Here is a 72,089-nt window from a genome sequence, read left to right as displayed (position 1 = left end):
TTTTGGTGCACTCAAATGAACGTTTGATCACCACCTACCTTTCCAATCTTGAAGAGCTCTTCAGCTTTCGACTAATACCCTTAGAACTACTAGCTCATCCCTATATTTCCTCCAACCATGGTCATCTGTCTAAAAAAAATTACAAACTTGAAAAAGACATAAGAAAATAAACCCTTACCCTCAAATAAAATCACAAGTTTGATCAGAGATTAAATGGTAAATAGTAGAGAAGAAGATGGATGGTGAAGAAGAAAGGAGTTTCAAAAATTAAGGAGTTCAAAAACTTAAGAAATTTCAAATAATAAGAAAATGAATTTAGGGCTCATCACTTAGGGATATTTAAAGGTTTTTTTTCAAAACAGTAAACTTTGACACCAACAAACACAATGCCTCACAAGCTAACCCCAATGAGCCATGCATCGCGTGATGGGACATAATTCTTCCCCCATCATTAGCACTATTTCCCAATAATGAGTTGTAATGCTTCATCATCAATGTACCCATGTAAAACGTTCGGCATGTATCTTTTTCCCCTAAAATGTCCCCATCATGCGTCAACAACAAAACTCTTCACCCCTTAACCATATGTGAAAGGCTTCATCAAGGTTACCCATTATGATTACTGACCCTATAAAATGTTTAAAGGTAATTCACTATATAACCTATCCCTCGATTGGGTGCAATTATTATACCCTGTAGTTAAGCACAACATGTGGCAAGTTGTGCAATGATTCATGCGTAACCCTTTTCAAACCTTCAACGACTCAACCTATAAATGGTCCATTTCTCACCCCTTTATAATGTACCCCTTGTTAGATCACCTATCTGTAACTGTCACATATGACCTCAAGGACAAGAGTGTTAGAGCAGGATAACCTATGATACTGGAGAGACCATAGAGTATACACCATGTTTACAATTAACTTGTAACACATGGACACCTGACTAGACCGCACAATTATACAATACACCGCATAGGCCACCAGATGACACTACAAGATAGAGAATGACACACGATATAAGCTAGGGTGCACAAGGATACAAGGACTCCCTCATTCTTCAACACATTTTCTTCCTTCCTGTTTCTCTCCTAAAAAGTATCCCCACCTCCTTCCCCCTTTCCACCAATTATTCGTCTTATCGATATGAACTGGCACTCTCCCTCCACTTGTATCTCCTCCTTGTAGGTAACCTGTATCAACAAACTTTAAATTAAATTAGTCTAATATTAATAATATATAACACCTTAAATAAAGGTTAAAATACATCCAAGATCACTAAACTATTAGTAAGTTTACATTTTGATCACTCAACTTTAAAAAGTTACGAAATTGTCACTAAAACTATACGAAAGTTTTCATATAAGTCACTAGGCTATTAAAATCGCTATTGTATGGCATTATCTATTCACATCTCTTACACAATCGAAAGCTCTCTTTCACTGTATCTTTTATTGTTCAGATTCGTTTCATGAAACAACTTTAAACATCACGAGATTGCAAACCAAAATTCGAACAACTTTCTTCTCCGATCTTAAGCATTAATTGTTAGATTGACTTGGATCTAAGTTATTTTCTTCTATTCGTTGATAGGTATTGATCCACCTATTGATTATTGAATAATCTCCTGGAACACAATAGCTGGACTTTTGTTTTAAAATAAACTTAACAGCCTAGTGACTTAACTAAAAACTTTTGAATAGTTCAATTACCATTTTGTAACTTTTTGAAGTTAGGTGACCTAAATGTAAAATGGGTGTAGTTTATCCTTAAATAAAAGAAATGACCTTAAATTACTACACAATTTTAAGATGATAAAAATTGAATAAAGCCAAAATAAGGAAATATTTATTTTATAGAATAAAAATAGTAAATGAGAGAAAAAAGAAATAGTTGAGAGAATGAGATTGGGAGAAATTTCTTGGATTTTTTTTGGAGAATAAGATGTAAAAGAGTGGAAGAAGGTTGGCGTTTAAATAGAGAGATGGGAGGGGCCACAATGGTAGTATTACTATTTAATTTATTTTATTTCATTTTAAGTTATGTTGACCCAATGATAATAAATTTAATAGTTGAGATTTATTAACTGTTGGGATCCAACGATCAAATTTTTTTAAAAATTCGATTGTGGTAGCCAATATTGACTGGCTAATTGATGAGGCAAACCACACCCTCTAAGATGTGTTTCACCCTAAAAACACATTCTACAAGACGCACTTTTTCACCAAATCAGCATTTTCGAACTATTTTCCCAATTAATCTTAAATAGGTACCAAACACCTTTTTTTTTTAAAAAGAAAGGTATATACTCTTAATTTTGCCCTAAAGCCTTTCATTAACGAAAACCATCATTGATTAGTTTGACTGTTAACGAATGTTGACATCGCTAATAGAGGCATTTATAATTAGACATGTAGCGTTTCATGTGGATAAGCATGTGGATGTAGAAAAAATGGTATCCATGTTTATCAAAATATGGACATTTATTTGTCCAGGTTCATTCTAAACCAAATTTAAAAATTAAAAACTATAAAAATAGTAAAATTTTATAAATTAATTTTAAAATAATTATTTATAATTATTAAAAATATAAATTGTTTTAAAATATTATTTAAAGATAAAAGTTATAAAATTGTCCAAATAGTTTATTATACTTATAGAATCAAAACGTCACGTGCTATTGAGGACTAAAATAAAATTAGGCATAAATATATGTGTATATATATTACATATATATTCAAATTCTTGTTGATGTTTTGTGTCACTATTTTTTTTAAGATACTGTTAGCTCAAATAATCAAACTTAAATTTCCAAGAGGGGGTGAATTAGCTTTTTTTTTTTTTAAAAAGATTGAGGATGCTAGAGAATAAGGATAGAAAAATTGAACACAAGAATTTAGAGTGTTTCGACCCCAATTGTCTGCTCCACTACCCTAGCTTTCCACTACTAAGGATTTTCTCAAATTCACTAATTTGACAACCTTTGAGGACAAGGTTTAACCTTACAAACACCCTTAAGGTTTCTACCCAAACCTTAAGTCAAAGAGATACAAATAAGCAAACAATGAAATAACCCTTACAAGACCAGAATGCTTGCAAGTCAAGCTCAATTATAAAGAGAAACACTTAGGCTAAATGAAAACAATGAAAGCTCACAAGTTTATTTAAAGAAATTTGTTAAGAATTGTAAGCACAAGTATGCTTTTTTATTGATCTTTAATATTGATAATATCTCTTATTGTTGCAGGACCTTTGAAAGCTGATATTTATACCCCCTGATTAATTTCCAACCGTTTTGGTCGTTGGAAAAATGAATAGAGCCATTGGGAATGAAAACACCAGTGCATTTAATTCACATGCAACTACGAGTATCCATACTTGCTAACAAGGTATCAATATTATTTGTATTTAATGCAAAATTCAGTGACTGTTGGAGCTAAAGATATTGATACTAGTGGAATTTTATTGATACCATATGAAAAGCATCGATATTGGATCGATACTTAGCTGAATTGGTTGAGAAACAAAATGTCGATTTGGTACCGATTTTTGAAGGGCTATCGATATTTTGAAAACTATCGATAATATAACACCCCAAAATTCTTTCATTTATGGGTTTGTATTTGTGTTAAGTGATTAATTTGGTTCAATGGTTAAGAGTTCTGGCTGTGTGCCTAAGGTTCTATGTTCGAATCCCTTTTCTTAATTTTTTTATTGTTTTTATCCCCATATTTGGTTGTTCGCTTGTAGTATATCTTTTATTTTTGTTAGCTTATTGACAACAATGAGCTTTTTGGTTCAAAGTAAGGCTTTAGCTTATCTTTAGGTCACAAGTTCGAATCCTATAATGCCCAAAAAAAAATTTATTTTTTGTACTTCTTTGGTTGTGTCGTCCAAAGCAATAGAATGTGGGTTAAATTCAAATTTCTAACAACCTGACAGGATAGTAACAAATCAGATTTTATTTTATTTTTATTTTATATTTTCTAAAAAAATAGGAAAATATCCCTAAAATTACCCAATTTTGTTGTCCAACTCCTCCACTACTGTCATTCCCTGCATTTTTCGTTTTCCATTTTATTTTTCTTGTTTCCCTCTCTAAAGATTTTCTTTTCCTTCTTTCTGCCTTTTTCCTTTTCTTTCAATTTCTGAAATTTCACTGTTGTCATTTACTTTGGCTGTTGCTTGTCGTCATTCTTACCCCATCGTGTTGTTGATTCTTTTGTGTTGATTTTTGTGTCGAGATTTTGGATGAGTAGTTAGTATTATCATCCCTGTGTAAGTTTCGTTGGTGCCTTTTTCATGTAGTAAAGATATTTTCCATGTAGATGGTTGTATTTTGGGCAATAATCCTTGTTTTAAGCATTTTTGTAATCCTTGTAAAGTGAAGTTCGCGAGATACGTAACTCATCGGCGAATTAGGTGTTATTAATCGTTGTTTTCCTCGGGGTAAGTGACCAAATGCCCAGTTTAGGGGCTGGTTTAACTAAGTGATAGGTACCAAATTCAAGTTTAGGTGTTGGTTGTCCTATGTGCAAGAACTTGGAAGCACTGTTGTTGTCTCATAACTGCTAGAAATCAGGTGTGTTTTAACCTGTAGATTCTGAAAATAACACAAAAATCTAAAAATTTCTATGAAAAATTGAAGGAGACAGACGATGCTAAACGGCCTTGTGTCTGGCCATGTGAGCCACATGGGCGTGTGAGTCCACAGTCTAATAAAGCATGCAAGATCATGTAGTCTATAAATCTGAGCATACATATGTCAGTCTTGGTGTGTTTTTTTATCAAAAAAGCTCAAGGTAGGCTAAAGTATTGTGCTTATGTTTTATTATTTGTTATGTATCACTACATGTGGCATGGACACATAGTCTAATTTTGCATATGCATCGGTGTGGGATATGATTATGTGATGGAGGAAGTCTCATTCTGGCAATTTATCTGCACTATAATTTTGGCGGTATTCCCGCAATATATTTCTGGCAGCACAACTGCAATTTATCTGAGTGGCATGCAACCATCTTACGGTGTGATGGATGGATGGGTTTTTGTAGCCCTATTTGGTGTGATTGGTTGGACAAAGTTGGTGTGTAGCAAATGGAGGTAGGATTTTTTATATGACATTGCTATGCTAAGCATGTTATAATTTATTATCTGTCTGTATTGTTATGTGCACATGTGCATGGTTCTAACATATAATTCTGATTATTTGATTCTTTTTTGTGGGCCAAGTCACACACTGAGCTTTATAGCTCACCCATTTTCCTTAATATTTTAGGTAACCTTCAAATTTAGGATTGGGCAGCGTACGGGAGCTCGGATTGGTACTCTCGTGTAAAATTACTTTAGTAATTCTTATTTAAATTTATGGACTTTTGGACTGTTTTTGCGAACTTTAATCATGATTTTCGAATTTTCTAAGTATCTAGTTAACTATTTAAAATTCAACATGATTTCTGATAATTTAAAATTAAGCGTTTGATTTTCTAAGTTAAACAAACCTAATAATTTGTCCACTGCAAAATTTTAACCGGGAATACGCATTTTTACAAAGAAAGTAAATAAAGTCGATAGCATGATATTTTTAAATAAATTAGGTATTATAAGTTAACGTTTCAAAGCCTGTCACACACTTTACGATTGTTAGTTTTTCCAACCAAAAGAATAAAGCAAGTTTTTGTCAAATTTTCGATTTCAAAATAAGTTATGTTTTGAAAACAAACGATCAAAGTTTCAAAATATTAAAGTAACATTCAAGATCCTGCCATAACGTCTAGGCCAAGTTTAGGATGTTACATATTTTTTGGCCTAGAGCTATACTAACTTGTTTTTAAAATAGTTTAACCGATTGAAAAATTCTAACTTGATTGAAATAATTTTAACTTGATTAAAGGTTGATTTAGAAATTTTCTAAGAGTTCAAAGTAATAGGTTCAAAATTTTATCTCTTAGACTTCATTTGAAATATCAATTTGCCAATATAGTTCAATTTTAACTTTTATTCAAAAACACTTTAATTTGTTATATTAAAATATTTTATCAAATAAAGCTTGGTATAACAATCTCCCTTTTGATATAACAAGACATTTGGTAAATTTGTTTTTGAATAAATTGCTCCTTTTATAAAAATTAGTTTCAATTTAAAGCTTAAAAACAACATATATTTAAAAATTTGACATTTATTTTTACTTTAAAAGAATGGTCACATAATTTGCATACTATTAATTTAGCACAATATCAAACATTAATCTACCAATTTACCTTTACATATCAACAACGTACCTTTACTTTCTCCCCATTTATATTATAAGAAAAAAATCAAATAATGCTTAGGAGAAAGAAAATATTTAGTTCAAGAATAGAAATTAAAAAATAAAGAACAAGTGAATTAACATGTGCAAAGAAATGCCCAAAGTATTTTAAAATATCGAATAAACATTAAGATTCAATATATCATAGTTATAGGAAACAACCAAAATAATAGTGCAAATGTGTAACAACTCATTTTTCAGTGGTGTCGGAAATAGTGATTTCAAGATCACAATTTCGATGAGAGATTCCATAGATATGTTTAATTAATATTTATGAGTTAAATATAGTATAATAGTGAATTGTGATTTAATAAATTTTATTAATTAGTCAATTAGTCAAGGTACAAGTGGTACGTATCGAAAGTCAAGTAGTTTTCGAAAATGAGGTTTCAGGACCCCGTTTCTATAAATCGAGCTCGTGAATATTTTTATTAAATATTTACGAAGCTTTTATATAGGTGAATTTAAGTTGATGGTTCATTAAGGAAAAATGACAAAATCGTAAAAATTGTAAAAGTTAATCTGTATTGATTTTTATTACTTAAAAGGCTTAAATGGTTAATGTGATAGGATTTATGAGGCATATACCCTTTTTATTTTGGGTGGACGGTTTAATGCTTGACTTTTGTTTAATTTATGTGTTAAAAATTTATTCTTAAATGAAAGAAAAAAGCATATGTACTTTTAAACATAAAAAGAACTATCATATTCTTCCTGTAAAACTCAAATTCTGCCCGGCCCTCACAAACAAAAAAAATATAAAACAAATAAAAAGTCCAATAAACATAACAGTCCAGTTACAATAGGCCCGTATGGCCCAAAATCCAAAGCCTAATAACTTAAACCCAAAATCTGACCCAATCCTAGACCCAATACAATCCTAGACCGAATTAAACCCTAGCCCGATTTGAAGTGGCCCAATTTGAAATCTCCAGAAACCCCTAGGGTTTCTGGAATAGTCCGCGCCGCAGCTGGGAATTAGGCCTCTGCGCGTGTTGCACCTCCACGTCATCGCGCCTCCATGCACCTGCAGAGGACAAACAAGCAAGCAGCAAAACAGATATAACAATAGCAAAGAAAGGAGCAACAATGTATAATAGATTGACATCAAATAATAGCAGTAAATAGGAAAAAAATGTAAAAAATAGGAATTTTGGTATTTTTATTTTTCTCTATTTCTGCTATAAAAAGATTCGATCAAAATATGTAAAGGGGGACGAAAAAATTCTAAGAAGGAGAAATCCAAATTCTGGAAATGTGATTTCATTTTTTTCTCTCGATGATTTTCTTTTTCATTCTTGAATCTTTTTTATTTATTCATCGTGTGTAAAGAAAAAAAAAAGAAACAATTAACAGTCGAGAAAATTACCTGGTGTTGTTGAATCTCAACCCGCTCCGTCGCGATCGAAGTTCTGGTGAGGCTCGAAAGGCCTTAGAGCGGCCTGATTTCTAAACGGCGCTGTGGCTAGTGTTCGCCATTCTTTTCTAAAGTGGCTATCAGGTTTTTTTTTAATTCTGTTTATTTTGTTTTATAATTAATTTGCGACAACACCGTTTAAAGCATGTGTCAATGGCTTCAAAACGATATCCTGTTGGCCATACCCGACTGGCCCGACCCAAATGCGGCTAGGTCCGCGAGTTTTGGTATTGGAGGGGATATTTGCGCGCCAAGTCCCTTCGCTTTTGTGTCGTGGTTTAATCTGGTCCCTTTTGTTTCTTTATTTTTGGCCGCATAATTTCCTGTTAGTTTCATTTTCGTCTATGATGAAGCGTTGCGTTTTGGGGCAGGGGATATTTTCCCATTTAGTCCCCCATGTTATTCGGACGCTCCATTTTGGCCTTCAATTTTATTTTATTTTCATTTTTTTCTTTTTAATTTCGAATTAAATACAATTTAATCCATACTTGTTTAATTTAATGTACTCGAGTTTTATTTTCTTTAAAATTCATTATTCTGTTTTTTAAAATATATATATATATATTGAATTTTAAATCTAGCATTATTTTTATGTTTAAGCTTAATATATTTTAAATTTATCATCAATATTATTTTAATTTATAATATATTATTATTTTAAGTTTATCAATAACATTATTTTAAGTTTATCATGTATTTTTATTTAAAGTTATCATGTATTATTATTTTGAACTTATCATCTATGATTATTTAAATTTATCATGTATTATTTTATGCATTCTTGTTGTAAATTCTATATAATTTGCATTTATTCTTTAACGTTTTATTTTAATTATAAAATCCTCTTTATATATATTGCTCCGTTTTAAAGTTTATATAATAACACTCTCGTATAATACTATTTTATATAGACATAGTTTATATATTTTTATTTTATATATATTATTGCTTTCATATTATTGCTTTTATTTATTTCTATATATATAATTTATTTCTTTTAAAAACTTATTTTATTATATTTTACTTATTTCAACTTTTTACCTATATTATTATATATATATTATTATCTATATTGAGTTTTGATTCTATATATTACTTATTAGATAAATATATGTATATTATTTTGTGTACTACTTATTTTGATTTTCTTTTTATACAATATTTATTTTAAGATTCATTTAGATATTATCATTTCACATGGTATTTATTTTTATCTTCATTTTAATCTACTTCAAACTTTCTTATATATATTATTTATTTTAAAATTTTATATATACAATTTATTGATTATACTTGCCTTTCTTTCACGCTATTCATTTTTTAGTTATTTTAAAACTTGTATATTTTGTTTGTGTTTGTGTTAATTTGCTTGGTGTTTTTTAATTAGCTTTTCACTAGCTTTCAAATATTAATGTTAGTATTTATAAAATATGTGATGTGAGATTATTGCCCTTATGTGTATTGTATTGCTTATTTGTACTTATCGATTATTTGTCATCCATTAGAGTACATTTTGGTTTACGAATTATCACTTCGTATTGTATATTATCATTTTGATCACGCTTTATTTGCTCAAAAATTACGTTTAATATGGCTTAAGTTTTGAAATCATTTTTATCCAAAAGCTTCCAAGATAGTGTAATACTCGGTGTTTGAGATTTTCGAAAAGAACGTACCGTAACTTACGGGGTCTCGATTTTTCGATAATTTCAAATATACGAACTTTTTTTAAAATAAAAAACGCATTTTCTTAAAACTATCTTAAGAATCAGAAAAGGACTGTGTTCCAATTTACAAGATATGATTTCTTTTCCGAAACTGAGATAATCAAAATTTCTAAAAATAAATAAATTTTTTGGTGTTTATTCTCGTTTCGTGATTTACGATATTGTGTCCTAACTCACGAGATATAATTCTTTTTCTCGATTAACAAGAAGAGCACATTTCCTTCAATTTTTAAGTGATTTTAAAAGGATCAAATTTTTAAATTTATTTCCGAATTTTTAATTTTTCGACATTAAGACATTAATTAATTGATTAGTTACCAATTTTGGGCATGACGAGGGTGCAGATCCTTCCTCGCATGTAATTGACTCCCGAACCCATTTTTCTTGAATTTCATAGACCAAAATTATTGTTTTAATAAAATCAAAACATTTTCTCAAAATAATTGAATTGTAAGGTGATCTGATCACACTTTAAAAAATGTCGGTGGCAACTCCCTTTTTTATTTTCAAAATAAAAGTCGACTCCATTTTTGTTTTTAAAAAGTCGTTTCGACAGCTTGGCGACTCCACTGGGGACTGGTTTTGAGAGTCGAGCCACAAATTGATTAATTTCTGTCGTTTTGTCGAAAGTTGAAAATTCAATTTAAATTTATGATTCTTTCATTGCATTTTTATAATCTGCATCACTATGGTACGTTTGCTTTGTTGGTTCAAGTTTTTAAATAACTGCATATTGCACTGCATAATTGTTCGATTACACCCTCTTAACTGGGAGTGAGAAACTAGTCCTTCGTGAGGTTTTCACCTCTGTATAGGATAGTGGATCACTTTCATGATACATCCGTGCCTATGCCTTCGTAATATTTTCATCTCTGTATAGTCATAGGGAAATGTATTCCCCTGAACTGAACTCGACCTGTATGAACCTATAATGGGTGAGGATTGAGGAATTTGCTAGTTCAGGTACCATTTTCTTTAGAGCCGAACCACATGTAATAAGCCCTAAGAGCCTACCTTAGGTAGAACCACTCCAAATCCCTAGTGGTCACCCAAATAGGTGCTCTACTTATTTTGCTTACTTTTGCTTGGTACTAACCTGTTTCGTTTTGTTTTGGTTATGATTGCATTGCATTTTCATCATAGGAAAGAGGTGTTGATTCACGTTCAGTTGCTAAATAGAGAGCTTGTCATGGAAAATAGATTTCTTGATAAAGTGGAAGATAATACGGCTGTCTGAATATATTTCGAGAAAACATGACAAGAGAAGGGTGATAGTCTAATGGAGGACTACATGACTTAGCTTCGTTGCCTGAGGATTCAAGTTGTCAAAAATTATTCGAGACTCGTCAACGTCCCGATCTTTTTAAAGAAGGTAACGAGCATCACGAGGATGAGTGAGCAATAAGTCGCGGCCCAGATCAAGCAAAAATGAGCTAGTAGAGGCATCCAATGGAAAATTCACGAGATTTATCTTAACATCCAAATGAAGAAAATGGTCGATGTATTCGCTTGGAGTATGAGGGCAAAGCCACATATATATCTGCTTTATGTAAAGAGATCTATTTTCTAGTAAAGTTGTTCTAAAAGAATTGAACTAGAATCAACGTCTCTTTTTGCATCCATTTCATGCATTTGCATTACATCATATGCATTAAAGTCCACCAAAAGGTCTTAATTGGTTAAAATCATTTTAGTTAATCTGGAAACCAATAAAAACCTATCAACCAAACATCGTTACGGTACTCGAACAAAATTAAGAGACATGGACCAAAGGTTGGAGAGATTAGAGAAACTGCAAATACAGATGCAAGTACAATTGACCAAATTTTAACAAGATATGAAGGATCAAATGCTAGAATTCTAAGAAATATGATGAGCCAGTTAACCCAGTTGCTGGTTAGAGGGTTAGAAAAAGGAAAGAGCCTCATGGTCAATTTTGGGGACGATAATGAGGACCCTACTTATGCTCCAAGCTTTACCCCAACAAACACCCAAGCACAATCAGATGCGTACCCACAAAGGTTGTCTGGTAACATCAGACCCCAATACCAGACCTGTACCTTGACACCGATAAAATTCCCGACAAGTTCAAGCTCTAATCCAGGGAACAATCTAACCAATCCTGTTGTCCTTGATTTGGATGATCTAACGGAAACAAAACAGGCGAGAGTGAAGCTCCCAAAACAATTTGAAGATCATTACAAACAGAAAATGCGATAGTGGAATTCTCAAATCAATACTTTAAAGGACCCGATAAAGAATGAGAATGAGGTGAATAACACAACCATGTATAACAAGGGTTACTCAAAAAATTATTGTGGGCCAGCCAAAGACAGTAACCGCTAGCCATCAGGGCCCCTCAAGGCAAGAATCTTACGCGAGGACAAATACAGAAAGGCCTCAGTTCATGCCTATACCAATGACGTATAGAGAGCTATATCAAAACCTATTTGACGCACATGTAGTGTCCCCCTTCTACCTGAAACCAATGCAAGACCCATTTCCTAAATGGTACAACGCAAATGCTTAGTGCGAATACCATGCAGGAATCACGGGACACTCGATAGAAAACTGTACCTCTTTCAAAAAGTTAGTTGAAAGACTCATCAATATAGGCATTGTCAAATTCGATGATTCATCCAGCACAAAAAATCTACCCAATCATGCTAATAATAGGGTAAACATGATGAGTGAAAATGTAGGGAGAAGAATCAAGGCGGATATTACAGAAGTAAAAACTCCTTTAAAATGGGTTTGAAAGAAGATGGCAAGAAGGGGGTTAGTCATTTCGGATTCAGAAGGAAGCCAAGAAAAGACAAGGAACTATTGTGAGTTCCATCACAAGAAGGGGCACGAGATCCAAGAGTGCGTGAATTTAGGGCCTTGGTTCAAGGCATGATAGACAATAAAGAGATAGAGTTCTGTGAAGAAATTAAAGAAGAAATAAGCCTATGCACAATGTTGGGAAATGTTCACATCAATTTCATATACGAAGAAGCAACTGAAGAAGGGACCTTGTTAGATATCCACCCTTATGAACCAGGGAGTGTGCTAAACAATTGGACTGTAGAAGAAATTCTTGTAGTTTTTAGAGCTTACTTAGAGTAATGTTCAGAACACTATTATTTTATTTAGCCTAGAAGTGATAAGAACCCCTCTGTGAAAAGGGTCATGTCTGGACATCATTATTTCAATGAAATACATCTTTGCATTCATTTTGAGCAAAATATTTCTTTCATTCTTTCTATACGAGTAATATTCTTTCATTCTTTTGGAGATTTTCTTCCAAATCATTCTTTCATTTCATTCATAATTATACTGCACAAATAATTATTCTTAAATTTATACATTCTTTGTATATTCTTTGGTACCTACAATAGGTCCCTGGATATCAACGACATGAGTGACACTGCTACAAACTTAGAATTTCTTTTTGAACAATACATGTGTTTAGAGGGATCTCATGGCTTTGAAGATGACGTAAACTGTGGCTTATCTCCAAACTTGTTGAGGATGGTAGAACAAGAGAAGAAACGAATCCTACCTCGTAAGGAATCAATGTAAATTGTGAGCTTGGAAGAAGGAAAAGATGTGAAGATTGGAACTGACATTACCACAAAGACAAAGCGAGACCTCATTGAGTTACTCCAAGAATTCAATGATGTGTTCGCATGGTCATACCAAGATATGTTCGGGTTAAGCACTGACATTGTAGTACACCGCCTTCCAATAAAAGAAGATTGCAAGCCAGTTCAGCAAAAACTCTGGAGGATGAGGCCTGATATTGTGCTAAAAATAAAAGAATAAGCAAAAAATCAATTTGATGCTGGGTTTTTACAAGTGGTCAATTATTCAGAATGGGTAGCCAACATCGTCCCAGTCCCTAGAAAAGATGGAAAAGTACGAATGTGTGTGGATTACAGAGACTTGAACAAGGCCAGCCCAAAAGACAATTTCTCATTGCCTCAGATTGACACTTTGGTGGATAATACAGCAAGCTATTCACTGTTTTCCTTCATGGATGGTTTTTCTGGATACAATCAGATAAAGATGTATCCCGAAGACATGAGAAAGACTATATTTGTGACCCTGTGGGGAACATTTTGCTATAAAGTGATGTCATTCAGATTAAAGAATACGGGAGCAACGTATCAAAAAGCCACAGTAACCTTGTTCCATGACATGATGCACAAGGAAATCGAAGTTTATGTCGACGATATGATTGCAAAATCTAGAACAGAGAAGGAACATGTGCAAGTCCTAAAAAAATTGTTCTTAAGATTGAGGAATTTCCAGCTTAAGCTCAATCCAGCAAAATATACTTTCAGAGCTAGGTCAGGAAAGCTGTTAGGCTTCATAGTCAGTGAAAAAAGAATCGAGATCGACCCAGATAAAGTCAAGGTGATACGAGAATTACCTCCACTACACATCTCCTTCACCTCTTCACATTATAACTTCTCTATGGCCTTTCTCCATGTGGGGCATGGATGTCATTGGGGCAATATCGCCGAAGGCTTATAATGGGTATCACTTCATCTTTGCGGTTATTGATTACTTTACTAAGTAGGTGGAAGTTGCTTCATATGCTAACGTCACAAAGTGGGCAGTCAGCAAATTCTTGAAAAAAGAGATCATAGGTTGGTATGGAAGGATAGAAAGAATCATATCTGACAATGTGCTAGATTTGAAAAATGGCATAATAGCGGAGGTCTGCAGTCAATTCAAGATCATACACCATAACTCGTCACCATATCGCCCAAAAATGAATGGCGTAATGGGGCCGGCCAACAAAAATATCAAGAAAATTGTGGGAAAAATGACTGAGACTTACAAAGACTTGTATGAGAAGTTACCATTTGCCTTTTTTGCTTATCGAACATCTATCAGGACTTCTACCAGGGCAACACCTTTCTCTCTAGTTTATGGGATGGAAGCAGTTTTACCCATTGAGGTTGAAATTCTCTCTCCGAGTATTGGCTAAGCTAAAGTTGGATGAAGCAGAATGTATCCAATCTCGATATTATCAGTTGAACCTAATAGAAGAAAAAAGGCAAAAAGATATTCACCACGGTCAGATGTACCAAAAAAGAATGATGCGAGCCTACAATGAAAAGGTTCATCCCAGAGAATTCCACGAGGGGGACCTAGAGTTGAAAAAGATTATTCCTCTAAAAAAGGATTTTAGAGGGAAATGGATGCCAAATTGGGAAGGACCTTATATTGTAAAGAAGTCTTTTTTTGGAGGAGCATTGATTTTGAGTGAGATGGATGGTAAAAACCTGCCTAATCTTGTAAAAAAAAGATAGGCCAAGGTGAAAACCTGCAAAGGGCGCATTGAGACCAAAGAGGATTTGAGTTGAAAACCCAAAAAGGGCGGCTCAAATATTGATCAAAATGGGGCATGCGGTGATCTTGCTATACCTAAATTAACAAGAAAGGGTATGCGACATCTTGTGGCATCGACAAATTACTGTAGATCTCCTAAACACATGTCAAACTCAAAATGGTCTTCAGGAAGTTTGTAAGAGAAATTCAAGCTGCGATATTTGGGGCACCTAGTCTTCATACTATTTACATTGAATTTTCCATTCTTAGAATACTTCATTCTTTTCAAGATACATGTCCCCAATCAAATTTTTTTATCCTTGATAATTTATTCATTTTGAGCTATGCTCCAAACCAATTCTAGTATTATCCATTGTTATGATCTTTTGCAAGCATGTTTTATTGGAATAATTATTAATGGACTAATAATACTTTTACAAAGGCAATTTTGCATATTATTCTAGAAGTTTCTAAATGATACAAGAACCGGAAGCAGGACTATTGTTTAGAACGCACCAGGTTTAAAGATTGGAAATATCTGAAAATGAGGAGTCTAATTAAGACTATCCCTTCAAATTTTGCTATCAAAATATTGATTGAACAAAATGACGAGATGTCGTGTTGGTAATAGAGCTTCAATGAACAAACAGGAAATGATCACCAAGTATAAGAGGAGGTTATTCTTTGGAAAAGAAAATTCTACATTTGTACGACAGCCTGGGAATGGTGTAAGGGACCAAAGAGATTCACATCTTGTATCCTTGAATTGCATTAGGAGAGGATTGAAAGAGTTAGATCTCGTACTCCTGAATTACAGTGAGAGGAAGATGGTACAAATTTTATGTCCCAGTGGATTGAACCTTGAATATTACTGTGGGGCAAATCTGATTAAGTAAAGTATGATGTGTTTCTTTGGAGATACCAGCCGAACAAGATGGCGTTATAATGTGCCAATGGTAAAACCTTAATGAACAATGAGCAATGACAACTCGAACATTAAGGGATTATTTTCATGATATTCTACATTTATTTATACACATCTAGTTAGGAGATTTTGATTTCATTCTAATCATAACATCCTAATCACTAGGCATGAATAGGCCAATGAAATAGATTCTACAGGTCATGTTCCCCAGAGAACAAATCAGTGAAACCACAAATCCTATATCGCTAAAGTTGCAGTAAGATGGATTGAATTCATTATGGCGAATCTTTTTTTCCATAGCATTGCAGTGGAACAGATTAAAGCTGAAAGCAGCAAATCTTATTTCCTTGGCGTTATAGTGGAACAGATTAAAGCTAAAGGCAGCGAATCTTATTTCCCTGGTGTTGCAGTGGAACAGATTAAAGCTGAAGGCAGCGAATCCTTTTTCCCTAGTCTTGCGATGGAACGGATTAAAGCTGAAGGCAACGAATCTTATTTCCCTGGCGTTGCAGTGGAACAGGTTAAAGCTACAAATTATGGTGGATTTTATCTTCCTAAAGTTGCAGTGGAGCAGATTGAAGCCACCAGCCTTATCTTCTTAAAGTTGCAGCAGAGCAGATTGAAATAACGAATCTTTTTTCCCTAGCGTTGTAGTGGAACAGAATAAAGTTGAAGGCAGCGATTATTATTTCCCTGGCGTTGCAGTGGAACAGATTAAAGCTACAAATTATGGCAGATCTTATCTTCCCAAAGTTGCAATGGAGCAGATTGAAGCCACCAGCCTTATCTCCCTGAAGTTGCAGCGGAGCAGATTGAAACAACGAATCTTTTTTCCCTGGCATTGCAGTGGAATAGATTAAAGCTGAGGGCAGTAAATTTTATTTCCCTGGCGTTGCAGTGGAATAGATTAAAGTTACAAGTTATGGCGAATTTTATCTTCCTGAAGTTGTAGTGGAGTGGATTGAAGCTAGAAGCTTTATCTCCATGAAGTTACAGTGGATTGAATTGAAGCAGCAAGACACAGGGGATTGGAGCAGTACCAAGAAGCCAAGACTCGGCGATACTGGGCAAAATTTATCTTTTTAAAGTCTTTTTGACATTCTTGTTACAGACAACGAGCAAAGAGGGGCAGCTGTAAAACCCAAATTATGCCCGGGCCGCACAAACAAAAAAATATATAAATCAAATGAAAAGACAAATAAAAAGTCCAATAAACATAACAGTCAAGTTACAATAGGCCTGTATGGCCCAAAATCCAAAGCCTAATAACCTAAACCTAAAATCTAACCCAATTCTAGACCCAATACAATCCTAGACCGAATTAAACCCTAGCCTAATTTGAAGTGGCCCAATTTGAAATCTCCAGAAACCCCTAGGGTTTTTAGAACAGTCCGCGCCGCAGTTGGGAACTAGGCCTCCGTGCATGTTGCACCTCCATGTCGTCGTGCCTCTATGCACCTGCAAAAGACAAACAAGCAAGCAGCAAAACAGAAATAACAACAGCAAAGAAAGGAGCAACAATGTATAACAGGTTGACAGCAAATAATAGTAGTAAATAGGAAGAAAATGTAAAAAATTGGAATTTCGGTATTTTCATTTTTCTCTATTTCGGCTATAAAAAGAGCCGATCAAAATTTGTAAAGGGGGACAAAAAAATTCTAAGAAGGAGAAATCCAAATTCTGGAAAGGTGATTTCATTTTTTTCTCTCAACGATTTTCTTTGTCGTTCTCGAATCATTTTATTTATTCATCGTGTGTAAAGAAAAAAAGAAAAAAGAAACAGTTAAGAGTTAAGAAAATTACATGGTGTTGTTGAATCTCTGCCCGCTCCATCGCGATTGGAGTTTTGGCGAGGCTCAAAAGGCCTTAGAGCGACCTGATATCTGAACGGCGTTGTGGCTAGGGTTTGCCATTCTTTTCTAAAGTGGCTATTACTTTTTTTTTAATTCTGTTTCTTTAGTTTTATAATTAATGTGCGACGACACCGTTTAAAGCCTGTGTCAATGGCTTCAAAATGCTATCGTGTTGGCCATAACCGACTGACCCGACCCAGATGCGGCTAGGTCCGCGGGTTTTGGTTTTGGAGGGATATTTTCTTCGTGGTTTAATATGATCCCTTTTGCTTCTTTAATTTTTGCCGCATAATTTCTTGTTAGTTTCATTTTCGTCTATGATGAAGCGTTGCGTTTTGGGGCTGGGAATATTTTCCCATTTAGTCCCCCATGTTATTCGCGCGCTCTATTTTGGCCTTCAATTTTATCTTATTTTCATTTTTTTCTTTTTAATTTCGAATTAAATACAATTTAATCCATACTTGTTTAATTTAATGTACTCGATTTTTTTAAACTATATTTAATTTTAAATCTAGCATTATTTTTTTGTTTAAGCTTAATATATTTTTAAATTTATCGTCAATATTATTTTAATATATAATATATTATTATTTTAAGTTTATCATTAAAATTATTTTAAGTTTATCATGTATTTTTATTTGAAGTTATCATGTATTATTATTTTGACCTTATTTAAATTTATCATGTATTATTTTATGTATTCTTGTTGTAAATTCTATATAATTTGTATTTATTCTTTAACGTTTTATTTTAATTATAAAATCCTCTTTATATATTTTGCTATGTTTTAAAATTTATATAATAATACTCTCGTATAATACTACTTTATATATACATAGTTTATATTTTTTATTTTATATATATATTATTGCTTTCATATTATTATTTTTATTTATTTCTATATATATAATTTATTTCTTTTAAAAACTTATTTTATTATATTTTACTTATTTCAACTTTTTACCTATATTATTATATATATATCTTATTATCTATATTGAGTTTTTGATTCCATATATTACTTATTAGATAAATATATGTATATTATTTTGTGTACTACTTATTTTGATTTTCTTTTTATACAATATTTATTTTAAGATTCATTTAGATATTATCATTTCTCATGGTATTTATTTTTATTTTCATTTTTAATCTACTTCAAACTTTCTTATATATATTATTTATTTTAAAATTTTATATATACAATTTATTGATTATACTTGCCTTTCTTTCACGCTATTCATTTTTTTAGTTATTTTAAAACTTCTACATTTTGCTTGTGTTTGTGTTCATTTGCTTGGTGTTTTTTAATTAGCTTTTTCACTAGCTTTCAAATATTAATGTTAGTATTTATATAATATGTGATGTGAGATTATTGCCCTTATGTGTATTGTATTGCTTATTTGTACTTATCGATTATTTGTCATCCATTAGAGTACATTTTGGTTTACGAATTATCACTTCGTATTGTATATTATCATTTTGATCACGCTTTATTTGCTCAAAAATTACCTTTAATATGGTTTAAGTTTTGAAATCATTTTTATTCAAAAGCTTCCAAGATAGCGTAATACTCGGTGTTTGAGATTTTCGAAAAGATCGAACCCTAACTTACGGGGTCTCGATTTTTCGATAATTTTAAATATACGAACCTTTTTTTAAAATAAAAAAACGCATTTTCTTAAAATTATCTCGGGAATCAGAAAAGGACCGTGTTCCAACTTACGGGATATGATTTCTTTTTCGAAACCGAGATAATCAAAATTTCTAAAAATAAATAAATTTTTTGGTGTTTATTCTCGTTTCAGGATTTAAGATATTGTGTCCTAACTCACGGGATATAATTCTTTTTCTCGATTAACGAGAAGAGCACCATTCCCTAAATTTTTAAGTGATTTTAAAAGGATCATATTTTTAAATTTCTTTTCGAATTTTCAATTTTTCAACATTAAGATATTAATTAATTGATTAGGTACCAATTTTGGGCATGGCGAGGGTGGTGGTCCTTCCTTGCATGTAACTGACTCTTGAACCCATTTTTCTTGAATTCCGTAGACCAAAATTATTTTTTTAATAAAATCGAAACGTTTTATCAAAACAATTGAATTGCAAGGTGATCCGATCACACCTCAAAAAATGTCGGTGGCGACTCCCATTTTTTATTTTCAAAATAAAAGTCGACTCCATTTTTGTTTTCAAAAAGTGGTTTCGACACTTCCCATTGTCGTTTCCACCATTGTTGAACATCAAAGGATTTGGCCAACTTAGGGTCTTCGCATGGTTTTTTTTTAAGTTTGTTTTTCGTGATTTTTAAGTTTTTGATATTATTGTAATTAGGTCCAGTTATCTCGTACATTCGATTTCAAAAATATCAATGATTTAAAAAGTTTTCATTGATGTTAGTTGAAGTTTTTGAATGTTTATGATAGATTTTGAATCTTAGAAACGAAATAAGATTAACTTGTTAAGTAAATTTTCTTAGGTTTGAGTTTAGGGACCAAATTATGAATATCTTGAAATTAGTATGAATTTTTGTACATTTTGATAATAGGAGGTTGTATATGGACATAATTGATGTGGTTTTAAAATTTTGAGTTCAAATTAAAAGATATGATAAGTTCGGTTTTAGGGACTAAATTGAATCAAATACAAAAGTTTAGAGGCATTGGAATAATAAAATTAAACTAATATAACCTTATAGTAGGATGATATAAGATGCTTGAAACTGATAAATTGAATAGACTTATTGAATAGATTGGAAATTGGACAAAATTGAAGATAATCGGAAATGGAAAAAGTTGTTGATTAGTTCTTTGAGAGTCATTTGTTTGTTGTCTTAACCGGTAAGTTCATATGGTATGTTTGTGTTAAATTGTTATGCATTTAGAATTATATTTGTATCTACGTTTAATTGAAATTTTATTTTTTTATGATTCGATACAAAAGGTGAGATAGAGAATTAAATTGAATACGATGAATTGCAAAATGAAATAATTATGAAATTGGCCCTAAACTGGAAAGAAATAGGATATGTTATGTGATGAAGTGATGATTTGATTAAATGAGCTAACTAGATTCGATTTTAAGCGGTTGATAGCGATAAAGACTAAATTGAATATATGTGAAAGTATAATATAATGTTATAATGTGAAATTGACCATATATTGGGATGATTTATTGCTATCATATGTTGGATAAATGTACTCATGATGAAAATAAATGCGAATTGAGGTATTGGTTGATAATAAAATATGAAATGAATACCTTATTAACTATTTGGGTAGAGTCGGATATAGTTGGCATGCCATAGGATAGGAAGAGTTTAGGATTACTTCAACTATGAGTCTATAAGGCACTGGGTGCAAATTTGTTTTGGTTATACCAATGAGACACTAAGTGTCAAACTTATTGATAGCATTGGTCACAACTATTTGCTTCGGATTTATCCGATGAGGTACTGACTGCAAAACCAGTATGTTGGTTGGATCCGTGTATCCGTCCAAGTTCGAGTCGTGTTAATAGGGAAAATAATGGTAAAAATGAAATATTTGATATTTGAAATGGAAAATGATGTGAAATGTGAAATGGTATATAAAATTGTGGAATGAGTTGGGAACATTGATTGATTATGTTCAATGAATCCATGAATTTGGAAATTGAGATAGAATGTGATTCGGAATTTGTATTATGAAACGAAGTAGTAATTGACATTAAATTGAAAATTTATATATATTTAGTATAAAGATGATTTGATATGAAATGGGAATGAAGTTTATATGATTCAATATGAATTTGATTGATAATTCAAACTATGAAATGAAAATTAATGTTTGGCATTAATTAGAAATGGGATGTATTATGGGTAAATAGATTGTATGATATGATTAAGATAGTGAAATGTTGAATTAAGTGAAATGTTATATGATTGAGTTACTATATAGTATGATAAATATTTAACTCACCTTTTTAATATTTGATTTGCCACGATAAGCAAACTTTACCAAGCTAAGTCGCATGTAGTGTATAATTATAACTTGAGGTAAGTTACCTGGTTTTAATACTTGTGAACTTGCTAAGTTTTTGTAATGTTTACTCCTTTTTTTTCTTTTTTTCCCTCATAGTATCAACTTGCGGAATGTGTCAAGTGGATCGTTGAGAAGCTCACACTATCCCAATATTGATTCAATAGTTTTTCTATCGTTTAAAACTCGATTTTGTTGCATGTATATAGGCAATTCGTTTTTGGTCAATCTTGAATGAATGGTATAAATATGTGTAGTAGAGGTGTGCTTATCCTTGAATCATGTTGATTGTTAGATATATGATATAAGGTTAGTTGTTGGCTTGAGACTTATATGGTCAACATGGATAAGTGTATGTCATGTACCTAAAAGAGTCAACTGTTTATATAATGTTATGTTTTGGATGAAATTTTCATTTTGAATGTTATGTGTATATATATCTATATAAGTGTTGGTAGTGATCTTTGTAGTTGATGACATTGATGAATTGTTTAGGTATGTATTTTATATTTCTTCTATGGTGATAAGGTAATATATTTGAAATATGTTTAACAACCTGAATGGTATGTACATGCTAGGTTTGAATGAATTTGGTAAGTGTAAACTTGAAATTATATAAGATTTTTCTAGTAATTTTACCACCTTTTCACTTAAAAATAATATTAATCTTGAGTATTTCTTAATTAATTAAGTGAATTTTGCTTAAATGTTAATAATGGATATGAATTAATAAGGTATGTGAATTTGTGCTTTTTTATATGATTTTGTACATAAAATTAAAGTATTTCATGTTATTTATTAATATGTTAAATTTACTTATGCATTGGAATCATACAACCGAGTTTATTAAAATGTGGCACGGACATGAGCTATTATTCTCGTCTGTTGGACGGCAAGGCCAAGCTTAATAGGTCATCAAGATGCCACCTTGACCCAATAAAAAGAACAGATGATACATGTTGGTCAAGTCTACAAGCTTGTTGGGTCATTAACCGTCCAATTCAAGAGAAGAGAGGCCCAATTTGGCAACCACAATTGGGAGCCAAGAAATCAAATTTTCGACAATTATTTGACGGTCCTCACACTTGGAAAAATATTGGAAATTAGCACACAAGATTTGCTTGAGAAACCTTCCACCCCTTGCATGATTCAAGCATGATTTCATGCCTGAATCAAGCAACCAAACCACCTTCTCTTCCACATATCATGGCCGACCATAGGAGGGAGAAATCAAAGGGATTGTTGCTACTATTTTTAGTAAACTCTTCCACCTACTTCAAGTATAAATACCACACCTATCTCACTTTTCAATCATCCCTTACTCATCCTTTCATCCCTCATTTTCACAACATTCTCCATTCCCTCTCTTGCTCTCTTCATCCACCACGCTTATCATTCTATTTTCCCTTAGATTCAAACCTTGAGGAGCCATTAGCAAAAGTGCAACAGGATGAGCCATTAGCAAAATGCATGTTTAATATGATTAAATTGTTGGTAAAAATCATATTAAACCACACTTATCCTTTAGGTTTATGTGATTAAATTGTTTGAAACCTAACCTGTCTCTGTTACTTCACATAAATACTAAGAAACCCTTAGTTTAATATGATCAGTAAAATGCATGTTTCACACGACCACGGCCTGTTAAACGGCCCGAATGACACAGCTATGTGACATTTTTTGTAAAATTTCACTTTTGTCCCACATGGCCTCAGCCTTTCACACAGTCAGGGGACATGGTCGTGTGACCCCTGTTTGCAAAATTTTCACATCTTTATGTATTCGTTTCAAATTAATCCATGTTTGTTACCGAGTTCATTTTAAGCTTTCATAAGCTCGATATAAACTCAAAATTGATTGAATTGCATGTTATACAAGATTAAATGTGGTTATTTGAAATTTAATTGAATTTTGAACTATTATTTCGTATAAATGTTTTGTATTTGTTTGTAACATTCCATTACTCGAGTTTGGCGACCGGACCGGGTAAAAGTTGTTACAAAATGTCATGAAATAATATATGAATGTACAATAACTATCCTAATCGTCATCACTAAGAGAAAAAGGAGGGGCGAAGAATGATGAGGAAGATGTGATGCCATTTGCATCTCTAACGAAGAAAACCAAGTGTTAATCTCATCTCTAAATCCTCGAAGATCATTACTCAATGAGTGAAGAGCATCAAGGATGGCAACATTGACGTCAAAAGAAGAATGAGCAGCCTAAGATGGAATAGCCGATAGAGGAACATGCTCGAGAAAAGGAACATACTTCGGTACTGGAACATCTTCGAAAGCACCTTTGGCATTGTCATTGTAACACCCTAAACCTGGCCAAGACGTTATGGCCGAATCTAACGATGTCACAAGGTAGTGCTTTTTGAAAAATATGTCGTTGCTAAATCCCCTTTTCTATTTAACCATTTTTTCATTATCTTATATTAATTTCAAATCGTGTCGTTCGTTTCTAAAATATTATTCATTTACAAATCATTATTCAATTTCAAAATATTTTCTTATTGTGGAAGCTTTTAAATAGTTTGTGTATTCGTGGTATTTTTTATAAAACATCAATTTCATTTGAAAACTTGAGTTTTACCTAACACTAGCAAATTTAAATCATAAAATCGTATAAAACCAAATTTAAACCAATATTCGTAAAGGCCATAATTACAATAAAATACTCCCAAATAAAAGTAAAATTATATATAGGTAATAAACAGTGTAAAAGAAGTCGTGTGGCCACCACTTAGTCCTCCACCGCACCGATCCACCTAAATCTGGTGATTACCTGTACAGATTAAACAGAAGGGGTGAGTTTACGTAAACTCAGTGTGTAATCCCCATACAAATGAACAGACAGTAAACAGATAATCACAATTTGGGCTTAAGCCCTTTTCAGTATCAGTATCAGTATTAGTCCAGTTTGGGCCTTATCCCATCATAGTACAAAAACAGTCATGCAGTAGGGCTTTAGCCCATTACAGTATCAGTAGCAGTAACAGATATGCATTCACAAAAATCCTACTCATCCAGCCTCTACACACCATCTCCGTCCAACCCTACACACCATGTGGGGATATAATCAACCCATCCATCCCTACACTCCAAGTAGTATCGTATACGGCACTCGACAGTAGTTTGCAGCTGAGCTACCAGTAAATTAGGCTTGAGGCATTTTAGTACACTTCGTCCGAACATTATAATCCCCCAACCCAATGTAATCCAATAAATAGATATGACATGCTATAACATAATATCATACATGTAAACAGGGCATATAGTATCAAATCAGTGGGACATCATCAAGATTAATCATATTAGTCATACAGTCATTTCAGTCAATTACGGGTCTAGGTAAGCTTACCGACCCTACAGAAGGTTCACAATCGACTTGGGCGACCTGTTCAACCTTATCAGTCAAACAGTGAAAATGAGCCTACAAACCCATGATGCTCGCCCGTGTGGCCTACATGGCCCAAATTGGCCTTGGCCTCGTGATCCATTTTAATGTAACCCGTGCTAGTTAATCATTCATATGTGTTTCCACTATTTACTCATATTATCCTTCAAAGTTGTCTACTTCAGTCACTGTTACTAAATTGTTTGTATCTTAAGCTACAGAATTCTGAATTAAGATTCGAAAATTTTCCCTGAAACCAGACTCATATATCTTCTTACCATGACATTTTTAGAATTATTGGTTTAGCCAATAAGTACAGTTTATTCTTTAAAATTTCCCCTATTCTACTGTCTGACAGTTTTGACCTTTTTGCACTAAAAGTTAATTATCTTCTCGTACAAGATTCAGATGATGTTCCCGTTTATTTCTCTAGAAAGTAAACTCATTTAGAATCTTAAAAATATAAATTGTAACCTATAATTATTTTTATACACTTTTTAATAATTTTCCAAAGTCAGGACAAGGGATTCTGAAATCATTCTAACCTTCTCTCACTAAAATTCAAATATCTCATAATATGAAATTCTTTTACTTACTTCTTTCTTCTATAAGAAACTAGACTCAAATATCTTTAATCCTATTTTTTTCATCCTCTAAATCGATTTCCACAACTTATGGTGATTTTTCAAATTTAGCCTACTGATGCTGTCCAAATAGCAAGTAATTTCAGCTTTTCACCGAATCCCTTATTTTTGTGTTTCGTGTACACACCTGGTTTTTCTTATGCTAAAACAGACCCTGAGCACTCCAAAGCCGCAAAAAAATTCAAATTTGTACATTAAAAAAATCACGAGGAGAGCCTTAATCCTCGCGAAATGCTACTACCAACACCCTGGAATTAGCTATTAAACACAAAATAATCTCTTAAAATGATACCTAACAACTTACTGAATTTGCACAAGTGCTGCTTAACGCTACGAAATCAAGAGGAAAGAATGGTTTAGGGGGAACAAGGGATTTTTTATAGTAGAGGAAACAAAAGAAAAGATAATTGAGTAAGAAGCAAAGAAGAAAAAAAAATCGGTAAGATGGGGGAGAGAAAACGTCAAAAAGATAGAGAGAAAAACAACTTTCTTTTTTTTCGAAAAAGGAAAAAGTGATCAGATTTTGGATATTCTCCCCCATAATCCCCTAATTCACTCCTAAAATCGCTCCCTCACTTCTCACTACACATCCACCACTCAGAAACTCAGTTCAGCACAACTCTTGCCAAAATTAGGAGCAAAAATACAACCTTTGTCGTCCCAATGATTTGAACCCAGGACCTCCCGCACACCAACACTCCACTAATCCACCAGACCAACAGGCCCATTCTATTAATTATTTGTCAACTTTTACTTAAAAGCCTACTGGCCAAAGATAGGGCTTATTCATAAAAATACAAAAATTTGCCCAAGTCCTGGCTTGAACTTGAGACCTCCCAAACACTCCCAGAACACATAACCACTAAAGCTGACAGATGTTTGTGTCACACATTCATAATACCCAAAATTAAAATTTTAGGGCGTTACAATTCTACCCCCTAAAGAAAATTTCATCCTCAAATTTTATCTGATCAGAATAGATGAGGACACTGCTGACAAATTGCATCATCGGGCTCCCATGTGGCCTCCTTAGTGTTATGATTACGCCATAGAACCTTTACCAGTACAATAGATTTCCTTCTCAGAACCTTAACGTCGCGACCTAGAATCTGAACTGGCTCCTCCTCAAAGGTCAGATCTACCCTAACCTCGATCTCCTCAACAGGAACAATATCTGTGGGATCAAAGAGGTAGCGCCTCAACATAGAGATGTGGAACACGTCATGAATCTGATTCAATTTCGGAGGTAACTCCAACTGGTAGGCAACCAGTCCCACACGTTTTAGTATGCGGCAAGGCCCAATAAACCTAAGGCTCAACTTACCCTTACGACCAAACCTCAATACCTTCTTCTATTGCGAGACCTTGAGAAAAACAAAATCCCTCACAGAATACTCAATCTCTCGATGTTTCAGATCGATGTAGGACTTTTGCCTATCAGATGCCGCTTTCAATCGGTCCTGACTCAATCTAACTTTATCCTCGGTATCAGAAACTAGTTCAGGGCCCAGAACACGCCGCTCGCCCAACTCAGTCAAAAATGAAGGTGTGCGACACCTGCGACACCTACGACCATATAAAGCCTCGTATGGTGCCATTTGAATGCTAGACTGATAGTTGTTGTTATAAGTAAACTATGCTAGCAGCAAGTAATCCTCCCAATTGCCTCGGAAATCAATCACACAACTTCTCAACATAACCTCCAGTATCTGAATCACCATCTCTTACTGACCGTCAGTCTGAGGATGGAACGCAGAGGTGATCGAAATCGATACTCCATGCATTCTCATTATCACAGAAATATAAATTTTTGCCAGCTTGTGCTGAGAATAATCAGTACGTACCGGTATAGAGTGGGTGGACCTGGTTAATCGATCCATGATGACCCATATTGAATCCTTCTTAGTGGGTGTTAGAGGCAACCCATTAACGAAATCCATAGTTACGTGCTCCCATTTACAAAGAGGAATCTTAACCGGCTGCAGCAAACCCGAAGGTAACTAATGCTCAGCCTTATCCTGCTAGCAAGTTAGACATTTTCCCACAAAATTAGTAACCTCACATTTCAACCCTGGCTACCAATATAACTCACGAAGGTCTCGGTACATCTTATTTCTGCCAGGATGCATAGAATAAGAGCTACAATGTGCCTCTCGCAATATAGACTGCCTCAATTCAGTATCTTTTGGTACACAAATTCTCTCACGAAAATAGAGTACCCCTTCGCTATTCAGTCCAAAATCCTCGATATTCCCACTCTCAACCTGTCGGAAACGAAGTCCCAACGAATCATCCTCTTTCTGCTTACCCTTAATCTACTCTATCCACGTCGGTTTAACTTGTAATTCAGTCAAGAAACTACCATCATCAAATAAATTTAGGCTAGCAAATATCGCCCTCAAATCAGTTATAGCCCTATGGCTCAGTGCATCAACCACCACATTGGCCTTACCAAGGTGGTACTCGATGGTCCATTCATAGTCTTTAAGCAGCTCAATCCTTCTGCGTTGCCTAAGATTAAGCTCCTTCTGAGTGAGGAGATACTTGAGGCTCTTATGATCAGTGTAGATGATACACTTCTCACCATACAAATAATTCCTCCAGATTTTTAGTGCGAATACCACAGTGGCCAACTCTAAGTCATGCGTCAGATAATTTGCCTCATGGTTCTTAAGCTGACGAGAAGCATAGGCTACCACCTTACCATCTGGCATCAACACATATCCCAAATCGACATGTGATGCATCACTATAATCAGTAAACTCCTTTCCAGGCTCCGGCTGTATCAGAATAGGGGCATTAGTCAGTAAACAGTCTCGAGCTTCTCAAAGCTCACTTGCTATATATCAATCCAGTTAAACGGCACACCTTTACGTAGTAGCTTAGTCAAGTGTGTTGCAATCAATGAAAAAACCCTCTACAAATTGTCGATAATATCCCGCCAGTCCTAAAAAACTACAGATCTCAGACACGTTCCTAGGCTGCTTTCACTCCAACACAGCCTCAATCTTTCGAGATCAACTTGAATCCCCTCAGTCGAAACTACATGACCAAGAAATGTCTCCTCACACAGCCAGAACTCGCACTTACTAAACTTAGCATAGAATTATTTTTCCCTCAAAGTCTGAAGAATGACTCGGAGGTGCTCATCATGCTCATCCTCAGTCCTTGAGTAAACCAGTATGTTGTCGATGAATAGCACCACAAAATGATCCAGATAAGGCTGCAACACTCGATTCGTTAAATCTATGAAAGCTACCGGTGCATTAGTCAGCCTGAATGGTATCACTAGGAACTCGTAGTGACCATAACAATTCGTAAACGCCGTCTTATGAACATCAACCTCCTTAACCCTTAATTGATGATATCCAGATTGAAGGTCAACCATAGAGAAAATTGAAGCTCCTCGAAACTGGTCAAACAAATCGTCTATACTCGGTAGAGGGTACTTATTCTTAATGGTCAATTTATTCAGCTGCCTATAGTCGATGCACATACGCATGGATCCATCATTTTTCTTTACAAACAGAACCGGTGCTCCCCACGGAAACACACTAGGGCAGATGAACCCACGATCTAAAAGCTCTTGAATATGAGCCTTAAGATCCACAAGCTCCTTCGGTGCCATTCTATAGGGAGCGGTGGACACCGAAGCTGTACTGGGAATGAGCTTTATCCCAAACTCCACTTCACGATTTGGAGGTAAACCCGATAGCTCATCAGGAAAGACGTCTCGAACATCATTTACCGTTCTGATATCCTTAACTATAGAGTCCCTAGAATCCAAAATACTTACATAGGCCAAGAATGCCTCACATCCCTTACGATCCAACTTCTCTGCCACTAGTGCAAAGATCACATTAGATAAGTAGTTCCGACGTTCTCCGATCATGACTACCTCCATATCCTCCTTAGTGATTTTTGCTTTCTCGACCAGGCCAGAAAGATCTGGCTCCATCTGTGGGGTTATCAGAACACTCAAATTATCTCTGAAGCCATCCTCAAAGCGGACACATCGGTTATACTCAGATGCCACCATACCTCGCGCATAGCGGCTCAGTCTCAGAAACTCAGCCTCGTACGCAGCCACTAATCGATCCCCCTGTGTAAGATTCAGAAACTCCCACCTATGTGCATCCACATAACTAGCTCCGACATATTTCCCCTGAAACGGTCTTCAAGAACTCCCAAGTCAAACGTTCTAGCTGAGTGCCCTCCTTAACGGTCAACTACCACTGATGAGCCTCGTCCTACAACAGCGAGACTGCACCCTTTAATTTCTGCTTAGGGGTGCAATCTAGATCATCCATGATCCTCTCCGTGGCCTCAATCCAGTACTCGACCACACTAAGGGTGCCCAGTGACACCCCTGAAGAGCTCAGCTCCATTAGATTAGAGTCGTTCCGTAACCGACCCTCGGCCCCCAAATCCAGTATTGGGCTCAGCGGCCCTCTCCAAAATCCTTAGCATAGCCTGAGACAATGCATCTCAATAGCAGGCGACACCAGCGTCTCACTCGTATCCAAATTTGGTAGATTGCTAGATGACAAAGACCCAACTTAAGCACCTCTACGGCCTCTACCACGGTTTCTTGTACCCCGTCCGTGCTCATTGTCTAATTGTATTTTATCGGTATTAACAATTTTATGCATCAGTTTACAGTTCCAGTGTCTATTAATAGATATTTTATGAAAATAGTTTCAGAAGTGTAAAGTTTGTTTCATACATTACAGTGTCAATCAATGTCTACTAGTTTTACTACAGTCTTAGTATACACTATTTTAAGTGTTTTCAGTATAGTCTATCTATAGTAGCCTCATTATATACTACCTATAGCAGTTTTAGTTTCAGTTTAAATAATTCACAGTTTCAGAAAACTTACTGGATTGGCACTGGAAACTCGATATACCACACTTTCAGTAAAAAAATTTAGAAATCAGATCTCAAAAATCACATCTTAAAAACACACATCGACAGTCAAGTTTTGCAATTTTGCTCTGATACCACTAAATGTAACACCCCAAACTCAGTCTAGACATTATAGTCGAATCTGACGATGTCACAAGCTAGTGCTTTTCGAAAAATATGTCGTCGCTAAATCCCCTTTTCTATTTAACCATTTTTTTCATTATCTTATGTTAGTTTCAAATCGTGTCGTTTGTTTCCAAAACATTATTCATTTACAAATCGTTATTCAATTTCAAAACATTTTCTAATTGTGGAAGCTTTTAAATAGTTTGTGTATTCTTGTTATTTTTGATAAAACAATATTTAATTTGAAAACCAGAGTTTTACCTAACACTAGCAGATTTAAATCATAAAATCGTATAAAAACCAAATTTAAACCAAAATCCGTACAGGCCATAATTACAGTAAACTACTCCCAAATAAAAGTAAAATCATAAATAGGTAATAAATAGTGTAAAAGAAGTCGTGTGGCCACCACTGAGTCCTCCGCCGCACCGATCCGCCTAAATCTGGGGATTACCTATATAGATTAAACAGAATGAGTGAGTTTACGTAAACTCAGTGTGTAATCCCCATACAAATGAATAGACAGTAAACAGATAATCACAGTTTGGGCTTAAGCCCTTTTTAGTATCTGTATCAGTCCAGTTTGGGCCTTAGCCCATCACAATACAAAAACAGTCATGCAGTAAGACTTTAGCCCCTCACAGTATCAGTAGCAGTAAAAGATATGCAGTCACAAAAATTTTACCCATCCAGCCTCTACACACCATCTCCGTCCAACCCTACACTCCATGTGGGGATATAATCAACCCATCCATCCCTACACTCCAAGTAGTACCGAATGCGGCACTAGATAGTAGTTTGCAGCTGAGCTACCAGTAAAATAGGCTCGAGGCCTTTCAATACACTTTCTCCGAACATTATAACCCCCCAACCCAATGCAATGCAATATACAGATATGACATGCTATAACATAATATCATGCATGTAAACAGGGCATACAGTATCAAATCAGTGGGACATCATCAAACTTAATCGTATCAGTCATATAGTCATTTCAGTCAATTAGGGGTCTAGGTAAGCTTATCGGCCTTACAGTAGGTTCACAGTTGGCTTGGGCGACCCGTGCAACCTTATCAGTCAAACAGTGAAAATGGGCCTACAAGCTCATGATGCTCGCCCGTGTGAGCCCACACACCCGTGTGGCCCACATGACCCAAATTGGCCTTGGCCTCGTGATCCATTTTAATGTAACCTGTGCTAGTTAATTATTCATATGTGTTTCCACTATTTACTCATATAATCCTTCAAAGTTGTCTACTTCAGTCACTGTTACTAAATTGTTTGTATCTTAAGCTACAGAATTCTGAATTAAGATCTGTAAATTTTCTCTGAAACCAGACTCACATATCTTCTTACCATAAAATTTTCAGAATTATTGGTTTAACCAATAAGTACAGTTTATTCTTTAAATTTTCCCCTATTCTACTATCTGCCAGTTTCAATCTTTCTGCACTAAAAATTCAGATGATGTTCCCATTTGTTTCTCCTAAAAGTATACTCATTCAGGATTTTAAAAATATAAATTATAACCCATAATTATTTTTATACAATTTTTAATAACTTTCTAAAATCAGGACAGCGGATTCCGAAATCATTCTGGCATTGTCTCACTAAAATTCAAATATCTCATAATATGAAATTCTTTTTCTTACTTCGTTTCTTCTATAGAAACTAGACTCAAATATCTTTAATCCCATATTTTTTTCATCCTCTAATTTGATTTACACAATTTATGGTGATTTTTCAAATTTAGCCTACTACTGCTGTCCAAACAGCAAGCAATTTCAGCTTTTCTCCGAATCCTTTATTTTTGTGTTTTGAGTACACACCTGGTTTTGTGTGATGCTGAAACAGTTCCCGAGCACTCCAAAGCTGGAAAAATTCAAATCGATATGTTATGAAAATCACGATGAGAGTCTTAATCCTCGCAAAATACTGCTGTCAACACCCCGTAATTAGAATATTGGACACAAAATAATCTCTTAAAATGATACCCAACAACTTATTGAATTTGTACAAGTGCTGCCGAACGCTACGAAATCAAGAGGAAAGAATGGTTTAGCGGGAACAACGGAATTTCGGCAGTAGAGGAAAGAAAAGAAAAGATAATCGAGTAAGAAGCAAAGAAGAAGAAAAAAATTTGGTAGAGATGGGGGAGAGAAAACGTAAGAAAGATGGAGAGAAAAACGACTCTCTTTTTTCTTCGAAAAAGGAAAAAGTGATTAGATTTTGGATATTCTCCCCCATAATCCCCTAATTCACTCCTAAAATCGCTCACTCACTTCCCACTACACATCCACCACTCAGAAACCCAGTTCAGCACAACTCTTGCCGAAATTAGGAGCAAAAATACAACATTTGCCGTCCCAAAGGTTCGAATCCATGACCTCCCTCACACCAACACTCCACTTATCTACCAGACCAGCAGGCCCATTCTGTTAATTATTTGCCAACTTTTACTTAAAAGCCTACTGACCAAAGATAGGGCTTATTCATAAAAATACAAAAATTTTCCCAAGTCCTGGCTTGAACTTGAGACCTCCCAAACACTCCTAGAACACATAACCACTAAAGCTGATAGATGTTCGTGTCACACATTCACAATACCCAAAATTAAAATTTTGGGGCGTTACAGTCATCTTCATGTGCTGCCAGTAGCCCACTCTTTATCCATTCGTCGGAGTTAGCATCAAAATGGTAACCGGAATGGTGTAGGGCTCCATAACTAATAGGTTAATTTAAGGTGATGGGGGTGTCTTAATAGGTATTAATCCCTAATTTCCTAAAAATGTATGACAAATAAGTGCCATGGGGATGGGTAATGTTTGTAGACATTGCCCTCCCAATACCCTTAGTGATGTCATTGAACATTATAAGAGCGAGGTAGGGACGTCTATCGAATTAAACAGAATCAATCCACCAATAATTGATGGAGCGAAGCATGACATGCTTTTTTATAGGACATAAATAATTGATGGAAAACACGATCATGGAGATTAAGTTCGGATACGTGCTCAGACTCAATATAAAGAGTTGGGTTGTAGGCTTTTTTTTCATTGGAGTTACACTGGGAAGGGGAATAAAGAAAATTTCTGAAATCATCTAAAGTAAGTCAAATTAAGGTGTTCATTAAAAAGGATGTGACAACACTGACGGTATCGCTGGACTCATCATGTTCGAGTTTGGATTTTGAGTAAAAAGTTCAAACAAGATTAATGTAAGTTGTCAAGTAATTTTTTAAGCAATCAATCCAACCCCAACTTTGAAAAATCAGAAGATAAGAAAAATTGATACCTTCTATCATGGAAAAATCTATCTTCCTAGACTCCCAAGCTCGTTTAGATGCAAAATTCTTATTGGACCGTTCTCGTTTTGATTCAAACGAAAACACTCAGTAAATGATTATCTAAACCTACTAGAAGGATTTGAAGAGGAGGCAGTGATTCTAAGATGCTTCTTAGGGGCCATGGTAAAGGACTAAATACTAAAAACACACTTGGACTATCAAAAATTTCATTGAGGAATTTTGTCTAACACTTGGTGGGCAAAGAGTTTGAAACAATTTTTTAGAAAACGTTTAGAAATAGGTAGCACATTATAATAAAATATAGTTTCTAGAGTCCAAGTCAACCTAAAAACTCATTAAAATTTAATATTTTAACCTATATTTCATAAAATTTAAAAGTAAGAAATGTATAGGTTTTACCTCAAAAATGTTGAAAAGTTGAAAAACTTGAAGCAATGTTGAAAAAATCTTGATGCAATAGTGTTAGAAATTATTTTAGTGTCAAGATTTCATAAAAAAATCAAAGGTTTTTGGAGAAATTTCAAGTTTAGAATAAAGGGTTTTCGGGATGAAGGGGAAACGAAATTGAGGTTTTTAGAAACTAATTTGAAACCCTTGGTGTAGGTACCTTAAAACTTGACAGGTATCAATATTTTTAAAAAGGTATCAATAATTTTATAAAGGTATCAACAATTTTAAAATAGTATCAATACCAAATCACAAATCTGTTTTCCAAGTGCAAAATTTTCAAGAACCTAATTTTGAAGTCCTAATATACTATAAATGTCCTAAAATTACTATTAGATAAATTATAATGATTTCATATGCATAAAAATATAAAGAGTAAGCACAATGCATATGATTCATAAATTACAATAAGTTCATTCAAACTATTGACTAAGTTAACTAAATAAGGTTCAAGGGCATCAAAAATAAATCATGTTAGACAAATATGGTCAAAATAGATTAATCAAACAAATTAAACTCCCCCTATCTTTTTGCATATAAGAGCCATGGAAATCATAAAAAAATTCCTTTTCAATACATTTAAAAAATATACAAGTTTAAAAATCATTCAAAGTGTTTAGAAAAAATTCGACACAAAGTCAAGGCAAGGTGGTCAAACCTAGTTCTCTCCTAAGTGTCCAAAATCTTTTCTTGTCTAGAGGTTGTAAAAATATCAGCTAATTGATGGAAAGTGTCTAGATACTCTAGAACAATATCCCCTCTTTGGACATGATCTCTAATGAAATTGTCGAAACCATTTTTTTGAAAACAAATTTTTTTTGTTGACTTGAAAACGAAACGAAATTGGAGTCTCCACTGACCCTTTATTAAGGTGTGATCGGCTCATCTTGAAAATGATTTTGGTCTGCGAAATTTGAGAAACCAGGTTCGGGAGTCGGTTACGCAAGAGGAAGGGTTAGCACCCTCGTAATGCCCAAAATTTGTACCGAATTGATTAATTAAGGTCTTAATTTCGAATATCAAAAATTCGTGAAGAATTTTAAAAAACATGATCCTCCCTTTTATTAATGTTAATTTTCTAAAAGATGCTTGGATAAATCGATTCGGATGCTAAAGACCTCCTTGTCTCAGAGTAATAAAATGTCACACCCAATACATTAGGGCACGACATTTTTAGTCCTCAAGAATAAGCTTGTCTTTTGATTTCAAAAATTTGTGTGGTGAAGTTTAAAAAGAATATTCAATTGCTTTAAGTCAGATGAAAAATCGAAACCCAATACGTTAGGGCACAATTTCTCAAAATTCCTAGCATTGAATATAGCCCTTATTATTATTTTAAAAAATCTCATCTCGAGGAATCAACATGTCATGTCCAATACATTAGGACACGACGTATCGAATTCCCGAGAATGAGCTTTTATTTATGCATTTTGATTAAAGAATAATCTCGATTATTTAGATTTGACAAGGAAAATTAGAACCCAATACGTTAGGGCTCAATTCTTTTGAAGATTCCAAATGTCGAACTTTGCATTATCTTGAAAACTTTTGAATGAAATAATTTTGATATTTGTAATCTTTTGAATGAATAAAAAATGATTGTATAATAATGTACAACGCATAATGATAATTCATAGACTAAAGCATGCACTAAGGAACAATGAAGATTTAATATATCTGAATAAACAATATCATATACATAAGAGCAACAATTTTATATCCTACATTATGCAAATGCTAACATCCATATTAGCAAGCAAAATGAATTAAAAGTTAATCTTAAAAAGTAACAAGCGAATTAAATAAAATGTAACAAGTTTTTAAATAACAAAAGCGCAACATGAAAGAAGGAAATTATATATTAAAATAAGTTTAAAATAGTATATATACACATGAAAGTTTGAAATAAATGAAAATATAGTTAAAAACAAATACTTCATAAAATAATAGTATCCCAATAAATTTAAAAATAAATATTATATCAAAATACATAAAATCATATATATATTAATTTAGATAAGTAATACATGAGAGAGAAAAAGAAAAAATTAATAATAATAAAGATGATAATACATACATATATATAAAGAGTTGAAATAAACTAAGTATATAATAAAATAAAGTTTAAAAGAAATAGATATGCAGAACAATTAAAATAAGTGATAAAACTAAGTAAACGATATATGTAAACATGTTTTAAATAGTTAATATAGATCAATTTAAAGCAAATAGAATAGGTTAATTTTAAAATAAGTAATATATAAAATATCTTAGAATAAAATAGTATACAAAGCAACTTAATGTAAATAATCTATAAAGCAAGTAAAATAATCATATACAAGTTCAATATATTATATATATATATATATATAAGAGAAATTTTAAATAAAATAAATAAAAAATAAACTAATTTTAAAATAACATATAAAATAAATGGCTTAAACTAAATTATATACATAAAAAATGAAAAAAAAGTATTTAATATTTAGAATTCAATAAAAATTACAGGATAACAAATAGCTGAATAAATTAATGAATAAAGCTTAAAAATTTTGATTGGGTAAGTAGGGATTAAATTGAATTTAAAACAAAATAAAAAAACGAAAATAAAATAAATTTGAAGGGCCAAATGAAGCACTCGCATTACACAGGGGACTAAATGGGAAATATTCCCTATCCCTCAAAACGCATCGCAGCAGTATGGGCCAAACTGAGACAACATCAAAAAGGCGGGGCAAATTTAGAAAATAAAGAAAAACTGGATTAAAACAATGAAACAAATCAGAAGGATTAATGGCGCAAATATTCCCTCCGAGACCAAAGCGCGCAGATCTGGCCGTGCTCGGGTCGGGTCATCGGGTCAGTGCCAATACGCCACCGTTTTAGAGCCACTGAAACGGGCACTAAACGGTGTCGTTTCAACTCCATATAAAAGTCACCACAAACCCTCAAAAATTAACCCCTAAGACATTTAAAACAAACAGAAAAAATCTCCTTTTCTCTTCGCCGCTGCACAACCCGAACCCCATCCAACTCCATTTCGGACGGAATCGATAGGGCTCCGACGGCGCAACTTCGCGAAGGTAAGAACCTCCTTTTCCTCCTCTTTTATTTTTTCGTGTATATATAAAAGTGAATAATAAATCGAGAAAAAAAATGGAAAAAAAACTCTCAGAATCACCTTTAGCAAACTTTTTTTATTGCTTTCTGATTTTTTCCTTTATACAATATTCATGTCTGTGTATTGATATCGTCTATAAAAAAACCCTTACAAAACGCTGAAAAATGGCTTTATATAGCCAAAACTAAAATGAAAATTACAAAGGAAAAACGTATTTTGCTCTTTTTGTAATTTTTCTTTTTTTTTTGCCATCGATTTTTGCTTCTTTTTTGTTTGCTTGTCCCTCTTGTAGGTACGGCGTACGGAGGGTGGACGTGGCGTGTACGTAGGCCACATTTGGAGACGACGCCTTGTGAAGAGGCCCAGGTTCGATGGTGGTGTTACTGGTTGATGAAAGCTAGGGTTTCGGGGTTTGGGGAATGTTTTGGGCTAGGTTGGGTCGAATTAGGTTTTGGGTTAGGGTTTTAATTTATTGGGCTAGATGCTTAGTTTTGATATTGGGCTTCTGTTAATTAGACTGTTTAATAAATTGTGGTATTTGGTTTTTTTATTGTCTATTGGGCCGGGCAATATTGGGCCATTACAGAAATGATGTCTTATTTCAATATGCTTAGTTCTAGAATGTTGGATGAGATTCTTAGTGAGACAAATAACACTACTATTGCCTCACTTGATAGGAATGGTATCTATATCAATTTCGTAGTCCTTAAGTTGTTGCTTTATCCATAAAACATGTATACAAAAACTATCGACGGAAATGTATTTCGCTTTGGGGATGGACAACACAACACTATTTTGATTCTGTAAAAACCATGAAAGTAACATGTTGCCTAAAAATTGACAATGCATCCCTTAGGTTTGGGGGTGTACTGCACATATTGCATGAATGAGATATTTTGTTTGAACATTAGATCATTTTGTCACTCATTTTGCCATGACATACAACTGCTAAATGAATGTCAGACCATGAGAAGTATATTGTTATCTATGATGTTCGATGAGGATATTAACTCTTCAAACTTTGAAAATTGTGATAGTTGATTAGGTATATTTAGCTTAGGATAGTCGTGTCAAAATTTATGCCTAAAAGTAGAATATTTTTAACTTAGGATAGTCGTGCGAAAATTGATGCCTAAAAGTAGAATGACGTAAGAATAACCGCAATTAGTCTATAGTAGGTTTATTTTCATACACTTAGAAGTCTTGAAACTAAGATCAGTAAATTAGCATTGTGTAATAATAAATACCATGACAAAGCTAAGGGTAAATGAATTAATAAAATGAAATGAAAAATGACACTATAAATGTAACATCCCTAACCCGTATCCGTCGTCGAAATAGGGTTACGGATCATTACTGGACAAATGGAATAGTAATTCATTCAAATCAGACATTAATACAAACATAATCAAATTTATTTCAAATACATTCATAATGTCCATTAATCAAGCCCTTGAGGCCCTAAAAAACTATAGAAACAATCCAGGACTAAATCGAAAACATTTGGAAATTTTAGGAAAAAGTTAAAAAATTTAGACTACAGGGGTCACATGGTCGTGTGACTCACACGGCAGAGACACATGCCCGTGTCTCAGGTCATGTGGACACTAGAAATAGGGACACACGGCAGTGTCTCAGCCTGTGTCCATGCCCGTGTAACTCTCTGACTTGGGTCACATGGTCAAGCCACACGCCCGTGTACCAGGCTGTGTACCCTTGAAATGACCTCACACACACATGTGCTAGGCCGTGTGCTAGGTCGTGTAACTCTCTGACTTATATGCCTTGAACAAACAAGGGACACACGGTCGTGTGTCACACACGCCCGTTTCTCAAGCCGCGTGGTCCCAAAAAGAACCTTAAAAAACAAGTTTACCATTTCAAATTGCTTGGAACTTAAGAAACTCAAATACCAACTAAAATACCAATTCAAAATGACATTAATTGAGCCAAAAAGACATCAAAACCAACCTAATAAGTACCTACCCAATGTACCCTTATTAGTGCCACAAGTATATAAAATTTTACAACAAAATAAACATTGATTCAATTCATCTATTCACTCATGCAATACTTAATCAAAATACCTATCAAAGGTACCACAATCGTAACAATTAAATTATATACATACCATACATACTAGCATAACAACTATACCTCATTCTCATATAATATGTAGGTTTTTTATTTGCACAAAATATCATTTATAACATTTACATAAGCCTAACATTAACCAGAACCGCACAAGAGCCTATACATGCCATATAATCTAAATTAAACATTTCAAAAACTACCGAGATAAGCTGGATAGTGTAACTTGAATGCCGATCTGATCGTCCAACCTTCTAAGAATCTACAATAACATTAAACAAAAAAAACTAAACTTAAATAAGCTTAGTAAGTTTAACGAGTGAAACGATAAATCTTACCGAACTAACTATAATAAGTCAAATAATAATCATCCAATAGAACTCCCTGCCATTGACAAATTCAATCGATAAATACATTCGTATTCAAATGAATATGAAATAAATAACATATCTTTCAAATTCATTAAACAAATTACCTTACCAAGACTTTTCATTCAAAGAACGACTTACGTGTAAGATTACATCGTCAACAGAAGCTCGAAAGTGCTGAAAAGAAGCTCAAAAGAGCTGATCCACCCGTATCACACCAAATAGAAAGTATAACACAAGAGTTTGCAAGAAATGCTGAACCTCGGTTTACGTGGGTAATATGTCGGTATCTCCCTCCAATCCCATCTCCACTCCAAACCCCAGTCATACACCAAACACGAATGTACTCAAATCCCACATTCGATTCAAACCGAATATCAAATTCAATAATAAAATTCAATCAATAATTTATTTCCAACAATAGAATATATATAATATCAATCACCAATTAATACAAATGTTAAATTTTAACCTTATGAACTTACCTGGACTGAATTGTAGTCGTTGCAGAAGTTCAAGGACTATTCCGCTATTTTTCCTACCCACGAGTATCACATTAGGAGATAGAATATACCAGCAATCACATTAGGAGCGGTAGCTTTCTCCCTAGCTCGAATGGCGTAGGTGCGAGCAGGTGCTCTAGCCTTTAATCGAATGATAGTGTTTTTCATTCTCGTACGAGTAGTCCCGGTAGCACTATTCTGACCCGGACATCTACTTTTCTGAGAGGTAGACATTTGTTTTTCTTTCTGATCTCCATCCTCTTTTGGCTATTTAGGGCAATTCCAAATAAAATGATCAGTCGATCCACATCTATAACAAGCTCACGATATACCTCTACACTCGCCAAGATGATATTTCCCACAATATCTAACATTGGGCTTCTGAGTATTTCGTAAACTTCCCACACTATTAGCTGGTTTAGTAGATACTCTAAAATTAAGCTGAATCGTCTTGTTTTTGTTCGGATGCTCAGACACTGAGGTAGCTCAGCTAAAATCATCTTTTTCAGCGGTGATGCAGAAAACGACTTGGAAGAACCTCTCTTGTGAAATTCTCCAATCCGTCTATCCCGTTGTAATTTGCGGTTATACACTTCTTCCATTTTCTGTGCAGGATCAGACAAGAAAAAAAATTCTCGTATTTCATTACCTTCAATCATCATTTGGATTTCATCATTCAGGCCATCTTCAAATCGGATACACATCTCTTCTTCGGTAGGCACAATTTCTCAGGCATATTTACTAAGGTACACAAATCTCTCTCGTATCCAGCTACTGACCTATTTCCCTAACGTAACTCAAGAAATTCTCTCTTTTTCTTATCTAGATATCTTTTCTCGACATACTTCTTTTTAAACTCGGTCTGATAGAATTCACAAAAAAATTTCTCTCTAGGTACCACAACTACAATCGTAAACCACCAACTATACGCTTCCTCTTTTAGTAACGAAACGACACATCTAAGAAAGTCATCAAGAGAACAAGCCATTTCTTCGAAAACCTGTAAGATATTTTAAAGCTAGTACTCAATTTTAACCAGATCATCCTTTGATCTACCCCAAAATTCTTCAACACCACACTTTCTGAGTTTCTCAATCTGAATATGTCGACTAGGTTCAATCACTAAAGGAGGTAGAGGTGCAACTGGAGGTACACTAGGTGGTATAATAGGGGGTACAATAAGGGTGGAAGTCGTTGAGCCAGATTTTTCATTTGCATAAACTCACTGAACCACTGGTTCATATATCAAAGGAACATATTTTTAAGCTCGTGTTCATGAGCCAGAGGAATAGGAACATTACTACTCCTCCCATGATCAGAATTCGATACGTTACTGTTAACCTCATTATTGTTAGCACGATCAAATCCGTCTGACATCTTTACAATCTATAAGAAAACGAAGGTTAGATCAGATCACACACATCACACTATCGTAAATTTATATAGCATGTAATTCTAGACATTCCACACGCTACATTCCACACCCTTAACCCGTATCCGTCACCGAAAAAGGGTCACGGAGCATTACGGAACAAGCGAAATACTAAATTATTCAAATCATACATTAATACAAACATAATCAAATTTCATTCAAATACATTCATAATACCCCTTAATCGAGCCCTCAAGCACTTAAAAATACCATAGAAACAATCCAGGACTAAATCGAAAACATTTGGAAATTTTAGGAAAAGTTTGAAAATTTTAAACTATAGGGGTCACACGATTGTGGGGCTAGGCCATGTGAGTCACACAGCTACGACACACACCTGTGTCTCAGGCAGTGTGGACATTCGATATAGGGACACACAGCCCTATCTCAACTCGTGCCTATGCTCGTGCAACTCTCTGACTTAGGTCACATGGCCAAGCCACACGCCCATGTGCCAGGTCGTGTACCCTTCGAAATGACCTCACACGTTTGTGTTTCAGGCCTTGTGGTCCCAAAATAAACTTTAAAATACAAGTATGCCATTTCAAATTGTTTGGACCTTAAGAAACTCAAATACCGACTAAAATACCAATTCAAAATGACATTAATTTAGCCCAAAACACATAAAAACCAACTTAATAAGTGCCTAACCAATGTACCCTCATTGGTACCACAAGTATATAAAATTTTACAACAAAATAAACATTGATTCAATTCAACAAATCACTCATGCAATACTTAATCAAAATACCTATCAAAGGTACCACAATCACAACAATTCAATTATATATATACCGTACATACTAGCATAACAACTATACCTCATTCTCATATAATATGTAAGTTGGTTATTTGCACAAAATTTCATTTATAACATTTACATAAGCCTAACATTAACCAAAACCGCCCAAGAGCCTATACATGACATATAATAAGAATTAAACATTTCAAAAACTATCGAGATAAGTTGGATAATGTGACTTGAGTGCCGATCCGATTGTCCAACCTTCCGAGAATCTACAATAACATTAAACAACACAAGTAAGCTTAATGAAGCTTAGTAAGTTTGACGAGTTAAACGATAAATCTGACCGAACTAACTATAATAATTCAAATAATAATCATCCAATAGAACTCCCTGTCATTCAAAAATTCAATCGATAAATATATCCGTATTCGAATCAATATGAAATAAATAACCGATCTTTCAAATTCATTAAACAAATTACCTTACTAAGATTTTTCATTCAAAGAAAGACTTACAGGTAAGAGTACATCGTCAACAGAAGCTCAAAAGAGCTAAACAGAAGCTCGAAAAAGTTGATCCACACGAATCATGCCAAACAGAAAGTATAACATGAGAGTTCGCAAAAAATATTGAACCTTGGTTTACTTGGGTAATATGCCGATATCTCTCTCCAATACCATCTCCACTCCAAGCTCTCGTTATACACCAAACACGAATGTACTCAAATCCCGCGTTGGATTCAAACCGAATATAATATTCAATATTATAATGTAATCAATAATTTATTTCCAACAAATAGAATATATATAATAGCAATAAAAAATTAATACAAATATTAAATTTTAACTAAACAAATTTACTGGACTAAATTGTAGTCACTGTAGAAGTTCAAGGACTATTCTGTTATTTGTCCTTTTCAATGAGTATTTACGGAATTTTGATCTAAACTGTAAAATTCTTTATTTATTAGCATATATTTTGATTTCCAAACCATTTTACAACTAATACCTATTTTAAAACACAATTACCCCAAACTTTTACCATTTTGTGATTTAGTCCCTTAACTCAAAATTCATCAAATTAATCAATTTTCTCAAATAAATATTTTATTCAAAATACTAGACCCTTAAATAGTCCCTAATAATCACTAAATTCACTATTAAACCTTAATTTTTGACATTTTCACAATTTAATCCTAAAATCAAAATCTAACAAAAATCACTTTATAAATTCATCAAATATCATTATCAAAACTCCAAAATACATGATATTCATCAAGAACATTCAATATTTATCAATGGAAAATTCCAAAATTTTTAATAGAACCAAAAACGAAGGCTTACATGCAAGCTTCTAAGCTTAACTGATTGCAAAGCATCCAAAAATGGTGAAAATTGCTTTGGGTTTCAACAAGAAGATGAAAAAGATGATAATTTTAACTTTTGTTTTATTAAACATTAATTTATTTACCATCAATTACCCTTAATTAAAACCTTTAAAAAAATTTAAAACCCCATTATGGTCCATTAATAATTAAATGGGATAATTATCATTTATTCCCTTTCTTGTTTAAAAATTAAGCTATTAAACCTATGGAATTCAAGACTTACCAAAATTTTCACTATTTTTTTAATTTAATCCTTTTCTTTTAATTAACTATATAAATGTTAATATTTCTAAACCAAATTTTGATACGGCTATAATGACTTTATAAATATTCTAAAAATAATATTTACGAGTCGATACAACAAAAAATTGTGGTCCTGAAACCACTATTCCGTCACCACTAAAAATTGGGCAGTTACAAGAAAGCACTCCAATATTTGAAATTGCTGAGTAGGCCAGTAATACTCTATTTTCTCTATTGTATTATTGATCAGAAAAGCAATATCAAATAAGAGTGAGAAAAAAAAAGAGTTTGGGGGCACTGCACTGTAGTAGTAGTAGTAGTAGTAGTAGTAGTAGTAGTAGTAGTAGTAGGCTGAGTAGCTAAGGCGGTAGTTGTTTGCTCCATCCATCATTTTAGTCAAAAGCCTTAGCTTCATTAGTAAATTACATTCAAATTGTGGCATGATGTAATACCTGGCAATCTAGTGTATGCTCCATTAAGATTGTCAAGTAAAGAAATCATGTGACAAGATGAATTCTCTAGAAAAAAATTTATATAATACAATGATAGAATAAGTATGAAAAGAAAATTTTAGTTTAATGGATAGATAAACTAAGTACATTAGGAGGTGCTTGCTATAGTAAAAATTGCATGAATATTTAGGAACTTGTATTTTTCGTTAACATTTTTTGCACTTCGTATGTTAAACAAACCTATAAAATCTGAACCAAATTTTTTAGACAGAAGACTACTAAGAATGGAGGTATAAAATATGTTTCGTTTTGTTTACAAGTACAAGAGGCAATTGTATAGTTATGGAAAATTCATGCATTCATGCATTCATACATATTTTGCTTGAGAATAAGCAAGAAATCAGGTTTGGGGGTGTGATAACTCTTGAAAATAGTTATCTTTTGAGCCTTTAAGCTTGATTAAATGTTTGTACTTAAGTAGATATATTTTCATTTTTAGGTTATTTTTAGAACATTGCATAATAACGCTTGGATTGTTCCTTCAATGTCATTTGTTGGGAAGAAGGGAATTGGCTGTTGTATGCAACAGGTACAGGAAGGATGAAGAAAAGGAGAAAAATGAGGAAGAGAATGAAGGAAGTGAAATATTGCCATGGCAAAAGGTTGGATGGATTGCCAACACAACTGCCATGGCAATTCCATAGAAATGCTGACGCAGCACTTAGTCCTTGTGACTCTCAGCCAACTGGACGTGTACCAGATAAATCCACCTAAAAAAGAGGGAGAAAAGTGTATGCTAAGAGAGTGGGACCTACCCTATAAAAGAGGAAAGAGAAAAGAAAGAAAGGAGGATTTTGGACGGGGATTTTGCGAAAGCAGTTTTCTCTCCAGAAAACTCGTGAGAAAAATCTAGAGAAAATGGAGAGGGTAGCAGCTTAAGAGGAAAGCAGAGATGCAAGGAAGGGAAGAGCAATCAGCCTTGGGTTTTGAACAATTTAGTAGTGTTGAAGTGTAAGCTGGAGTGGTGTAAGCTTCTTGCAGTTCTACCTTTATTTTGTTAATTGATTTCTGTGGTTTCTATACTGTTAGTAATGATACTAAATGTTATTCTGATTTTGGATTTTAAATCCCAACCCATGAGCTCATTTCCTTTAGGGTAGGAATTACTAGATCTATCTTGATATATTTGATGATCATGGTGATATTTTGAGTAGATTTATTATTTTATTTAATTTGGATCATTTTAAACATATACATGCAAGCTCTAGACATAGATGAATGCATGGTATATCCCTAGACTTGATTTAATTCTAAAAAGGTTACACAAGTTGGATCATGATCGAATGATACAAGCGAGTACTCGAGCGAATACTCGTAGCACTCAAAACGTAGAGTTGTGATCTGTACAAAGTGAGGAATAATATTGTTAGGTATTGTTCTTAAGACTTGTAGACGTACAAAGACTTAGAATGATAACTTTAGTTCTAGCTCTCAAAAGAAGTAGAATGCAGTAGTTATACTCTGAACAGTAATTTGATAAAGATTTTTCCATGAAATTATTATGTTATTAAGATATAATCCAAGTAATTCCAACCTTCCTATTCAACAACATCAATCCTCTCAACTTTGTCTCGTAGAATTTTCACAACATTTTATTCATTATTTGATTTTTATATTTCATAAATTAATGATTCACTTCAAATCACTATTTTGTTTACTTTTCCATAAGCCTAATTAATATAGTTTATAGTAATAACTCAAACACATTTTTACCTATTCCGATCCCTATGGATACGATCTCACTTATCACTTTATTACTTGATTCGACGTGTATACTTACACATTCGCATTGCATATTCACACGCGACAAGTTTTTGTCGTCGTTGCTAGGTATCGAAAAAATTACTGAATTTTGGTTTGATATTATATATTTAATTTTAGCTTACTTAGTTGTTTTTTATTTGTTTTGTCAGGTTGATTGCTAGTTTATGAGTAGAGGTATTCCTGAGTAGGAAGAGTATTATTTTGATCCTGAAATTAAAATAACCTTGAGAAGAAGGAGAAAACAATTGCGATGAATGGCAAGGATTAGAAATGATCCAGGCAGAGATCTATTACATCCAAATGGTAGGGATCTTGATATTCCTTGTGTGATAGATGATAGAGACAGGCCCATTAGAGAACATATAGTGCCAATCTTAGATGATTTGAATCCAGAGATTGTCAGGCTACATATTCAAGCTCAGTATTTCGAGTTGAAACTAGTGATTTTCAAATGCTACAAATAGTAGGACAGTTCAATAGATTACCTACTGAAGATCGGTAACTACATTTAAGAATCTTTTTGGAGGTCTGTGATTCATTTAAGTAGTAGGCTGTTCTTGGAGATGCCCTGTGACTCAAGCTATTTTCTTATTCATTGCGAGATCGTGCCAAAGCATGGTTGAATGCTTTGTCGTCAGGAACAGTGACATCTTGGAATGAACTTTTTCAAAGGTTTTTGTTGCAATACAACCTTCCAAACAAAAACGCCAAATTGAGGAACGATATTACATCTTTTAGGCTATCTGAAGATGAGACATTGTATGAAGCTTGAGAGCTATTCAAGGAATTGATTAGAAAATGCCTGATGCATGGTTTCCAACATTGGACGCAAATTAAAATGCATTATGATGGACTAAATTCACATACATAAATGGTAGTTAATACATCTGCTAATGGGACTTTGCTTGATAAACTGTATAATGAGGCATATGAAATTCTGGAAAGGATAGCTAATAATAATTATCAATATCTAACTATAAGAGTGGCTACTAGTAGAAGAGTTCCTAGAGCTATCGAGCTTGATGCAATCACTTCATTAACTACTCAGGTATCATCCCTAACTAATATGATTAAAACATTGAAGAGATCAACTGTAGTGTAGGAAATTAAGTAGCAAAATTAACATGTGTTTATTGTGGGGAAGATCATGTTTTTGATGAATGCCCATTGAACCCAGCTTCAATATGTTACATAGGAAATTTCAATTGAAACAATAACCCATATTGCAATACAAACAAACTTGGATGGAAACAACATCCTAATTTCAGTTGGAATAATCGAGTGGGAAATTCCAGTAATGTTGTTCGACAGAATGTCATAAGTGCACCACCTGTATACAATCAACCTATGCTAGGGCAAAATGTTTAGCAAATTTCATTATCATCTTCATCTATGGAAACTCTATTGAAGGAATACATGACTAAGAACAACGATGTAATACAGACTCAAGCTGCATCTTTAAGAGCTTTAAAAAACTAAGTGGGGCAAATTGTCAATGCATTAAGCTGAAGACCACAAAAAAGATTTTCGAGTGACACTAAAAATTTTAGATCTCAAGGGAAGGAACATTGGAAGGCCATTACACTCAAAAGTGGTACTCAATTACCTAAAGTTGTTAATGATGCTATTGTTGAAGAAGTTAGCACAAATTTCACAAATAGGGCAAATTCCTAACCAGTAGTGGAGCAATCTACAATTGAGAAGAGAAAACAAAAATTTTTTGAAGCAAAATCAGCTCGTGTTGCCAATAAGAATGTCATGGCAAAACAACCTCAACAAGTTGAAGGAAGGCCAGTGCCACCTTTTCCTCAGCAATTCTAAAAGTCGAAACAAGATTTTCAATTTAAAAAATTCTTGGATGTCCTAAAGCAAATTCATATCATCATACCACTAGTGGGAGCATTGGGCCAAATGCCCAAATACGTAAAGTTCATGAAGGACATATTGTTAAAGAAGCGCAGACTAAGGGCATTTGAAACTGTTGCTCTCGCTGAAAGGTGCACAGCAATATTGATGAACAAATTGCCACCAAAATTGAAGGACCCAAGGATTTCTACTATTCCTTGCTCAATTGGGAATCATTATGTAGGCAAGGCATTATGTGATTTAGGTTCAAGCATAAATTTAATGTATGTGTCTATTTTCAGGAAATTAGGAATTGGGAAGGTGAGACCTACAACTGTCACGCTACAGTTAGTTGATCATTCTTATGCACATCTGAAAGGTAATATTGAATATGTGTTGGTAAGAGTTGACAAATTTATTTTTCTAGTAGATTTAATTATTCTGGAATGTAAAGTTGATAAAGAGGTACCACTTATTCTTAGAAGACCTTTTCTAGCCATTGGTAGAACATTAATTAACGTACAGAAAAGTGAATTAACAATGGGAGTTAATAACCAACAGATAACTTTTAATGTTTTTGATGTCATGAAGTGTGCAGATACAGATGAAGATTGTTACGCTATTGGGATTATTGACACAACAATGAAGGAAGAATTGGAAAAATTTTGTCACAACAATTCTGATAATTAAGCAAACTCAATTGAGTTGAATGAAGAGGAACTGATTGCAGAACTTAGTGAACTGCTGGAGGTTAAGCAAACTGAAAATGGAGCACAAATGAGTTTTGAATCTTTAAATTTATCAAAGTGTTCTTTTAAACCTCCTCGACCTTCTATAGAAGACCCTTCTACTTTGAAGTTGAAACCTTTGCCATTACATTTAAAGTATGCCTACTTGGGAGACAATAACACATTGCCAATAGTTATCTCTGCAGAATTAACATCTTATCAAGAGGCTCAACTGCTAGAAGTTTTAAAGAGATCAAAGAAGGCATTGGGGTGGAAAATCCTGGATATTAATGGAATCAGTCTGACCATTTGCATGCATAAGATTTTACTGGAGGATTGTCATGACAATTCTATTGAGCAGCAGAAAAGACTGAACCCCATTATAAAAGAAGTCGTTAAAAAGAGATCATCAAATAGCTCGATGCTGGAATAATCTATCATATTTCTGATAATTCGTGTGTGAGCCCTGTTCAATGTGCACCCAAGAAAGGGTGTGTTACTGTGGCTAGCAATTGTAACAATGAACTCATTCCAACTCGTACTGTTATGGGATGGAGAGTTTGCATGGACTATCAGAAGCTCAACAAAGCAACCAAGAAGGATCATTTTCCTTTGTCAGTCATCGATCAAATGTTAAATAGATTAGCAGGAAAACCCTTTTACTACTTTTTAGATGGTTATTTGGGGTATAACCAGATTACCATAGCTCCTACTGACCAAGAAAAGACTACGTTCACGTGTCCTTATGGAACCTTCGCTTTCATACGAATGTCGTTTGGATTGTGCAATGCCCCTACAACATTTCAACATTGTATGATGGCAATATTTTTAAACCTGGTGGAGAAATTTTTGGAAGTTTTTATGGATGACTTCTTGGTTTTTGGTGATACTTTTGAAGGTTTTTTAAAAAACCTGGAGCTAGTTCTTTGTCGGTGTGAAGAGACTAACCTTGATCTGAATTCGAAAAAATATCATTTCATGGTCTGTAAAGGCATTATTGACAAAGCGAAGATTGAGGTTATTGAGAAATTACCACCACCCATTATAGTTAAAGGTATTCAAAGTTTCCTTAGCCATGTAGGATTTTATAGACGATTTATTAAGGATTTTTCGAAAATATCCAAACCCCTATGTGCATTGTTAGAACATAATAGAGTTTTCAATTTTCATGAGCCTTATGTGCAAGCATTTAAGGAATTAAAAAAGCAATGGATAACAGCATCGATTGTCATATCACCAGAGTGGACATTACCTTTTGAATTTATGTGTGGTAGCAATGATTTCACTGTAGGAGCGGTGCTTAGGCAAAGGAAGGATAAAGTGTTTCATGCCATCTAATATACAAGTTGGACGCTAACAGACACGCAGTTGAACTACACCATTACTGAGAATGAACTATTGGTTGTTGTATTTGCATTTGACAAATTCAGATCCCATTTAGTTGGCACCAATGTTACATTTTATATAGAAAGACGCCAAACCAAGATTAATCCGGTGGATATTTCTGCTACAAGAATTTAATCTAGAAATTCGAGATAGGAAAGACACAGGGAATCAAGTGGCTGACCTCTTGTTAACACTTGAAGCAGGAAATGAAGACGACAATACTCAACTCATTAAGGAGAATTTTTCATATGAGCAACTGTTGGTTGCCACGACATTACCTTGGTATGTCGATATTGTCAATTTCTTAGTAAATGGATTGCTGCCACCTGAGCTCAATAATCAAAGACAAAGGAAATTTATCCATGATGCTAAGCAATATTATTAGGATGAGTCATTTTTAGTCAAAAATTATGCAGATCAAATAATTTGGAGGTGTGTTTAGGATGACAAGATTCAAAGTGTTTTACACCACTAACATTTAGCACCATATGAAGGACATTTTGGGGGAATGCAATCTTGCTTTTAAAGATGCACATGAATTTTTCCAAGCTTGCAATCATTATCAATGAAATGGGAACTTATCAAAGAGGTATGAAATGCCATTGCAAAATATTCTATAAGTTGAATTCTTTCATGTGTGGGTAATCGACTTTATGGGTCCATTTCCACCCTCTTAGGGCAATATATAGATTCTTGTAAATGTAGATTACATCTCTAATCGGTATTAAAGTTCCTGCATAAGAATATTTTCACCGGGTTTGGTACTTCTCGTGCCCTTATTAATGATAAAGGCTCTCATTTTGACTGTAAATTAATTGCTACTACCTTGAATAGATATGGGGATAAATATAAAATTTCTACGGCATATCATCCCCAGACATATAGACAAGCTCAGGTCTCGAATAGAGAAATTAAGTAGATTTTGGAGAAAGTGGGCAATCCTACTCGCAAATATTGGACATCCAAATTGGATGAAGCTTTGTGGGCATATTGTATTGCATACAAGACACCATTAGGAATGTCACCTTTCAAGATCGTCTATGGGAAGCCTTGCCATTTGCCTGTTGAACTTGAACATAAGGCATTTTGGGCAATTAAGAAATTGAACATGGATTGGATTAATGCTGGAAATAACCAACTACTGGAGTTAAATGAGATAAAGGAATTCAAAGCTCAAGCTTATGAGAATGCCAAACTATACAAAGAAAAGACAAAACGATGGCATGATAAGAAGATTTTGCCACGGCCATTTGAACCTAGACAACTAGTGTTGTTATTCAATTCCAGGCTAAATTTTTTTCCTGGCAAATTGAAGTCTCGTTGGTCTGGCCCATTTGAGATAGTGCATGTTTACCCTCATAGAGCTGTAGAAGTCAAAGATGGCAAGACTGACTTTAATTTCAAAGTCAATGGCCAACTTTTGAAGCACTATTGGGGTGCTCTCATACTTCGTGATAAACATTCCATTGCTCTTCGAACTGCATAGAGTTTTCTTTTTCTTGATTTTATTTAATTAATTTGCTTTTGATTTCTTTCTTTTATTGGTTTAATTAATTTTTATTTCTTTCTTCTGTTGCAGGTAGATTTTGGCCCAGGCTTTGTAATAGTTAGCCCACTTAGCATACTTGCAAAAAAAATTAGCTTCATTTTTATATTATTTTTTCTTTTCCCGCCTAATACTTACTTTACCGTGTCAGGCCATAATTTCAAGCTAATCTTATCCTCCACATCACCACTATATTATCTCTCATTTTTACCCTAGTTGATTCATTTTCTTTCTCCAAGTTATTTTCAGTTTCTTCTTTTTCACCATTTTCATTTTTTTCCTCCATAACTGTAAAGGTCTTAACTTTTTCTTTTTACAGTTACTATTTCTTCTCAAATGGCTCGATGTATGCCATCTCCATCAACCTCTATGCCTCCAAGCACATTTTTCAGCAAAGCGACCCTTTACTATGGAAAAAGGCTTTCTTTTTCAAGACGCAAACTTTATGGGATACATTGAAGCAGTTTCTTCCGTGGTATAGAAACATAGATGGCAACTCTTTTTCCTTCATTGTAACGATGTTCTCACGAAAGTTCTGAAGGAATTTTATGCCCATTTAACCTCTAAAAAATAATGCTTTCGTCACTGTATGCGGTGCTACGGTGTTATTCGATGAATGCTCTATCAACGCGTAATATGGTTTACCTGAAGGCCCTAATGAACATTATCAATTTGTCAAGACAATAAAAACAGAAGAACTCAATCAAGTTCTTGAGGATTTATGCATAGAAGGGACTAAATGGATAATTTCTCAAAATGATTACTACACCATCGACCATGTTTCTTTGAAGCCTCATTGCAAGAGACGTTCATCATTGCGCACAAAAGAATGCTAGCACTCTAAATTTTCCATCTCTCATTACTGCACTTTGTCAACGAGTCAATGTCCTTATCCAAGCAAATGAAGACAAAATCCCTAACAAATGACCATCTCCAAAAAGATTTCCATGAGATTTTTTAGAGAAGAAGTGCCATTGGCATCCTAGCTCTACATCAACCTCTTCTCCACTTGTTGGTACTCATGCCACTCCATCCACATCTCACAATGATTTCAAGCAGCAAGTGTTCGGTGCTCTTGAGATGTTGAAACAATAGTTTCGTTTGATAGAGAAGCAAAAACTAAGCACGACTACTGATCTAAGAAGGGCTCAAGATGAAATGGCTTTATTTTGGAGCTAGGTCAGAAGAAGGGATAATGCCATCAAGAAATGTCTTCAGAAAAACCTTACCATGCCCATGCCTGTATTCCTTACTTTTCCCAAAAAGTTTTATCGAATCAAGAGGATGAAGATGAGGATGAAGTTGAATTCGTTGTGACGGACACTACCACACATCCAGCTACTACAAAAAAAGATGAACAAAGAAATAGAGGGGAAGAGAAAACAAAATTGGTGAAAATAGAATCAGATAAAGAAGCAGATAACATGAATCAAACTTCTGCACCACAGGAACCTACTACTGCATCTCAAACCACTGCACCCATATTGGAGAAAGATCATGAGATTAATCAATTGATAGATGATCTCATGAAATCAGATGATGATGATGATGATGAGGTGCCAATCAATCAAATCAAATGAAAGCAGCGCTACAAGCACGCTGCCAAAAAATCCACTCGACCCAACTAAAGTAACACAAATCCTTTCCAACCTTTTTTTTCAATTGCATATTTTTCATTTTTACATGCATTCATATTTGTTTCCATTGCTTTTTCTACATATCTATTTGTTTTTGCATAAGTGAAATTTTGTCTCTGATTATGCATGAAGAATAATGTATCTCTTAGGTTTGGGGGTGTGTTGCACATATTGCATGAATGAGATATTTTGTTTGAATATTAGATCATTTTGTCACTCATTTTGCCATGACATACAAATGCTAAATGACTGTTAGACCATGAGCAGTATATTGTTATCTATGATGTTCGATGAGGATAATAACTCTTCAAATTGTGAAAATTGTGATAGTTGATTATGTATGTTTAGCTTAGGATAGTCGTGTGGAAATTGATGCCTAAAATTAGAATGACCTAAGTATACTCCAAATTATTCTATATTAGGTTTCTTTTAATACACTTACAAGTCTTGAAACTAAGATCAGTAAATTAGCATTGTGTAATAATAAATACCACAGAAAGCTGAGGGTAAATGAATAAATAAAATAAAATGTAAAAGGACACTATAAAGCCCTCCAATATTTGAAATTGTTGAGTAGGCCAATAATATTTTATTTGCTCCATTTTATTATTGATCAGAAAAGCAATGTCAAATAAAAGTGAGAAAAAAAAAAGAATTTGGGCGCACTCCACTATAGCAGCAGCAGCAGCAGTAGTAGTAGTAGGTTGAATAGCTAAGGGGTAGTTTGCTCCATCCATCCTTTTAATCAAAAGCCTTAGCTTCATGAGTGAATTTCATTCAAATTATGGCATGATGTAATACCTGGCAACCTAGTGTATGCTCCACTGAGATTCTCAAGTAAAGAAATCATGTGACAAAATGAATTCCCTAGAAAAAAACTTTTATATAATGCAATGACAAAATAATTATGAGAAGAAAAATGGAGTTTAGTGGAAGATAAACTAAGTAGATTATGAGGTGCTTACTATATTCAGAATTGCATGAACATTTAGGAACTTGTATTTTTAGGTAACATTTTCTACACTTCATATGTTAAAAAAACCTATAAAATTTGAACCAATTTTTTCTAGACAGGAGACTGCTGAGAATGGAGGTATAAAATATGTTTTGTTTGGTTTAGAAATACAAGAGGCAATTGTGTAGTTATGGCAAAGTCGTGCATTCATGCATTCATACATATTCTGCTTGGGGGTGTGATAACTCTTGAAAAGAGTTATATTTCGAACCTCTAAGCTTGATGAAATTCATGTACTTAAGTAGATATATTTGCATTTTTATGTTTTTTTAGAACATTGCATAATAACGCTTGGATTGTGCATTAAATGTCATTTCATGTTACTTTTACTATTGGGAAGAAGGGAATTGGTTGTTGTATGCAACAAATGCAAGAAAGATGATGAAAAGAATAAAAAGGAGGAAGAGAAGAAGGAAGTGAAATATTTCCATGGCAAAAGGTTGGATGGATTGCCAACACAAATACAATGAAAATTCCAGGAAAATGCTAACGCAGCACTAAGTCCTTATGACTCTTATCCAATTGGACGTGTACCAGATAAATCCACCTGAAAAGAGGGAGAAAAGTGTGTGCTGAGGAAGGGTGACCTACCCTATAAAAGAGGAAAAAGAAAAGAAAGAAAAGAGGGTTTTAGACGAGGATTTTGGGAGAGAAGTTTTCTCTCCAAAAAAATCGTGAAAAAAATCTAAAGAAAATGGAGAGGGTAGCAGTTTAAAAGGAAAGCCAAGATGCAAGGAAGGGACAAGCAATCAGCCTTTGGTCCTGCACAATTCAGTAGCGCCGAAGTGAAAGCTGGAGTGGCCAAAGCTTTCTGCAGTGTTACCTTCATTTTGTTAATTGATTCATATGATTTCTATATTGTTTGTGATGATGTTGAATGTTATTCTAATTTTGGATTTTAAATCCCAACCCATGAGCTAAATTCCTTTAGGGTTGGAATTATTGGATCTATCTTGATATACTTGATGATCATGGTGATATTTTGAGTAGATCTACTGCTTTTTTTGGTTTGGATTATTTTAAACATATGCATGCAAGCTCTAGACATGGATGAATGCGTAGTATATCCTTAGACTTGATTTAATTCTAAAAAGGTTAAACAAGTTGGATCGTGATCGAATGATACAAGCGAGTACTCGAGCTAATACTCGTAGCACTCTAGACATAGAGTTGTGATCTTTACAGAGTGAGGAAGAATATTGTTAGGTATTGTTCTTAAGACTTGTAGACTACAAAGACTTAGAATGATAGCAATAGTTCTAGCTCTTAAAAGAAGCATAATGTAGTAGTTATACTCTGAACAGTAAGTTGGTCAAGATTTTTCCATGACATTATTATGCTATTAAGATGTATTCCAAGTAAGTCAAACCTTCCCATTCAACAGCATCAATCCTCTCAACTTTGTCTCATAGAATTGCCACAACATTTTATTCATTATTTGATTTTTATATTTCATAAATTAATACTTCACTTCAAATCATTATTCTGTTTACTTTGCCATAAGCCTAATTAATATAGTGTATAGTAATTACTCAACCATATTTTTATCTATTCCAATCTCTGTGGAGACTATCTCACTAATCACTTTATTACTTGATTTGACATATATACATGCACATTCGCCTTCATATTCACACACGATACAAAGCTAGAGAGAAAAGATAGAAAGATGAATACAACGATATAGAGTGGTTCGGCCCCAATTGCCTACTCCACTACCTTAACTTTCCATGACTAAGGATTTTTCCAAATTTACTAATTTGATCATCCTTTAAGGACAATGTTTAACCTTATAATTCCTTTAAGATTTCTACCCAAATCTTAAGATGCAATTCCTCTCAAAGATATACAAAAAAGCAAACAAATAAATAATCCTTACAAGATTAATGTGTTTGCAAATTAAGCTAAATTATAATGAAAAACACTAGAGCAAAAGAATGCAAATAAGGCTCAGAAGTGTTTGAAAGAAAAGTATGAAAATATATGGCACAAAGGTTGTTTTGATTGATCTTTAAGCTTGAATATTGTTTCTTATTGTTGTAGGACCTTTAGAAGAAGGTATTTATACCCTCTAATTCATTTCCAACTGTTGTAGTTTTTGAGAAAATAAATAAAATTGTTGGGGTTAAAAATGTCAAATCATTAAATTCACTTGCAATAAAAAGTCTCAATACTTTTTGTACAAGTACCGATGCCAGAGCCATTTAATGCCTGATTCAGTGACCTTTAAGGTTAGTTTCCAACAATACCAAAAACTATTTTATCAATACCTGATAAAAGGTATCAAAATAATTTTATGGGTATTGATACTTGACATTTTTGAAAGATCATTAAAAATAGAATGCAAAAAAGGTATCGATATAATTCTCAAGGTATCAATACCTATTGTTTGTGATTAATTTTTATTCAAAAGCAGAGAGCGATTTGGTATCAATAAAATATTACAAGCATCGATACATTTTGGAAAACATCGATACTTCTTGTAAAGAGTAGCTTTAAAACTAATATGAAATCATTCTTATTAAGTTCAAGAGTTTAAATTCAGTTTTAGAACTTTGTCAAAATATTCTTAGTGTTTAAAGCATTTTCTAAGATGTTTGGAAGTTTTGAAATATTATTCATGCTTTGAATACTTTGTTCAAAAACAAATTTTATTTAAATTTTTTTGTTTGTTATATCAAAATAATTTATCAAATAAAGCTAGTTCAACAATCTCCCCTTTTTTATAATGTTTTGGTACATTTGTTTTGAATTTGTTACTCCCCATTTTAAAGTTCAATTTTAATCAATGACTTGATTTTTTTGAAATTTAGAAACAAAGATTTGACATTAAAAATGTTCACTTGATGTTGGCATTAAAAGATTAGTCATAAATAAAATCAACCAAATACCAATACTTTACCTTTCTTTTCTCTTCTCCCCTTTTGTTATATCAACAAATAAAGCTTGGGAAAGAGACTTTGTTAATCCAATAAAAGAGTAAATAATTGGAAAACCAAAGAACTAACATAGATGTATAAAATAAACCGACAAGTATCTATAATTAAGATACCAAAATAAACATTAAGTTTTAACATAAAGATAAGAAAATGTGCAATGAAGATCAGTTAAATGCATGAAAAAAAATAAAATATATGCATCTTAGTCTTCTTGAGGTGGAGGAGGAGGGAATTGGGACATTAGAAAAGAAATATTTTCCTTCATCCTAGAGCCTAGACCACTAAAATTACTATTAAAATGCTTAAAGGCATCATCGACCCGAGTGCTAAAAATCCTAAACTCCTCAGTTAAGGAAGTCATGGCGCTAAGGATAATGGTAGACACTTAGTAGGAAAGAGGCTGAGCAGACGTTTGACCGAAGGAAGAAGCCGGTGGAAGGTCTTGTTGGAATGAAAGAATGTCATCATAGTCTTCTTCATGTTCTTCATTATCATCTTCTTGAAGGACATGGTAGGAATCTTTAACCCAATTTTTGGTAATATGATCCATTTTAAAACCAGCTCTATGAAGGGTAGAAAAGCTAATAGGTTCGTGTTTAATGACCAAAGGAGGATTGATATTTATGGGTATGTTAAGACATTTGAAAAAGTATGAAAAGAATGTACCAAAAGGCATAGAGAGCTTACTCTCGAGCTTTGGCCAATACATTTGGTAATGTCATTAAATAAGATTAAAGCCAAATCTGGATGCCTATTGCTATGAAAAGAATCGATCCACCAATAGTTGGTAGATCAAAGAATGACATGTTTTGAAATAGGACGTAATATCTATGTAATTATAAAATGAAAAATGCGATCATGGACATCTAGCTCGAATGCAAACGGGCATTAAACATTCAAGGCCAGATTGTAAAGCCTTTCTTATTAAACTCACCCTTGGGAGGAAGTTTCAAAAATTCACCAAAATTTTCTATAAGTGAGAAGAATAGGAGTATTCATAAGAAAAGAATTTACAACAACCATCGTCTCACCAGATTCATCATGTTTGAATCTAGCATTTGAATAAAATGCTCAAACAATATTAGCATGAGTTATTGAAATTTTTTTATAAAATCGATCCACTACCATTCGGTTAAAGTTTGAATAAACGAAAAATTGATTTTGGCCAAAAAATCGATATCAATGATGCGAGAAACATTAACGTTTATTGATTAAAATAGTAAGTCATGGTTATCTCAAACTATCATCAAAAGAATTGGGTTGACCACTAGAAGAAGATGAAGGCCCGAACCGATGGTGTTTCTTAACCAACATTCTAACTAACTAAACAAGAGTAACCCTATTAGTACTTAAAATTTTGGTTAGGGAATTTTATCGAACACTTTGTGGGCAATAAGTTTAAAGAATAATTGTAAGATTTTGGTTAAAATTAGGCAACCTCCTCCATGAAAACACATATATATGTTCCAAAACAATCCAAAAACACAACTTCTAATCAACAATTTAAAAAAAAATCAACAATTTTTGCAATAGGAAAATAAAAAATTTATCTTGAAATTGCTTTAAAATTGTGAAATTGGAGAGCAAACTTGAAGAATCCTTGTAGAAAATGATAGTGTAGGTTGATTTATGTCAAGATTTAAAAAAAAAAGATGAAGAAATTGAAGTTTTTGAAGAATGGGTTGAGATGGTTTTGAAAAAGAAAAAAAATTAGGGTTTTGTGAATCAATCGAAAAAAAAACATGTTGCATGTACCTTAAAGGTTCCACGAGTATCGATAATTTTTAAATGAGTATCGATATTTTTCAAAAAGTATCGATAAAATGGTATCACTATCGATACCAAATGTTGAAACTATTTTTCAAAGTGTAGAAAATTTTCCCAACATGAATTTTAAGTTCTAACAAGTTCTATACTAACTTAGGATGACTTAACAACAATTGCTAATGAGTACATATGCGTGAATATGTCAAAATTGAGTATGATGCATATGAAACATATAGTATTGTGAGGTATGAAAAAATTGAACATTTTCATCAACTAAGGTCTAATTGAGCACATTCAAAGGCATTCAAAAATTTTATACTAGACAATATTGATCAAGATAGATTAATCATGCAACAATTAACTCCCCCTAACTAATTGCATATAGGAGCCATAAAAATCATACATAGACACTTTTGCAATCAATTTAAGTCATAAAACATTTTGAGAACAAAAAAAGTATAAAAATTCATTTGAACACAAAATTAAGGTAAGGTAGTAATACCTAATTCTCTCCTAAGTGTCCAAAATCTTTCTCTGTCTAATAGTTTTGTAAAAATATCAGCTAATTGATTTAAGGTGTCAAGATACTCTAGAACAATTTCTCTTTTTTGGACATGATCTCAATATGCTTAGTTCTAGAATGTTGGATGGGATTTTTAGCGAGACAAATAGCACTAGTATTGTCACACTTGATAGGAATGGTATCTATATTAATTCCATAGTCCATAAGTTTGTGTTTCATCCATAAAACTTGAGCACAACAACTATCTGCAGAAATATATTATACTTAGGTGGTGGACAATGCAACACTATTTTGTTTCTTTAAAAATCACGATACTAGCATGTTGTCTAGGAATTGACAAGTACTGGACGTGCTCTTCCTATCTAGTTTGCATCCTCCAAAATCCACATCCGAGAATGCATGCCAGATAAAAGATGAGTCTCTAGAATTCCAAATACCTAAATTTGGAGTGTCTCTAAGGTATCTAAAGATTCTCAAAAGGGCTTGTAAATGTGATTCTTTAGGACATGATTCAAATCTAGCACACAAGCAACCACTAAACATGATATCGAGTCTATTTGAAGTAAGATAAAGAAAATATCCAATCATAGACCAATATAACTTTAAATCAACACATTTACCTTCCTCATCTTTGTCAAGCTTTATAGAAGAGCTAATAGGAGTAGCTTGTGGTTTGAGAGTGTCCATGCCAAACTTCTTAAGCATTTCCTTTGTGTATTTAGCTTGATTGATGAAGATGTCATCCTTTCTTTTCTTGATTCGGAGTCCCAAAAATAAATTTAGTTCTCCTATCATGCTCATCTCAAATTCACCTTACATTAGCTTAGAGAATTCTTGACAAAGAATATCATTAGTAGAACAAAAAATGATATCATCAACATAAATTTGAACTACTAATAAATCTTTTTCTTTTCTTTTGATAAAAAGTGTTGTCCAACATTCCCTTTACAAAAACATTTTTCAATGAGAAAATTTGATAATATTTCATACCAAGCTCTAGGAGGAGCTTGTTTTAAACTATATAAGACTTTTGAAAATTTGAAAACATAATTTGGAAATTTTGAATCTTCAAAACCGGGTGGTTGTTCAACGTACACTTCTTTTTTTATAAAACCATTTAGAAAAGAAATTTTAACATCCATTTGATATAGTTTAAACTCATTAAATCATGCAAAACCTAAAATAATTCTAATGGCTTCTATCCTAGTTACGGGAGCATAAGTTTCATCATAATCTATTCATTCCTTTTGAGTGTAACCCTGAGCAACAAGTATAGCCTTGGTCCTCACTATGTTACCACTCTTATCTAGCTTGTTCCTAAAAACTCATTTAGTACCTTTAGTAGATTTATCACAAGGTCTTTCAATTAGGGTCCATACTTTATTTCTTTTAAATTGGTTTAACTTTTCTTGCATTGTCAATATCCAATCATCATTTAATACTTCTTTGATATTTTTAGGCTCAATGCATGAGATAAATGCAACGTAATTACAAGTATTTCTAAGAGAAGATCTAGTAGTTACCCCTTTGGATGGATCTCCCAAAATCTTACCATCCTTCACATGGTTGAACTCTCTTAGTTGAGTGACTTCCCTCTCCTCTATTGCAAGATCCTTTAGAGCATCTTGTGTTTGTTCTTGTATCTTCCCACTTGATGATTTGTCCACTTTATCATTATTATTAAAAATTTATGCATCACCACCATCAATACAAGAATCCTTTCTAGGCTTAAGGTTAAATTTATAAAAAATAACATGATTAGACTCTTCTACTACTAAAGTTTTTTTGTTCAATACTTGAAAAGTTTAAGAATTTAAAGAGTAACCAAAAAATTCTTCTTCATCACTTTTTGCATCAAATTTACCAAGATTTTTTTTTCATTGTTTAAACCAAAACACTTGCATCCAAAAGAATGAAAATAGCTAATGTTGGGCTTTCTATTTTTGAAAAGTTCATATGGATTTTTCTTCAAAATAGACCTAATTATCACTCTATTAACAATATAGTAAACAGTGTTTATGACTTCCGCCCAAAAAAAATTTGGTAAATTATTTTCACAAAGCATGGTTCTAGCCATTTCTTCTAAAATTTTGTTTTTCCTCTCAACAACTCCATTTTGTTGAAGGGGTATAAGTGTAGAAAAATCATGACTAATTCCATTTGAGTTGCAAAAATTTTCGAAACCAAGATTTTGAAATTCAGTTCCATGTTCGTTTCTAATATAATTGATAGAGTAACCTTTTTCATTTTGATTCAGTTTTGAAACTATGATGAATTTTTCTAAAGCTTCATCTTTAGTACTTAAGAAAAGAACTCAAGTAAACATAGAATAGTCATCAACAAGCACAAAATCATATTGTTTCCCACTCAAGCTAGTTCTCCTAATATGACCAAATAAATCTGTGAATTAGTTGAAGAACTCTACTAGTTGATACATCATTAATAGGTTTAAAGGAAATTCTCTTATGCTTGATTTTAACCCATGCATCACAAACTTTATCTAAATCAAAATCAATTTTAGGCAATCGTCTTACTAAGTCATATTATTTAGTTTATGCAATATACTCATGCTAGCATGTCCTAGTTTTCTATGTCATAGTAAAGAATTATTTTCATTTTTAGTAACAAGGCATATGAGTGAATCATGTAAATCATCTAAATGCACCATGTAAATATTTCTTATTCTATGTCTTACAAGCATAATCTTATTAGACACAATGTCAACTATTTTACATCTATTAGACTCAAAAATGACATTCAGACCATTATCATACAATTGCCTAATACTAAGTAGATTATGCTTAAGACTGTTGACATAGAGAACATTTTCAATAAGAGTTGAAGAGTTTTTACTAATAGAGTTAATTCCTTCAACTTGTCATTTAAAGGTTTCACCAAATCGAACAACTCCTACAATCTTTGGCTTTAAATTGATAAAATGGCTCTTGTCACAGTCATGTGCTTTGAGCATCCATTATCAAGGTACCATGAGTTTTTGAATGAATCTTCCACCTTAAAACAATGCTTCTCTTCCTACAAACATAGAATTAAACTTTAATTTTTGGTACCCAAATTCTTTTGGGTCCATAAGCATTAGTTCCTATAATTTTAGTCTCTTTAGGTATTTATTTTTAAAGAATGTCTTTATCTTGAGTGTTTATAAAGGGACTCATATACTTTTAATAATTTTTCCTTTGTAAAAACTTGGGGGACCTCTATGTTTGTAGAAATTAAAGCTAGTTTTGACAAAGTTTTGTTTTAAACTTTCTCCTTTTAAAAATCTTTTTGGTAAAACTTTGTTAGAGTGAGCTTTTTCACTCTTAAGCAACTCAAGTTGCTTTTGATGATCATCATGAACCTTTGAAAACAAATTATGCAAGTCTTGGTTCTGTTTTTCAAAATCATTTATGATTGATTGCATATCATGAATTTTACTTTCAAGTTCATGATTGGTCTTGAAGAATGAACTATTTTCATCTTTTAATTTTGAAATAGTTTTCTTATATTTTGAAACCATAGTTTCAAACTCCAAGCCTAGTTCATCATAGGCATCTTGTAACTCATCAAATTAATATGAAATTGAAATAAATGAGTTATAATTTACCTTTGGTTAATCGATGGTCAAAAGGAAAAGATTGGATACTTCTTGATCATCATTATCGGATGAATCCTCATCACTCTAAGTAGCAACATGAGCCTTGAGTTTTTGTTTGCTTGATCCCTTCTTCTTTCTTTGAGGACAATCAAATTTAATGTGTCTCGATTTCTTGCACTCATAGCAAATTATTAGTTTCTTCTCCTTGGAAGATTCAAGTTTGAGTCCTTTCTTTTTGAATTTTTTACCTCTATTGGATCTCATAAACCTCTTGAATCATCTAGCAAATATTATCATCTCTTTATCTTTGTCCACCTATTCACTTGAATCACTTTCTTATTCGACGGTGGATTTTAGAGCTACTCCAACCTTCTTCTTTTTGACTCTCTTCTTTATTCCCTTCTTTGAGTCTCATTTCATGAGTGAGCAAGAACTGATCAGGTCATCTAATAAAAGAATCTCCAAATTTTTTACTTTTTCTATGGCTGTAACTTTGGCTTCCCAAGACATCGGCAAGCGTCTAAGCATTTTCCGCACTACTTCTTCATTGGGATAAGTCTTCCTATTAGATTTGAGCTCATTAATGATGATGGTAAATTTATCGAACATAGAATTGATGTCTTTCTTAGGCTTCATCTTGAACATCTCATAATTGAGGGTAAGAATTCCCACCTTTGATTTTTTTTTTACTTGGCTTGTACCCTCATGAGTGACCTCCAATTTGTCCCAAATTTTCTTGGCATTAGAATATGAAGATACTCTACTATACTCGTCCAAACCAAGAGCACAAAAAAGAGTATTCATAACTTTGGCATTTAGTTGCATGTTTCTCATATCTTCTTCATTTCATTCCTTCTTGCTCTTAGGAACTAAGATCTCTCATTCTCAAGTGATATGGATGGACCATCATGATAATGTCCCATATGACAAGATCATTGGCTTGTATAAACAACATCATCCTAGTCTTCCAATAGGAATAATTAGCACCATTGAAGTAAGGAATTTTAGAAATGGATTGAGACTCACCAAGAAAAACAAAGCTGAAAGTAGACATCATCTTGTGTGGTTTGAATAGATGAAAGTTGAGCTACCTCAAGGATCTTCTCTTGGTTGTTAGATCGTTTTGTAGAGGCTAGCTCTGATACCAATTGTTAACTCGATTGATCAAACCAAAATTGCCAAGAGAGGGTAAATTAGTTTTTTTTTTAAATTTAGGAAAGCTAAAGAGAAAAAATAAGAAGATGAACACAACAATGTAGAGTGGTTCAACCCCAATTGCCTACTCCACTACCTTAGCTTTCCACAATTAAGGATTTTCCCAAATTCACTAATTTGTTCAACCTTTGAAGACAAGGTTTAACCTTACAACTCCCTTAAGAATTCTACTCAAGTTTTAAGACACAACTCCTCTCAAAGCGATACAAAGAAGCAAACAATTAAATAATCCTTACAAGATTGATGTGTTTGCAAATTAAGTTCAATTACAATGAAAAATACTTGAGCAAAAGAATGCAAATAAGGTTCGCAAGTATTTGAAAGAAAAGTATGGAAATATATGACACAAAGGTTATTTTGATTGATCTTTAAGCTTGAATATTCTTTCTTGTTGTTGTAGGACCTTTAGAAGCTGATATTTGTACCCTCTAATTCATTTCCAATCGTTGTGTTTGTTGAGAAAATAAATAGAGTCGTTGGAGATGAAAATACCAGATCATTAAGTTCACCTTCAACAAAAAGTATCGATACCTTTTGTACGAGTATCGATACCAAAGGCATTTAATGTCTGATTCAGTAACCGTTAAGGTTAGTTTCAAACAATACCAAAAATAATTTATCGATATCTGGTAAAAGGTATCGATATAGTTTTATGGGTATAGATACTTGTTGACATTTTTGAAAGATCATTAAAAACAGAATGTAAAAGTGGCATCGATATAAAGTTTAGGTATTGATAAAATTCAATAGGTATCGATATAATTTTCAAGGTATTAATACTTATTAATTGTGCTCAATTTTTTATTCAAAATAGAGAATAGATTTGATATCAATAAAATTAAGGTATCGATAAAATTGTACAAGTATCGATACATTTTGGAAAACATCGATACTTCTTGTAGGGAGTAGCTTTAAACCGATTTGAAATCGTTTTAATTAAGTTGATGAGTTTAAATTCATTTTCAAAACTTTGTCAAAAATATTCTCAATGTTTAAAGCATTTTGTAAGATGTTTGGAAGTTTTGAAATATTATTCATTCTTTGAATTCTTTATTCAAAAAAATTTATTTAAAGATGTTTTTGTTAGCTATATCAAAATAATTTATCAAATAAAGCTAGTTTAACAATTTTTATACAATTATTAAATTAATCATAACCTACCATCCTATAAGTACAAAATATTATAACAAAAATGTTGATGTGGCATTTTTATTGGAATTATAATAAATTTAGCCTCCAATGTTTATAGATTATATTATTTTGAGTCTAATTCTAAAAATTAAAAAAATTAATCCTCAACTTTACATATTCTATTAAGTTAGTCTTGATTCTTAAAATTCAAAAGAAAATTTTAAAATTATTTAAATGTTCATTTTTGATAAAAATATAAGATTTTATAAAAAATACATATAAAATTATAAAATATTTATAGATAAAAGAATATCTATTTTCTTATTTTCTAAAATAACATTTATTTATTAAAATAATAAATTTATAAATAAAACATAAATAAAACAATTTAAGAGGGAAAAACCATGAAAAAGACTTGAGCAAATTTAGCTTTTCCCTTTTTTTTTTTTCAACATTAATGACCACCATGTTTAGGTAGGGTAAAGAACTACACCATGAGGTTGGAAAGGATAAAAATCAATGTCTTTAGGTTGTTTTCATTAATGAGTTTGTTGCGTTTGAGGTTGTGTTTGAGGGTGGGTATGATTGGGAATATATAGGAGAGGATAAGTTATTGGAAAATCAGTAGGTGAAAAGTCATGTCAGTAGCTCCACAACCAATTCCTAATTTGATGGCATGATGACAAAGGATGTGAAAATTGAGGAGTCTAGAGTAAGAGTTACTGTTGTCGGTGGTTGTGGACGAAAGTGATGCCACTCACTCGTAAATTTGGAAAATATTAAGGAACAAGGCTAGATGTACAATAAATAAATCATTATTTATAAAATAAAATAAGAGAAAAGTTTGAATATGGTTTAAGTCTTGTTAGTTTTTTTAATTATTTATAAATTTATTATTTTAATAAATAAATTTCATGTTAGAAAAAGAGAAAATGAGTATCATTTATTTATAATTTTGTATGTATTTTATTGAAAAATAAAATTTTAAATATATTTTTAGTTTTTAGTTTTAAATTTTTTAATTTTTATTTTTAATTTTTATGAATTAAGATTAATTTGAAAGAATGTGAAAAGTTGAGAGTTAAATTTATTGAATTTTTAGAATTAAGACTAAAATGATAAAATTTATAAATATTAAAGAGCTAAATCTATTATTATGTCAATAAAAAAAACCATGTTAACATTTGTTAATGGAGGAGGAACTAAAATATTAAATTTTAATAATATTAATCACTAAAATAAAAAAATTAAAATTTAATAGCTTGAAATTACAAATTTCCATATAGTTTACTCATAATTTATTTAATGTGGTAAAAGACAATTGGGACCATATTCCTCCACTCTTACCCGCAATTTGCAAATTGTCGCATCATTGCCCAACATGTCACACGCTTTGCCCTTCTTGTTCTCTTATTATTAATTTTCTATTTTACTTTTTAGAAGAAAAAGAAATTATCTGTTTATATCTTTTAAGCTGAATTGAAAAAAGGAATAATTATTTAATAAAATATTTTATCATCAATGTATTTATTTCCCTCTTTCCTTTCTTTGTTCTCCACTTTCAACTATCTAATATTGTTTACCAAGATCAATCAATAATTAACTGCTTGAATTTTTTTAACCTTCTTTTTACATATTAAAAAATGTTGCGGGAGATTTTAGAAAATTCTTAATTGCATTTGGTTCAAATATTTTTAGGAAAAAACCACAATTATGCATTTACAAACTGTTTTAGATGTAAAAGAAGAAAAAACCATCAACTTTAATTTGTGAATTTATTTTATTTAGGTAAAAAATTCGGTTCTCTCAATTTTGATATTGAGTAAATTAGTCCGTCTAGAAAAATAATAATTTAATTTCTATCAATTTTGAAAATGAGCAAAAGAAAATTAATCACAGTGTTCAATTTGTCTGTCAATGCATCTTATCTTTTATTGGTATAATAATAAAGCTAACCCTCCAACATTTACATATGTTATCATTTTAATCCAAATTCAAAACATTATGTGAAAATAAAAATGTGTAAAAATTTTTAAAAATCTAAAAAATCAAAATAAATATACACAAAATTGAACTTAACAAATGGGAATTTATTTTGGTATACTGTTAACTCCACAAGTAAGTAGGGTTAAGAGGTTGACAATTGTCCTATAGAGTAAAGTAAAATATATTTTTTAAAAACATCTACCAATTTTTAATATTACTTGTGGAATAAAAAAGTACACTGCCAATATAGCAAATACATACCCTAAAATAAATATATTAAAAAATATCAAATTTTAAATATATATAAAATCTAAAGAAAACGCAAAAATGAACTGCAAATGTTATATTAATTAAAAGCAAATTTGAGACTACTATTTCTGGTATACAAGATTTAAGAAAAAAAAGTGCAGAAGCTTTTGATGATGTTTCTTGAAAAAATCATATACATTATCTCCAGCTAAGTATTAAATACAAGGGCAACATAATCTGACATCATCTCAATTTCTCTAACAACAATCTCCACCATTGATGCCCTGAAATCATTGCAAGAGCTTTTCAACAGAACAAAGCTTTTAATTTATTATTTCCTTCCAAAGGTAAAACCCCCATGTTACAGCTCCTCTTCGACGAGTTGTACTTTCTACGGTAATTATGACTCCGACGAGAGAGTCTTCAAAGAGAAAAGAGTCTGTGTTTCATCTTCACTGCTTGATTCTGTACACCCTGAGTCATTTCTTTTCCTCCCGATTTGCTGCTGGTAACATAAGGGGCTTTAGTTGTTTTCTTTGTAAGAGAAGACAAAAAGCTCCTTCCATTGATATGTGTTTAATCAATTGATTAAACTGAAACAGTTTTTCAAGCAACCTTTAAAGTTATATAAATAATTTTTAATTTTGAGACTTTATTTTAATTTTATATATTGAAGTTTATATTTTTTGAGATAATTTTTTAAGAATAAAGACCAAATTGATAAAAATATGTAAATGTTAAAGGTTAATTTTGTTGATTTTTAAACGTCGTTTGAAAACCATGTATTTAGAAATGTGTGCGTTTAAAAATAACCTACAATAAATAATAAAACGTAAGATTTAAAATTAATAATAATAAAATATATACAATAGGTATGAAATGAAAATAAAAATTTTGTTTAAATTGTAAGAAAGGAAATTTAAATAATTGAATATATCATATTAAGATTATTTTTTTGACTGAAAGCTAAAAGGATGCCATTATCAGGAAAATAAAAGGGCGTTTGGTTGGGGGAATAGGCATGCATTCCCTCCTATGCAGCGGGCCCACAACCAAATGGGTGTTTAGTTCACTGTAATAACATTACAGCCCGAATCGATTACTGGCCTATTACTCCCATTGGCCGTAATAGCTATTACGACCCCTCAACGCCGATTAGGGATTTCGCCCGCTTTTCATCTTTTCTATTCCATTTTCTGCCCTCATCAAGCTTCCGATTCTCCCAAGTTTCCCTTCTAGAGGTAATTTCTTTTCCCTTCCAGATGTAATTTCTTTTCCCTTCCATCGGTTCTGCCATCTGTTCTTTTCGTTCGTTTCTTTTATTTTCTTCATGGATTATCTCGTTTGGTTCTGCCATCGGTTCTTCTCGTTTTATTTTCTTTTATTTTCTTCATGGATTATCTCTGTAATTTATTTTCCCTTCCATCGGTTCTGCCATCAGTTCTGCCATCGCTTAATCAACCGACTTCAGTAATTCTCAAGGAAGGGTTCATTTGATTGCCGATAAAATATTTTCCGTAAAATGATTTGGAAAATGTTTTACTTTTCTATAAAATGATTTCTTGGAAAATATTTTCGGTGTTTGATTGAATCTGTAAAATATTTTCATTTGTTTATGATTTCGAAATATTTTTGAAAAAATTGTTTTTACATATATTGATATATATTAATAATTTTTTATATTTTAAATTATTTTTACATATATTGCAATGATTTATTTATAATAATACTCAATTATTAAGCCACAATATTAATCGTTATAAATTGAAAAAAATTAATATCAAATAAATTATTTGTAATTGTGTTAAAAAACAAGTATTGAATAATTAAAAAAACAAGTTACTGGAAAATCGATAAATAGAAGTAATTTTCTACCGGAAATGAAGGAAGGAATGAAGGAGGCGATAGAGAGGAGAGCACGGAAAATGTCTTACGGAAATTGAAAGGGTAAGACATTTTCCCTAAAATGTAACCCATTTTCCCTTGTTTTGGAGTTCATTTTCCAAATGGAAAATATTTTCCGCCAATCAAACGCTGGAAAAGTTGGAAATGATTTTCCGGAAAATCAATTCCTTCAATCAAACAGACCCGAAGGCTTTTATTAGGGGGTGTTTGAAGCAACATTTTTGGAGGCATTAATAATACGTTCAATCTTGGGAACCAACGCAATTTTTAATCTGATATTTCCAGTTTTCTTTATAAACAATTTTCACCATTTTTTTCTCAACTAACCCGTGGAAAATCTCTCCCAAATTCACCTAATACCTAGATTCCAACTCTTATTTTTGATAAAAAAATCATGGAGGCAGCATCTTTATCTGGAGTTCTTTCATATACCAAACTCGTGGTTCCGGTCCGCTATTACGATGATAGATTTTCAAGGTAATCCTTTTATTTTCTTTGAACTGTTAATCAGAGGTTTATGCTTTATAGTTTTTGTCTGAATGGGTTTTTTTTTTTAACTTTATAGAACCTAAGATTTTTCTTAGCTCTTCTTTTTGTGAATCAAAGATGAAATTCTTGGATTTGTCCATTTCTTTATATTGTTTTTTTTTTCTGGTCGATTCCTCGGGGCAGACGCATTGCGTCTTTCTCACGACATTCATCTAATGGATTCAATGGTGTGAATAAACCTTCATCTAAAGCCCTTATCAAAAGACCCTTTCTCAGTGATGGCCTAATTCAGAGGAGAAATCTGCATTTGCAAGCAATTTGCAGGGCGGGGGTTTACACATTGGGTGAAAATGATGTTGTGGAATCTCATCACTCACATGCCATGGAGGAAAAAATTGGGGTTCTTCTTTTGAACCTTGGAGGGCTAGAGACACTTACAACACGTTTGGTTCGCTGTAATGGAATAGAGGTGTAATGGAATAGATGCGTAATGGAATAGAGGCGTAATATGTAATTCTTTTGTTTGGTTGAATGGAATAGAATAGAGGCGTAATGGTATTCTTGTGTTTGGTTGAATGGAATAGAGGTGTAATAGCATAAGGAAAAAAACTAAAATGACTAGAATACCCTTAGCAGAATTTTTTTTAGGTAGATGATTATTGTTATTGTTATTAATTTTTAATAAGATTATTAATATAAATAATAAATAATTTAATCATATTTTAACATAATTATTATTAAATATAATTTAATAAAATATATAATTTAATAAAATATATGAATTTACTAAAATCATAATATATAATACTATAAAATATAATTTAAAATAATTATTATTAAATATTGTTTAACAAAAATATATAATTTAATAAAATTCTTAGTATTAAATATTCTTATGATTGTATAAACAAACTTTATCAATTTCTTCTATCAAATATTAAAATATTTGAACTTGACTTTGAATAATAATTTTATGATTGTTACTTTACCATCAGCAACCCAAGTTCAATTTGCTTAACAACATAATGAATTAGGGTTTTTCTTCATATTCCCAATTATGTATTCCATTTCCGACCGTAAAGCACCTTTTAACTCATCTCATCAGTGATTTTCTGTCCATTGACAAATTAGGATTCTATTGTTTGTGCATCAACAATTTCGAATTCTAATATTTAGAAAGTAAATTTTATTTTCTCAATTTCATTTTTGTTTCTAGTTTTGAATTGTAGCAATTTTGGTCTTCAATGTTGTTTTCTTCTTTCATTTTAACTTTTTTTTTTGTATTTTCTGTAGAAAGATGAATTTTTTATGATTAAACTTTTAGACATGTTTATTTTCAATATTTTCTACGAGCATTTAGATAAGAAAAATATTAAAACTATGCAAAAGTTACTTGTTTGCTTCAAAACGAATTATATAAGGACCAAATTGCTCATTTTTATATTAGAGGACCCAATTTGCTCTTGAATTTCTAATAGTTTAACCAACAAAAGTCTTACATGACCTAACAAAAAACCTCTCCAACTAAATTGCACGCATAACTTGTTTCTCC

The 72,089-nt window shown here is 32.9% G+C and overlaps 1 protein-coding gene, 1 long non-coding RNA gene and 1 other non-coding gene across 3 annotated transcripts; 1 reads left to right on the top strand and 2 right to left on the bottom strand.

Moving 5' to 3' along the window:
- Positions 1–6,988: 6,988 nt before the first annotated feature.
- Positions 6,989–7,856, bottom strand: LOC105798738 (uncharacterized). Its single transcript, XR_001135302.2, has 2 exons — positions 7,679–7,856; positions 6,989–7,336 (listed from the first exon to the last, which is right to left on the bottom strand). It is a non-coding gene; the product is annotated as an uncharacterized LOC105798738 (long non-coding RNA).
- Positions 7,857–47,290: 39,434 nt separating this feature from the next.
- On the bottom strand, positions 47,291–47,397 carry LOC128042726 (small nucleolar RNA R71). Its single transcript, XR_008198239.1, has one exon. It is a non-coding gene; the product is annotated as a small nucleolar RNA R71 (small nucleolar RNA).
- A 4,161-nt stretch (positions 47,398–51,558) lies between these two features.
- Positions 51,559–52,026, top strand: LOC105763025 (uncharacterized). Its single transcript, XM_012581050.1, has one exon. It carries the CDS (start codon positions 51,559–51,561, stop codon positions 52,024–52,026), a length of 468 nt encoding a protein of 155 aa, XP_012436504.1.
- Positions 52,027–72,089: the final 20,063 nt, after the last annotated feature.

This window comes from Gossypium raimondii, chromosome 7 (genome assembly GCF_025698545.1).
Source record: "Gossypium raimondii isolate GPD5lz chromosome 7, ASM2569854v1, whole genome shotgun sequence".
In the NCBI taxonomy this organism is placed as follows: domain Eukaryota; kingdom Viridiplantae; phylum Streptophyta; class Magnoliopsida; order Malvales; family Malvaceae; genus Gossypium; species Gossypium raimondii.
The sequence above is the reverse complement of the archived record's forward strand: the minus strand, read 5'-3'. Positions and strand labels throughout refer to the sequence as shown.

Bases quoted from the DNA above. Each gene is read 5' to 3' on its own strand.
- LOC105763025 (XM_012581050.1), top strand. From the start codon at position 51,559: ATGTCACCTTTCAAGATCGTCTATGGGAAGCCTTGCCATTTGCCTGTT.